At 34.1% G+C, this 71,258-nt stretch overlaps 6 protein-coding genes and 1 long non-coding RNA gene across 9 annotated transcripts; 6 read left to right on the plus strand and 1 right to left on the minus strand.

Annotated features, from left to right (window-relative positions):
• Positions 1-11,608: 11,608 nt before the first annotated feature.
• Positions 11,609-21,802, minus strand: LOC123913886 (cellulose synthase A catalytic subunit 6 [UDP-forming]-like). Its single transcript, XM_045964785.1, has 15 exons — positions 21,099-21,802; positions 20,936-21,059; positions 19,652-19,847; positions 19,329-19,561; positions 19,117-19,219; positions 18,845-19,028; positions 18,146-18,412; positions 17,658-18,003; positions 17,026-17,163; positions 14,320-14,445; positions 14,012-14,224; positions 13,660-13,927; positions 13,369-13,565; positions 12,917-13,267; positions 11,609-12,631 (listed from the first exon to the last, which is right to left on the minus strand). Exons 2-15 carry the CDS (start codon positions 21,014-21,016, stop codon positions 12,044-12,046), a joined length of 3,291 nt encoding a protein of 1,096 aa, XP_045820741.1. The 5' UTR covers positions 21,017-21,059; positions 21,099-21,802; the 3' UTR covers positions 11,609-12,043.
• A 3,787-nt stretch (positions 21,803-25,589) lies between these two features.
• Positions 25,590-28,671, plus strand: LOC123916301 (replication protein A 70 kDa DNA-binding subunit B-like). 2 transcript variants are annotated; one of them, XM_045967733.1, is made up of 9 exons: positions 25,590-26,131; positions 26,246-26,513; positions 26,606-26,702; positions 26,786-26,907; positions 26,992-27,076; positions 27,157-27,444; positions 27,523-27,655; positions 27,743-27,931; positions 28,021-28,671. In XM_045967733.1, the coding sequence occupies exons 1-9, from the start codon at positions 25,982-25,984 to the stop codon at positions 28,372-28,374; spliced, it is 1,686 nt and encodes a 561-aa protein (XP_045823689.1). In that variant the 5' UTR covers positions 25,590-25,981; the 3' UTR covers positions 28,375-28,671. The 2 variants fall into 2 exon arrangements, with proteins under 2 accessions (XP_045823689.1, XP_045823690.1); XM_045967734.1 differs by having other exon boundaries at positions 27,538-27,655.
• A 916-nt stretch (positions 28,672-29,587) lies between these two features.
• On the plus strand, positions 29,588-30,198 carry LOC123913497. Its single transcript, XR_006811639.1, has 3 exons — positions 29,588-29,673; positions 29,941-30,007; positions 30,099-30,198. It is a non-coding gene; the product is annotated as an uncharacterized LOC123913497 (long non-coding RNA).
• A 4,165-nt stretch (positions 30,199-34,363) lies between these two features.
• LOC123916508 lies at positions 34,364-37,721 on the plus strand. Of its 2 annotated transcripts, XM_045967978.1 has the most exons (7): positions 34,396-34,499; positions 34,600-34,646; positions 35,996-36,107; positions 36,208-36,396; positions 36,487-36,779; positions 36,862-36,973; positions 37,088-37,721. In XM_045967978.1, exons 3-7 carry the CDS (start codon positions 36,048-36,050, stop codon positions 37,199-37,201), a joined length of 768 nt encoding a protein of 255 aa, XP_045823934.1. In that variant the 5' UTR covers positions 34,396-34,499; positions 34,600-34,646; positions 35,996-36,047; the 3' UTR covers positions 37,202-37,721. The 2 variants fall into 2 exon arrangements, with proteins under 2 accessions (XP_045823933.1, XP_045823934.1); XM_045967977.1 differs by lacking the exon at positions 34,600-34,646 and having other exon boundaries at positions 34,364-34,499.
• A 720-nt stretch (positions 37,722-38,441) lies between these two features.
• On the plus strand, positions 38,442-40,767 carry LOC123914989 (replication protein A 70 kDa DNA-binding subunit C-like). Its single transcript, XM_045966148.1, has 9 exons — positions 38,442-38,573; positions 38,693-38,960; positions 39,097-39,193; positions 39,279-39,400; positions 39,521-39,605; positions 39,694-39,981; positions 40,061-40,157; positions 40,247-40,435; positions 40,516-40,767. The coding sequence occupies exons 1-9, from the start codon at positions 38,442-38,444 to the stop codon at positions 40,765-40,767; spliced, it is 1,530 nt and encodes a 509-aa protein (XP_045822104.1).
• Positions 40,768-42,631: 1,864 nt separating this feature from the next.
• Positions 42,632-47,774, plus strand: LOC123916509. Its single transcript, XM_045967979.1, has 7 exons — positions 42,632-42,756; positions 42,857-42,976; positions 43,068-43,172; positions 43,260-43,698; positions 43,798-44,726; positions 44,806-46,008; positions 46,113-47,774. Exons 1-7 carry the CDS (start codon positions 42,711-42,713, stop codon positions 47,771-47,773), a joined length of 4,503 nt encoding a protein of 1,500 aa, XP_045823935.1. The 5' UTR covers positions 42,632-42,710; the 3' UTR covers position 47,774.
• A 392-nt stretch (positions 47,775-48,166) lies between these two features.
• Positions 48,167-49,222, plus strand: LOC123914990. The gene is made up of 3 exons (XM_045966150.1): positions 48,167-48,645; positions 48,754-49,104; positions 49,187-49,222. Exons 1-3 carry the CDS (start codon positions 48,574-48,576, stop codon positions 49,220-49,222), a joined length of 459 nt encoding a protein of 152 aa, XP_045822106.1. The 5' UTR covers positions 48,167-48,573.
• Positions 49,223-71,258: the final 22,036 nt, after the last annotated feature.

A 71,258-nucleotide genomic window follows, 5' to 3' on the forward strand; every position in this document is an offset into this window, starting at 1 on the left:
AATGTTTGTCATCATCAAAAAGGGGGAGATTGTTGAGGACAAAATCCTTATTTGATGTTTTAAAGATAACAAACATATTAATTAATTTTAATTATGATTATCTTGTTATCTACTAATCTGTTTTGTGAGAAATGTTTCAACGATAATGATATCATCTGTCAACGGTAACGTTATGGATGAGCAACCAATGGACAAGCAAAACATATAAGCAATGAGTAGAAACAAAAGAAGCATCTTAAAGTCTTGGCATAAATGATGAAGTGCTTCACAAAGATATTATTCCTTTGCCTCATCAAAAGTGGTAGTATTTTAAGGAAACACTTATGTAAGGAATATGCCAAACATGGCATAAATTGAATCATGGGCCATAAAGCCTTTTTGGACTAAAGTGAATAAAAGCCCCTTTGGACAAACAAAGGAAGCTTCCATCAATGATTGAAGAAGATTTGAAATTCAAATGAAAGCCACATCACACAATGATGGCTTGGACGAAAATTGGCCAACAAGGTGAAGTCACACCATAAGCCAAGTTGTAGCAAGCCTCTTTCTCTTCAAGGGAACATAGAGGGGACAAGAAAACAACAAAGGACATGAGTCACCAAAACAAGTACAATTATTACATGATATTTTTTCCCACTTGCATACAAGTTGTCCAACCCTAAATTAGGAAAGATTCCTTCTTATGGACATATATGGGCCACGTAAATGCAGTGGTTGTCATTGGATTAAAAGTGTAGTGCAGATTGCCATAACGGTAATGTTACTGAAGCAACGATAACGCACTATTCACAGCAAATTGACAGCACAACATTGTGACATGTCAAGTTGGATTTGAAATTCAAATCCCTCTCTCATACGCTCCTCCAAGGTTATATTTGCCTATAAATACAATGGAGCTACATGAAGAGAAGATTAAGAGTTTGCAAAAAGAATCAAATCATATACTTAGTTGAAGCAAAAATCAACAAGTAATAAACTCTTCAAAAGCAAAGCAAAGCATCAAAGATATCAATCATAAATTTGTGAAAAACAAATAGACAAAGCTTGCTATTATCAATCTCTCACTTGAGTTGATTTAACCCATATTCCCCACAAATATTGTAACCCTCTCAAGTCTTTCTTTCATGTTAGATTGAGTGTTTGTGAGAAAGTCTTTTCGAGTGAAGAAAAGCATTTTGAGTGAAAGTCTTTTCGAGTGAAGAAAAGCATTTGTGTGAAAGTCTTTTCGAGTGAAGAAAAGCATTTGTGTAAAAGTCTTTTCTAGTGAAGAAAAGCAGTTTGTATTGATCCAGTTGTGATCAAGTTTTTGATGCGAAGCAGAAGGTTCTGATCTGAGCATTTATAGTGGACAATCTCACAAGGACTGTGAGGACTGGACTAGCCCAAGTTGGGTGAACCAGGATAACTTTTGTGTGTTTTTCTCTTGGACTCTAAAATCCTTAAAACATACTAAACTAACTAACTGAGTAATACCAGAGTGCTCTGGGCCTTAAACATTTACTTATTCAGCAACTAACTCAGTATTTATTTTGTTCATTTATATATTGTTTATTTTATTGTTGCTAACTATATTTCTTTGTTAATTGTTAACTAACCAATTAAAAGAAATATTGTCTTGAGTTATTTTAAACTCACATAAAATAATTTTAAAAAGGGTCACAATTCAAACCCCCCCTTTCTTGTGACATTTATTGCTACTTCATTTAGTTTAGCTCTTTTAGGGAATTGGAATTGGAGTTTGCTGGTTGAGCAAGAGAGAGGTTGTGGTATAAGGTTTTGGTTGCCAAATCTGGCGTTGAGGATGGGAGGGTTAGGGTGGACGGAGGAACGCATCTAGTTGGTGGAAGGATGTGTGTGACATTCGAGAAAGGGTTGGGTTGAGTGTTGGGCGGTGGTTTGATGTTAACGTAAGTAGGAAGGTGGGTAATGGGAACAAACTGATTTTTGGAAAGACAAATGGTTAGGTGACGAACCTTTTAACATTAAATTTAGTAGACTGTTTGAGTTATCAGTCGATAAAATTATTTTGGTGCTAGATATGTATAAAAATTATATTGCATATAACGATATAGGTCGTAAAAAGGACAAAGATATTACCCCCTCTGTTTCAAATTACTTGTCATTTACTTGCCGTTTTGATAATTTAAGGTTATATTTTGTCTATTATACCCTCATGTAAATTCCAAATATTTAGAAGTAGTTGTTGAAACCATAAAAGATTTAATATATATTTTGAAAACTAAAGTTTTTTTTTTTCTAATTTTTTTGGTACATAACATATTATTTTATTTTTTTTGTACATAATATATTAAATTTATTGGAAAGAGAAAGTGTGTGCAAAAAAAAAACTATTGGTGAATTAAAATAAGGGTATAATAGGAAGATAAAGTGTAAAATACACTTTCTTAATTTCTTGTTTTTTTTTTCTTCTAAAACGACAAGTAATTTGAAACGGAGGGAGTATTTTACAATACCAAAATTTAAACCAATGGCATTATAAGCTTATATTGAAGAAAAATACCAATTTGATAAATAGTTTATTTTGATAAACTAATTCAATTAGTTATGCGCTATTTTTGACAAACAAAAGTCAAAATTGATTATTACAAAATTAAATTGTATAACTTAAAATAATACCGCATGACTTGAAATCATCATCAATAGACTACGAACTAATATTTACACTAATTAGTGAACTAATATGTCTTCTGACTGACTTATTGTCATCAATATTAAACTGTAAACTAATATTTACATTAATATATGTACAATTCGTATAATGAATAATTTGAAATCGTTATTAATACTAGCGGGCCAGGCAAGCGCGTTCCGCGCCTACCTGTGTCTAACTTATGTCCAAAAAAATGTCTTATGTTATGGTGAGTTTGTTAATAAAAGATTTTTGCTGTTTAAAAAAAAGATGTGTCTTATGTTATGGAGTTTGTTAATAAAAAAAAAATTGCTACTAAAACAAAATCAAGGGTATTGTTGGTATTATAAAAGTTTCACACAAAAACTCATGTATCGTCTTTATATATAATATAGATATTTGAAATAATACTCTAATTATAAAAAAATTATTATTTTGGGGTGGGGGTGGGCCGTGGGCCACCTCAAACCACCCCAGGTTCCGCGAGTGGGTGTGGCAAATGAGTTGTAGAGTGAAGTGATAAGGAGGTCGGTGGTTCGAAAGACCCTTGTATTAATATATGAGTAAAAATATAACTCCTCATAAAAATTATATATATAAAAAATAGGCATATGCATATTAAGATATGAGTAGAATTATAGTAGGTCTCTGTTGAAATTTTAAAAAAATAGGCACTTTGTATTATAAAAAAAAAATAGACATATATATTAATGGGGGCTGCTAATTTAGACCCAGTTGGGTCTAAATTAGCAAGGTGCACCTTTTGAGTTGGACAAAAATATCCATTTTTTTAATTTTTGAAACAATAAAGCAAAAGGGGCACTTCTGTAATTTTCCTCTATTTCACACGCACCCCCATTTCTTTTCCCACCCCCAGGACACGTGGCAAGCTGTAAGCCACAAAAAACAGGCGCGTGCAACACACGCGCGGGGGGAGTGAGAAATTTTTTTGCATTGCATGGGACACGTGTCACTTCCTGGTGGCTCGCCTATTTTTTTCCATTTTAAACTTTAAACTCGATTATTTCGTCGTAAATTAATTTTTTATTTTTTAATTTTTATACCAAAATTCATAATTTTTTTTTCTCTACAAATAGAGACTTGGTTTGTTTGATTTGGACACCGAAAAAAAAACACAATTTTTCACTACTTTAAACTCGATTATTTCGTCGTAAATTAATTTTTTATTTTTTATTTTTTATACCAAAATTCATAATTTTTTTTTCTCTACAAATAGAGACTTGGTTCGTTTGATTTGGACACAGAAACAAAAAACTCAATTTTTCACTACCTTAATCTCATCAAATAACTAATAATCAACTTACTGAAACCATTTTACCAGCAAAATGGTTTCAGTTTACAACTCTCTGAAACCATTCTACCAGATAAATGGTTTCAGAAGCAAACACAATTAAATAATTACTCACTGAAACCATTCTACCAGTAAAATGGTTTCAGAATACAACTATGTGCAACCATTCTACAAGGTAAATGGTTTCAGAAGCAAATAACTAATAATCTACTTACTGAAACCATTCTACCAGCAAAATGGTTTCAGATTACAACTCTCTGAAACCATTGTACCAGATAAATGGTTTCAGAAGCAAACATAATTAATAAATTACTCACTGAAACCATTCTACCAGTAAAATGGTTTCAGAATACAACTATGTGCAACCATTCTACAAGCTAAATGGTTTCAGAAGCAAATAACTAATAATCAACTTACTGAAACCATTCTACCAGCAAAATGGTTTCAGATTACAACTCTCTGAAACCATTGTACCAGATAAATGGTTTCAGAAGCAAACATTAGTTTTTAATTATCGTTTTATCTCATTTAATTAACTAAAAATAGTTTCAGGTCTCCAAAAATTTCATAAAATATACCAAAAGTTCCAGAATATTATCTACTATTTTCCTGGTATAATGGTTTCAGTGGGTTGGTTGAGTTTAGAACACACACGTAACGTATTTAGTAAACAATAAAATGAGATTAAGGTAGTGAAAAATTGCGTTTTTTTTTTCGGTGTCCAAATCGAACGAACCAAATCTCTATTTGTAGGAAAAAAAAAATTATGAATTTTGGTATAAAAAATAAAAAAAAAAATTAATTTACGACGAAATAATCGAGTTTAAAGTAGTGAAAAATTGCGTTTTTTTTTTCGGTGTCCAAATCAAACAAACCAAGTCTCTATTTGTAGAGAAAAAAAAATTATGAATTTTGGTATAAAAATTAAAAAATAAAAAATTAATTTACGACGAAATAATCGAGTTTAAAGCATAAAATGGAAAAAATCAGGCAGACCCAGTCATATGCTGACACGTGGCTGCCTTTTTCAAAAGTAAAATTTTCTCTCTCCAGCTTATAATCTAGTGTGGCGCAGACAGGATGGTAGGATGATCTGGGCTGTCTGATCAATCAGACAGCCTTAATGAGATCACATCTTGGCTGTCTGATGGAAATCAACGGTCTGTAACCATGGTCCTTCCGTACGCGCGCGACACTGGATCCACGTCTATTAATTTTTAAGAAGGTGGGGGCGCGTGTCATTATTTTTTTTTTTATGTAAAATTACAGAAATGCCCCTGTTGCTCTATTCTTTCAAAAATTAAAAGAATGGTATTTTGGTCCAATTGAAAAGGTGCACCTTGCTAACTTAGACCTAACTAGGGTCTAAGTTAGAAAACCCCTATATTAATATATTAGTAGAAATATAGGTTCCCAGATAAATTATTGCCTTTGTCCCTAAATATTACTCTCTTGGAATTTTTCTTTGTTCCCTTTTTATAAGACCCATTTCAAATTTCCAAGGAAATTACTATATCTCTATTTAAAAAAAAAAGTTAAGCTTTTGTAAGAGATTTCTATAATGTACTAAATACGAACGCAAAAAAAAATCAAATTTTTAAGCTAAAAGAATAAAAAAATCCTCATACAAAGAATACAAAATTGAAATTATAGGAAAAAAGAAGAAGTAAACCGTAGAAAAAGGTTGAAGAGAGCCTGTAACATCCCACATTACATAGTCTAGAATCTAATGTGATAAATGTGAATCGATACAGAGTTCATTAAAAATTACAATATAAAAGAGTTCGAAAATGCACGCATAAGTCACACGGTCACTCCAAGGCAAGCGGGTCTCGGAGAGCCTGGTCCTCGTACTACTGATAATAATATACCTCGGGTTCCGCCTCAGCTTGCAGTTATATTACATTCCTCGGATTCTAAATTGAATCCCCTTACATGATAACTAGTCGAGATGTCCTTACTTATAATTTCTAAGTTGTTATCCTACCCAAAATAAAAGGAAAACCTTCCCGGGTACTTTAGTTAATCATAACTTTCTTCACCTGATTGTGGTCTAATTGATTTTATTACATGTAAGGGAAATCGAAGCTTTAATCCCTGATTCTAGTGCTCTGCTAGCCACGAATTTCTCCCTTCAGCTCCTACTTGAAAACCCCAACTTGTGTTCTTGAAACTTTGATGGAAAAGAATGGAATTCTAAGTGTTGGTGTTGTTTGAATGAATGATTCTGAATCTTGTGAGTAGTAGTATTTATACACCACTTTGATGAGAAAAAGACATAGAAGAGTTACAATTTCTGATTTTTGCATGAACCATGAATGGATGGATTTGAGGTGAAATTTCAATGGTGTTGTTGTTGGTATAGAACAGAGCACGTGAAGAAGAGAGGAAGGGGAAAGTTGATTCATCTCTTTTTTTTCTGATGCATAAAATGGGAGTGGTTGGAAAGAGAGGTGAGGTTAAGGTGTTGTTGTTGTTGTTGTTTGTTTCGTGAGGAAGAGGAAGAAAGAAGAGATACTCACTTGATTTTTATGCTTCCTTTTCTTTCCATTATGTCATTGGTTTACAAAGAGGTGGGTGGTTGGTTGATTGTGAGATAGAGAAGCACGTGAGAGGGAGAGTAAATTAACTCTATGGACCAAAATTAGTTAATATTACTAGCGGAAAGAAAATGGGTTCTTACAATCTATCCTTCTTAAAAAAAAATTGGTCCTCGAAATTTAAAATTTACTTGATTAGGCTGATGCATCATGTCTGATATCGAATTTTATAGTTTTCAACTCTACAGGCTTGAACGGGTCCGCAATAAATTTGTTTGAATTGAGATACTTAAAGTACGTCATGTACTCATAACATGAATGGGGCAAAGCTAATTGACATGCTACAAAATCGACGCATCTAAGGATCTAATATGGTCCAACATACTGTGGACAGAACTTCTTTGTTTTGAACACACCGCGATAAAGTTCTCAATTAAATCGTGTTTTCCAAACACAGTCTCGGCTCTTAAAGGTACTGCACTATTATATGTCAAAGGTTAAGTGTGGGCATAAGCGTATTTACTTGTTGTACGTGTGTCACTCAACCCTTGGTCATTTACGTCTGGTTAACACGTGTTGCGCACTCTGATCTTAATCACTTACTGTCATTCCCCCCATCTGCGCCGGCACTGTTTTGGTCAGCAAGTTTTCAGTTACAATCCTATAACGTCTCTTCCTACCGTTACATCCAAAGGAGGCTCGCATGCATGTGCGAGGTGCGCGACGGCATAGGGCCTCAAAATTTTGAGGGCCTCAACTCAAAATTTTGAGGTACTATAATATTATTTATATATTATTTATATCTATAAAATATCAGATGTATATTAATAGATTAATTTTTAGGCCCTAAAATAATAGTTATATATTATTAATGTTCATAAATATCATGAGTATCAATATATTAGTTATCTATACTCGTAAATATAGTTCTAGTCCATTTTAATCTTTGCATAAAATTTAATCTTAGATTATGATGTTCCTTTTTGACGTTATATTCAAAGATAATTATTTTGTATTTCTTGTTCCATTTAATTTAATGTAAGGTTTAATATTGATAATTTATATGTTTACAAGAATGTTTTTTTTTATATTATATGCAATTTAAATCGATAATTTTTTTAATTTTTTTATATTAAGGGGCCACTTTTATATTTTGCACAAAGCCTTCTAAAACTCGGAGACGCCCCTGGTTACATCTTATTACGACTTCCGTGTCTTTCTTAGCAACGATCCTTATCTCGTCCCTTAATATCGACAGTAAATGACTCCGCTCCGTTTCTCACTCCATCTTCCTCTGCTACGGTTACATTCCTTTTATCGCTTCCGGCAATGACTTTGTTATCTGCCTAATGGTACTATCATATCTTAGTTTGGTTTTCTCTATGAAGGTAATTGGTTAACCTAGTCACACAGGAATGAACTACTCAGCTGTACTGAAGATCAGATGGATTAAGAAAAGTTGTGATTCGCTAACCGTCATTCGATCCTACTTGAGTTGGTAAGTTCATGATAACTAAGTCCACAAGAGTGGATGGCTGCTTCTAATTTTTACATGGTCCAGTTAAGTAGTTTTTCAATAAATATAAAAAGTGAATTGTTGCTTATAAAATAGACCGGAGAAAATATTTAAATACTGGTATTGCCGCAATAGCTAATAAATAATGATGTATAAACCAGGCAATTTCCGGAAGAATGGGACAAAACCATTAAATTGTTTAGATATTACAGCATTATAATATTTGGAATTGGAATTTACCGGAGTAAATAAAGACATGGTTTTTCCACAGTTTTCAATCTCATTCGTTAATTATTAATCAGACAATTTATATTAATAAAGTATAAAATCTCTTAATATGATCTCGACCGTACGGTGTAAATGGGATGGTTTTAAACTAAAACTGTGTCAAAATTATATATGGAAATTTTTTGTTCTTTGACAGCAGCAAAACTGATTCAGTAATATTGCAATTAAAATTTCTAGCTATCTTCTATAAATTACTGAGTGCAATGAACTATCTAATGCAATAAGCTCTCACAACAAATTAACAATTATTATAGCTTGTAAGAACAAGGGAGCTAGAAACTATTGTCTTCGTTCTCCTAAACCTGATGTCGAGTATGGTGTGTGCACTGATTCTATATCTGAAGCAGAAATCTTACTCTTAAAAGATTTTCTGACTCAAAAAAAAAGAGGAGATGCATAATATATATGATTAATGTTCACAAAATCTACAATCCATAATATATATGTAATAGGCATGCATCTTTGTTTCCAATTGATGAGTTTGATGTCTTAGATATCTATTTGAATTTCAATAAATTATGTCTGCAAATGGATGTAGAACTTAAATTAATAAATGTTATGCTGCTTATCTGATTCTTCCCACATTTTTTATTTATTTATTTTACTTTAATAGATTCTTCCATTCATTGCATACTATTCACAACTAAATAAAGACTCTTTATATTGGTTCCAAATGAATTTTCACATTGGTTGCTTTGGTGATGGCTTGCCCTTTTTTTATATTTTAGTTCCAGTTTTAATAAGGGTTAGTAATATATACAAGTCCTGCACACCAAAATAAGGTTACAATATACTGTATAGTGGCGGAACCAAATTTTTTTTGGGGTGGACGGTGAAAATTTTATAATATTTTAATTAAATATAAAAATTACATTTTATACAAAAAGTTAAGTTATAATAAGCATAAATTTGATCATCAAAAAATTTAATTGTATACTTTAAAATAATGCTATATATTTTTTGGAAAAAAAAATAATTGTTCTTTAGTATTGTGATATGCCTATGTGAATCAATATTTTCTAAAAAGAATATCTTTGTTTTAGGTGCCGTTTGGCCTAATATTTTTTCCTCTTCTTTTGAGATTATGCAATTTTTATGTATTATTATAAGTTTTTCAAGGTAGTTTATGATAAAATAGCTTATAAAAATACAATTTTGACTAGTATATGTTGAGGCAAAATCAACTTTTGATGTTTTAAAGATTACAAACATCTTTAATTATATTTTAAATGATTCTGATCATTTTGTTATCTAACAAGTGCTTTTGAGTGGTATAAATTTAAACAAATTCTAATAATCCACTTGCAAAGTAAAAATCCTGCAAAGCTGTTTTAAGACCAATCTAAGAACATTCTTCAGACACAGACTGCAGTTTTGATTATAAGCACGTTTTGGAATAAGCGCTTTCTGGTTTTTCAAGTCAACTAAGAACAAAACAAATAAGCACTTTATAATAGATTTATGGACCAAATTTCAACAGAAGATAATCTCTTTTGGGATCAACAACAATTGATGGAATTTGAGTATATGCTTTCCTAGTCATAATTCATGCAATGAATTATGAGCATTGATCTTTCATGATCTTTTATGGTATTGATCATCTAATGAAAACACCTGATCAAATATCCTAGACCAATCAGAATGCAACAACACATTTTTAACTATGAGTTGTGATGTACTTGCAAAAGGACCATTTAGGAACATTCTTCAATGGTATTGTCATAGAAGTACATTTTTGTCTTGCATGTCTTTGTACTAATCCAGCTAGTTTATTCTCAAGCTAAAGCTACTACTGATCAGTCCTTAGAGCTATTGAACAGCTGCACATCACAAAGGAAATAGAGATGAAGCTTCATCACACTTGCTGATACAGTCAAGACTGGTTCAAGACTGATTCAAGAACGTTTCAGCACACAGTTTTTCAAAACCATTTCCAACTGTCATGAGTCCTTTTATTGAGGTTCCAAACGGCTATATCTGATCTCTGACAGTGGAAGGAAGTAAGAAACAACTCATTTGTACTTGCTAACAGCTCACACATATTTGGCTCTTATGGATCAAAGCAAAATGAAGATCAAGATTGTTCCAAGACTGAACAGAGAATCTGTCTATTATGCAGAAGTTGTCAGCTGCTTATGGAGCACTGAGTAACAGCTCTTTTTTGCCCTCTAACTGATATACTTGAAGGTCAAGCTTCAACGCAAGCATCTATAAAAGGCAATCAAATCCAAGAGAAAGAGCAAGAGTTTTCAAGCAATCTAAGTCATACAATCACATTCAAATCTCTTTAGCTCAAGCTCCTTTTCAAGTCACTCTATTTGTATCATAATTTGAGTACAAATCCTTTTTAGAGTGCTTTCATCTAAGCTTCTCTTTTGTATTGAGTCTGAAAATAGCTTAGAACCAAATCATTCATATTGTAATTTCTCAAGTCAATACGTGACTATTGATTTAGTGTTTTTGGTCAAGGTGACTAGGAAAGTTCAAAGCTCTAGGAGCTTTGGTAAGTTGTTGATCTCAGGTCAAGATCAAAGAGAAATTGTAGATCTTGGATCTGTAACTTTTAAGTGATTCTAGTGGACAAACTCACGGGTGGTGGGGACTGGACGTAACCCAAAGATTAGGGGTGAACCAGGATAATTCTTTGTGTTTATCTTCTTTCCCTTAACTTTTTATTTTCTGCAACTGATTTACACTGCACAGATCATTCTTAGAACGATCTCACTGTGCACAGAATTAACTTTATTACTAACAGTTTATATTGTCACTTAAGGTTAAATTTTAAAAGGGTCACAATTCAAACCCCCCCCCCCCCCCCCCCTTTCTTGTGAAAAACTTTGCTACTTCAGTATGAACTTATAAAATAGCATAAAACCTAATTTATATCGCATAAGCTGTTTGCATAAACTCAAAAGAAGAGTAAAAAAAGCTAGGCCAAACGGTACCTAAAAATGTATCTTAGTATAGGTCGATAAAATCTAGTTAATTCTTTAAATACAACAACATATTAAAATTAACAAACCCAAAAATTAAACCACAAGAAAAATTGTAGAATTTTGAGTTAGTAATTACTTTTTGAGAAGTAAATAATAAGTCAAAATTCTATAATTTCTTGTGTGGTTTAATTTTTGAGAAGTATCATATTGTGAATGATGATTCACATGAGGCATTAGTGGTTTGTTACAATGTTTTAGTCTCTAAAGATGAGGGTTCGAACCATTTAAAAGAAAAATAACAAAATCCAAAAAAAAAAAAAGAGGGTGTATTGGATTATGATATCCAATAAAAACAAAAGGCACAACTCACAAACAAGAATATCCATAATCGTTGTTGTCACAAGTGAAATGACGATTACATGACATTGTTCCCAAAAAGGTTCAAAAATTTTAAGCAAGAATAACACCACCTCAAGACTTGATTAACTGATTTATAACACTGCTGATTCCTCATTTTGAGGAGGGAATAACTTATCATTCACTGCTCTTTCTTATAAGAATACATAAAACAGCAAAAAAGAATAACACTAGGGACTCAGAATTGTAATGAAAGAATAAATGAAAAAACTCTATTACCGGTAACAATGTGTTCACCTCTCCACCCCCTATATCTACACAACCTACAAATTAAAACTACCGTCCAAAAAGTCGTGCAACATTGGTAAGAGTTTTGTATCCAATGAATTTGCTTTTTCTGCGATGAAACCAAATGTAGCAAGAAAAACTTGTTCACCTTGTAACTCATGTATCATCACAATTCAATCCACAAATTTCCAACACAGGGCCATCTCTTGACACAAATGGGTTAATTCGTACCCACAGGAGAGTCAATATGGAAGCCAGTAAGATTGACCAAACCAATATTATAGTAGGCATTCTATCTTGTTTACCAAGTAACCCCTTGAGGAATGGGTAAAGATGGATGATCACCCACAAGGCAAAGAATAATCTGCCAAAGAGAGGGCCCCATGAGTCGTACCCATTGTTGATGGCATTTGAGATTCCAACCACAACACCGACAATATTTATAATTAGTAGAGTAGTTGGAGGAATCAACAGCGACGTCCATTTGAAGATGTATAGCTCTGAGAATTCTCCATCATCAGCTGCTTTCGATGTAACCGTGAAATTTGTGTCGACACCAGCCAAAACCTTTAGCAAACCTTGAAAGAGGGCAAAAAAATGTGAAGAAGCACCTCCAATCACCCAAAACTGTTCATTCCTCCACCAATCATCTATACTAACACCGCCCCACTGCATCTCAAGGATACCAGTTGCTGCAATGGAAATGAAGAGGGCCATGAACACAATACTGGCATAATTGCTAATCTGCCCATCAAAATAGAAAAGTGCATGTTAGAATCCATACCTACAATTTCTGCCAATTATTTAAGTACGATCTAATTGCGAAAGGGACACAATAACAAACAATGTCATTGAACTATAAGAAAAAGGGTTTTATTGAGAGGAAAAAAAGCATGCACTTCTTATCTCAAAAACTATAATTCACAAATGTTATCTCTAAAATAAATATTAATATATCCAAGAAAGGGGGAACTCAAAGTGGTTTATTTTCTCATGCACAGACATAATAGATACTGTACACAAGCATACCTCAGGTACGATAAATTTTCCAGTCAGGAGACATATAGCTGGTAGAGTACAGTAAACTATCAGCGGGAGGGAAGTCAAAGGATAAACAACTGAATTTATGTACGAAAATCGTTCCAACCACTTTAGCCCGCCACCATAGCCATACCAAATAGGACAATGTTTGCTCAAGAAAATCTCAACAGAACCAAGGGCCCACCGAAGAACCTGGTGCAAACGATCTGCAAGATTGATAGGTGCTGACCCTTTAAATGCAGGCCGCTGAGGGATGCAATACACAGACCGCCAACCATGGCAATGCATTTTAAATCCAGTCAAGATATCCTCTGTCACAGAACCATATATCCAGCCAACCTGGTCATAACCCAAAGTAAGAGCACAAAAAAGAGAAGAAATGTAAGGGGATAAGAAAACAATAGTATTTCAAAAATTGAAAAAAAATAATACGACATTACTTCTTTTCCCCATTCAGTTTTGTCTTCATAACCGCAGCTGATGACTTGGATTGCTTCCTTTAAGAATGACGCAGGACTTGTGTTTGATGGAACTCCACCATTTTCATGAAGTGTGGAGGCTACAAACACAGGAGACTGTCCAAACCTCTTCTCCAACTTCATATGAGTCACATTGGTTGAGTTCTCCATAGTGGATCCTAAATCAGAATCAACCAAGTGTTAGTATCTAGAAATTTTCTTACCTGATAGATTTTAATATGCAAAGACAGCTACACGGTCCAAATTTCTCACCTTGCAATCCTTCCTCGATATTTTCAAGTGCGTGTATTTGTGATGAATCTCTGTGCTTCACCTTTTTTTTCTCTTTCTTGGTGCTCGTTTTCTTTTTCTTTCGAGGGCCAAAACAAAGGCAACACCATCTTGGCCAACAATTACAGGTTTTGCTTGGGGGCTTCTTCTTGGCAGGTGCATCATATCCGTAGAGTGCATACCTTCTGAAAACACATCCAGTTCCAACATAAATTGGTCCTTGTATTCCATCCAGTCCTTTCATGTTGATCTGTTTTCAATTCGGGAGTTAAAACAATTCAGGAAAAAAAAAAGCCGAAAAATATCAAAACAAGCAAAGCAACTTAGAACTTACATCAAAAAATACAACATTTCGGTTTGAGTATCTATCATGACGATCAATCCCATCGAATCTTTGAGGAAATTGTACATAGCAAATTTTTTTCCCAACTTGAGGGTCCATCATGAAACACATGGCTTCTCTAAGTGCCTTGCTATTGTTGATGTAGTGATCACAATCAACATTCAGAATATAAGGTGCGTTTGAGATGATTGCAGACGCCCGTATCTTCAAATATTAATGTTTAATTAATTTTACAAAAACAAAATCATCGCTGAATCATCAATTGACTAGAATCAGAACCAAAATAAGATTAGGCTTACCAGAGAATTCATTGCACCAGCTTTTTTGTGATGATCAAAGCTTGGCCGCTTCTCTCTAGAAACATATACCAAGCGAGGCAACTCATTTCCTTCAACATCCCGAACACCATCATGACCAAGAAAGACCTGTAAAAAAAATAAATCAGTTTTCCAATTTCAAAAGTCAGGACTATATTGTATTACTATAATCTAAGTGATGTAGGAGGATTTCTTCAGTATTTTATTATTTTAGTTAGATTTAGTTTTATTATATTTTAGGTAGATTTCTTATTTTTATATTTCACCTAGATTAGTTATTTTTATATTTTAGGTAGATTTGTTATTTTTATTTAGCTAGGTTTGTTATTTTTATTTTTACAATCTTTTAGAAGATTTGTTATTTTTATTTTTCACTACTATTTAAGGTAAACTATTGTAGCCTTGAAGGCAACTTTTTCATTCAATAAAATTATAGAGAATTTTCTCAAATTTGGTGGACTCCAAATTACTCTTTCGGTGGACTCCGAAACCCTATTTTGACAAGTTTGTGTTTGCGGCTTGTCTTTATCCATTAGGTTTAGCGTTTTGCTAACCTAGCGCTTCCGTACTGCGTCAGTTGGTATCAGAGCAGGTTTCTCCTGTTCTTTTCCTAACGTGATCAGATGGGAGATCAACCGGTGACGAAAACAGAGTTTGATGGTGCCATAGCGGGTTTAACCGGGGCCATCACCGCTCTGACAACACAGATGACGACGTTATCCAACAACGTTAACAACAACAGAATCAATCCGAATAGGGGAGGAGAACGAATTCCGGTTATTAGGGTTCGTAATAACAACCAAACTATTGTTACCTACATAAAATCAGAACATACGCGTGGTGAATCTGATTTGGAATACTATGAGCGTAGATACTACAAAAGGTTGAAGGATGATTACTACACGTTTAAAATCTCTGATTCGACATATCGTTGTCCGTTTTGTTGCAACAAAGATTACTCCTTGTCCGACCTTTTGAGACATGCTTACAGAATGTCAGGTAACTTGCGTAAGACGATTAAAGATATTGCTAAACATTCTGTTTTGATAACGTATATTAATTGGTATGTTAAGGTTAAATTCGATGAAGCATGGAGCCTCATCAATAATTCCAACAACAACAATCATGCCAACAATTTTCAACTACGTCACATAGCTAATAAAACCCTAGATGATAACCAACCATCTCATCCCGAGAAACTTGACGATTCTGCTGATAAATCCAAACCGAAAGAAACTGAAGTAGTTGTTGAACCAGATGTTTCAGTTGAAGGTGAAGAATCCAAAGATGAAAATAAAGAGGCCGATGAAGTCGAGCAAGTTCACGATGTTATTAGAGATTCCCAACACGATGAAGTCGTGGATTTTGAAATCGATAACACCAAATCAGCTATGGTTTCAAACGTCATCAATCCCAATGTGCAATCTGCTCCTTTAATCTGTGTCCAAACAGAGGCGACGCCAGTCACAGATTGCATAGTACCAGCGTCTAAATATCACAATGAATCAATGGTTGCGTTTGAAAGGATCATGGATGCAGCAACCGAGACTCAAATAAGTGAGAATGAGCCACTTGAAGTTGATACTTGGAGTTCTCAAACTTCCCTCATTCAGCACCATTATTATTACCTAATTAGTGAACTTGATGTTAGTGACACTAACTCATACATGTTAACTAAGGTGGGTCAAACATCCTTCTGTGATAAATTTCCAACTTTGTATGCCATCTTTGAGGAATGGGACCCCGGTGGTAATTTGGATGTGTTGGCACAAGACGGGTCCTCTCACTTCACTCAATGGGATCCAGGAGGGTGGTCTCTTGTTCATTGGAGGAATCAACTTGCAAGGGAAGCTCCTTATCAAGATGAGAACTCGGGGTCGAGTTCTTTTGAGGTAGAGGAGACTGATGTAGGAGGATTTCTTCAGTATTTTATTATTTTAGTTAGATTTAGTTTTATTATATTTTAGGTAGATTTCTTATTTTTATATTTCACCTAGATTAGTTATTTTTATATTTTAGGTAGATTTGTTATTTTTATTTAGCTAGGTTTGTTATTTTTATTTTTACAATCTTTTAGAAGATTTGTTATTTTTATTTTTCACTACTATTTAAGGTAAACTATTGTAGCCTTGAAGGCAACTTTTTCATTCAATAAAATTATAGAGAATTTTCTCAAATTTGGTGGACTCCAAATTACTCTTTCGGTGGACTCCGAAACCCTATTTTGACAAGTTTGTGTTTGCGGCTTGTCTTTATCCATTAGGTTTAGCGTTTTGCTAACCTAGCGCTTCCGTACTGCGTCACTAAGTCATCTAAATATAGGCTTAACGCTTAAGAAAGTCTACTTGCACAGCAAGTATGCTTGCATAATTGTGTTATAAACTGCAACATGTATCTCTTCAAGCATTTACACGAGCAAATTTTGATGATTTATACAAAAAATCATAGTGAGAATATTTTAAACTTTAGGACTTATAGATCCTTTGAAACTCAAATTTTGCACATAGTCGTGCCTCTTGCTTGTTATCCCATTTCTTGTAATTTTATAAATTATTATGTGCCGCTAATTGTAGGAATTATTTACTGGCACATTAGAGGATAAAACCTAAGCATCCCACTAGCTCCCAACCATCCATTACTAAATTAAAATAAACACTTTTGGTATCTGAATAACAGATATAATCTTACCTGAATCATGCCGGGATGATCCCTTACATTATTTCCGGGCCACGGTGTTCCATCCTGCATTGTCCATCCATCCTCGGGAACCTTTTGTGAAGTTGCAACCAAACTGTTTATCCTCACCTTAAATTCTTCGTACTCCCTCTGTAATAGCAACACAAATAAAGGCTGTTAGTTGTTTCAAATATTTATTTACGATTTACAACATTAAGTGCAAGTTGTACAAGCCTGCACATACACATCTATGTATGGTTTTAATGAAATTTTAATCTGTTCATTTTTAGTCCTTTAGTTTTTCAATTTGTTACTATCCTTGAATCTATCAATTGTGTGGGCAATGTTGTCCTTACTATGATTTTCAATCCAAATTATTCATTTTGTCAAATGGTAACATGCCAAATGGTCACTGATGTAATTGGTTTAGATGAAAGAAACTTTCAGTGACCTGCCACTGTTTTACAAAAGATATCAGATAAAGTTTTGACTACATGGACAACATTGGATGTAATTGATTTATAGAGTGAACTAAATGAACAAGTTGAAAAGGCAGGGGCTAAAATTAATTCAAATATCGAGCTAAAAAATTGATTAGGGGTCAATATTAGGAGGTGAAGTGCAAAAGGACAAAAAATTGAAACCTTCATTGATCTCCTTTCCCTGACAAATGCTGGATGGACTTTATTTTTCAAATAATCTATATTTTGATTGAAATACCATTCTGGAGCTCGAGGTTCAATGTTGTATTTTTTACAAAATGGCACCCATCTTCTAGCAAATTCAGATGTTTCAGAAAGTGACTCAAAAGTAAGCATTGCAGCACCGTCATCTGATACATAGCATGCAACTTTATCCACTGGATAATCAACTGCAAGGATAGACAAAACAGTGTTTGCAGTTATCAGTGGAGGTTCTTTCGTCGGATCAACTGTGCTGACAAAGATGTCAACATTGGACAACTCAGATGGCTTCCCTTCTTTTTCATACCTGCAGCATGTATATGAAGTAAATACTGAGGCAACAGACTAGGAAATTGTTCCATGAAAAATAGCACAGAATAAGTTAATATGAAACATACCACGGAAGCAAACCATGAAAAGAAAGAAAAAAAAAAGCATATCTAGGGTACCTCAGAGACAGACGATCAAGGTATGTTTCTCGGACGATCGGGCACCATTTGGGAAACTGATCCATTATCCATGATACAGCAAACCATATTTCACAGATGACTGATGTTAACCACAAGCCATATGCATCATTAACTGGATGGAGAATTCTATAATGAAAGAAGAGCCCAAGGATTACAAGGCGGAGGATTATAATTATTCTGTATGGATTTATTTTGCTTGAAGGAATAGGTAGCTTCCGTGACAGTGGCTGCCTGCCTTCATCCATCCTGATACAATATATTGACAAAAAATTGTTTAAAATTAAATGAAGTCAATATATAAGCCAAAAATTAAAAAAATAAATGTTCATTTTAATTAAACATCTACACAACCGCATTAATGCCTTACAACTAACAAAACAAGAATATATTGCTTAACAAAAACATAGGCATGTAGCTACCAACAACTATATTAATTAAACGTGTGGCCCTGATATAACATAGAAGCATATGCAGTGAAGCACTCTTCAATTTCTGCTCCAAGGATGGAGTGAAGCACTCGGTAAAAATGTGCTTAATCCTTTTGAATCATTTCATCATCAATCATAATCATACTTTAGTCTTAACTCTTTCTCTCGCTTCATTATCTAAAACCCCCTAACTTCAAAGAGTGCGAGTATAATATACAAAGATAAAAGCAAACAAAAATAAGAAATTTACATGGGTAAATCAGGGTCATCCGCCTCATCACCAAAATTTCCATTGTTGTCATTGCCTTCATGCTTCACCACCTCAAGTTTGTCATTCTGCCTTTTCTTCCACTCTTCCATCCGATCTTTCCAAGCCACACTTCCATACCCGTACACTGCAATATCTTTCTGTGGAACCATTGACCTGGGTTTCGCTATGACAACAGAAGCACCAAGGTAAGAATTTATACAGATTAATATGAACTGTAGAACTGCAGATTGTAAATGTTTCATTAGACTTACATGGAATAGACTGATCAGAATAAGACATGCTATGAACACTGCTTCCATTATTCATGTATTGGGAAACAATTAGAGCATGTCGATCAGAAGATATATCAGGATCCTATAAAGAGTAAAAGCCAATATTAATAGGAGTTATTGGCACTGGTGTATTACCACGATGCACATTGAGAAAATTTAAAACGCAGCAAGAAGACAATTCACAAGCATACCTCCTCCCCATAAGTCAAAAGTGGGATTTCAGAATTGATATGAGTATCATATTCCGAATTTGTTGGCATGTCTGATATATCAGAGTTAGAACGACGTCCAGAGTTAAGACGTCCAGAAAGCATTGAATCTGAATTAGGTTTCAGGCCTAAAGCATCACGATATTTATCATCAAATTCTTTGTCTATGTCATCACTGCTATCCTCTTCTTCATCACCTTCAACCCTGGGACAACCTGTAATATTATTTATTTTGTTATTATTGCATGCCTACAGAAGAGTATGTTATAAAAGTCAAAAGGGATATAATGTAGAAACAATTGTACCTTTGATGCGTTTGAATCTGGTCTTACACTGTGGACATGCCTGATAGCCCTCTGCTCTCTCATACTCATAGCATGGCCGACAAACAGGGAAAGCACACTCATTGCAGGCAACAAAGGGATCCCCATTCTCAGTAATATCTATCCCATCCCCACAAATCTGGCATATCTGTCCACTCAATTCTTGGACATACTTAAACTGATAAGAACCAAACAAAAGAAAAATAGATGAAATTGCAATCTGAGGTTATTAAGTGCGAAAAAAATAAGTTTTGGCACAAAAGCATGCCCTGCCATTTGACATCCGAACAGTGCCATTTTTGTATGGGGCATGAAATTACCATAGGCAGATATTAAACTAAGTCCTAATTATGAGGTGACATTTGATCACCATGAGCATCTCTGTGTCCGCTGTCGTAAGTCTTAACCATTTTTATGAATTTACAAATACTATTTCCCAATCCCTTTCATTTCTTCTTTCTATCAAAATATACGCCCTACCAATTTTATAGTCAATAGTCTATATAAATCATTAAATATTAATTTCATATGTATTATCAGGAATATTCATCATAAATACATTGTGTTAATTACTGATACTCTATGCAAATAGTTATAGTATTCTATGAAAATTTGTTGGGAGAAATCAAAATAATAGATCGTAAATGCTTAGGCAACTAAGAAGTCAAATCCACTAAAAAATACTACATATCCTTGCACCTTAGATGCCTGAGCTAGAAAATGCCTTATAAATCAATGACTAATAAAATTGTCGACATCGAAGACGACAAATTCATGTTAAGACTCTTAATGGATAATTTATAAGCTACTCGTATAGTAACGTAAGAAGTCTCGAAATATATGGTGCAAAATCATCACAATGAATTCACTCTTCCCAGTCAAAATCAGTCTTGAAATTTACTATAATTCATACAATTTTTTATGCATCGCTTGAGACTACAGTACAGAACAGTCAAAATGTACAACAAATAGAAACAATTCAGCAAAACTTTGAATTGAAGATCATAAATTTGCAGCGGAAATGTCATACACATATTTTGAATGCAAATCGAAAAACACAACAAGATTGAAAAATATATGTAATAGCCATCAAAACTGAGAAAACCTTAAACCCAAATAATTAAGAAATAGTAAACACCAACAGCGAATAAAACGGAAATTAAAAAAAAAAAAATGATCATGAGAAATATCGGTGGTGCAGATCGGAGAAAAAAGCATAAAGAAGGGTTTTGAATTAACGATAAGAGAGGGATATGAGAGGTTTACCCTAACATTGTCATCAGCATTGATGAGAACGAACTCGTTCCTAATGTGTGAACCAGCAACGAGTCGTCCTCTCGTGTCCATTACTCACAACAAAACTGTCACCGGAAATCGACTCAAAAACAATGCCCCGCCACGCGCGACGGAGGAGATGAATACGAATAATCGGAAACAAAAACGGATCAGAAATTACTGTTATTATTATTTTTCAACAAAAATGAAATAATAAGATTTTGTAGTTGAGCGTGTTTGTGTTTGGATTTGGATTCCTTCACACGCTAAGTCCGTGAGAAATTATAGAGAGAGAGATAGTAATAATGTGTGTGTGTGTGTGTGTTAATGTTTAAAGACGCGTATGAGAGAAGAAGAAGATACAAAAAGAGATCGAAAGGTTTAATGAATAAAAGGAACGAGGGAAAATCATAATTAAGGAATTAATTAAAAATTAAGGCGTGGATTTAGGTTAGAGTGAGAAGAAGGAAGGACTGTTAGTGAGTGAGTGAGGTAGGTGGGGCCCGAGGGGAGGTGGTGGCGACGGGCTGTTTCCCACCGGAGTTTGGTGTAAACTGTTTTTTTTTTCTTTTTATCTACTGCAAATGAAAATCATGAATTGATAAAAATGAAAATTATTATTAAAGATAAATGAAATGTTACGAGTTACGACATTGTGTGTGTGTGTTGTGAGGTGGAAGATAAAGAAAAACGGATAATAATTAAGAAGGAGTTTGGTCGGTAGAAAGAGAATGAATAGTGTAGTGTAAGAGAAGAGAAGAGAAGGGTTTTAGGTTGACGGATTAAACGGAAAAGAGTTTTTGAGTGTCGAAAGAAGACATGATTAAGTAATTGGTGGCGGGTGAGTAGGATCAAATGGATCTGTCCTTAAAAAGTTTGGTGTAAAACTTAAGTACGTAAGTACTCTCTCTCTCTCTCTCTCTATATCTGTAGATACGGCCTACAGTACATTGACAGTCTGTATATTACTGGCGCGTATGGTATGTGTCTACAGTACAGTGTGTACGGTACTTCTTTTAATTTATTTCATTTTTTTTTATTTTTGACTTTTTGCTATTTTATATTTATTTTTGTTTTTTACTAAGGCTTTATTATATTTACTAACAGAAAAACAAATATTAAAATAAATAGCAATGTTCTTTTTGCTATGTATAATGTATTATGAGGGTTTATAATAGATAGATAGGTCTTAATTATGTCAAAATTCGAAGGTTAGTTTGTCGCGTTATGATAAAGATGATTCTTTCGTTGCATCCATACCATTTTTATTTTGTTTTATCATAATATAAACGATATGATTTTATCAGCAAATAGAAACTGTGGTTGACCTTTACCAAAAAAAAAAATGTGGTTGACCCGGATCAATTACACAAGCATTAAATAACCAAAAAATCACCCGTGTGCATATGTTAATCACTCCTTGATTCATGAAACTAGACCGACAATTTTCAAGTATATAATTGTCACCTAATGTTATGAATGAAATGTTATAAGCAACTTTTATGTAAAATAAAAATTAAAAATGTCACCTAATGTTTGGACCTTTCGTAAAAAAAAAAAACTAATGTTTGGACCTATCATCATAATATAAATGATATACGATATTTTTTTTTATGAGCAAATACAGGCCGTGTTTGACCCTTCAATGCAAGGCAATATTTCCAACCATTATGACAAGTATACGAATTGTGATTAAAATTATGTGCAATAATTGATAAGCACCATCAATTTTCAAAGTATATCATATCAAAATTATTGTTGACTATATTATTCATCACGAAATATTTTTATGTCTTTCCTGATCAATGATTTTTTTTCTACCGGATCATAAATTTAGAGAATAATTATCATGTGAGATTTGGAAAATTATTATCACGTGTAATTTGGAAAGTTATTATCAAACTCAATTCTACTAAATCAATTTTTTTGCAATACAACCAAACACAACCATAGTCATGTCACTAATCACATTCATTATTTTGTTTTTAATATTGCAGATTTAATATTAACCGATGATCAATTGATATAATATGCACTAGCAGACCAATTGTGATTTAAATTATGTCCACAAAGTGTTAAGCTCCATCAACTTTCATAGGAAAGATTTCATACGACAATTAAGCACCATCAATTTTCATTGCACAATTTAAACAATTAAAAACTGATAATCTCTTATATTATAAGCTAACCCTAAACCAAATTTTTTTCCCCTCATTTTCTCTTTCTTTTTATTGCAGCTTTATATTAAAAATATACAGATTTGTCATCGAACCTGCATCTCTTACTTACAATAAAACCTTTCAACCGCTAAAACATGTGCTTCAATTATGAAAGAATTTAGGAATCCTAATATGTTAACCCTGTTTTCAATAAATTTGAATGGCGGAATTAATCACAATTTTTTTTTGAACAAGGAATTAATCACAATTTTTATTTATTTATGGATGTCTACTTAAGTTTATGTTCTTGATTACGTCTTTAATTTTTTTTTAACCTTTAATTATCATCAATTTTTTAACCTTTAGTTATCAGCAATTTTTTTTTAATAAGTAAACAAAACGATGGGGTTCAAAAATTATTTAAAAAATATATAAAATATAAAATAAGCACATAAACAAATATAGAATAATTAGTCCATGAAATTCCCTATACTACTCTTATTGAAAATGCTCTTAGAATTTTTGTATTTTATTTTTTATTGTTACATATTACACCTAATTAGACCCATGCACCGCATGGGTCAAAGTTCTAGTTTTTTTTTTATGAGCAAATACAGGCCGTGTTTGACCTACGTCAATTACACAAGCATTAAATAATCAATGCATTCACTCGTGTGCATATACTAATCACTCCTTGATTCATGCAAGTAGACCGACGATTTTCAACTATATAATTGTCCCATAATGTTTGGACCGTATCTCTAATCTTTTTATAAACACAATTTAAGGGATATATGGATGGTGCCCCAATCTTTAGGAAGGGATCATCTCCCTTGTGATTTCATGGGAGGGATTAAAGTTTGCATTCTTATCATTCAATAGTTTTTCAATAGCATCGTTATGCTGCAACAAAAAATAATATGTGGTTGCAATTTCATTGAACACACTTTACACTTGAGAGGATCTGCGACCCCAATCTTTAGAGATCCAAAATCACTTTTATAGAAATTTTCATTTACCTCTAAAAGCACCAAGATCAGTCAAGAGGAGGTGCTTCCAGCCCTTCAGAGCATGATCTCCAATTGATAGGGAACTTAAATTTTTTAATTATATATAAGATTAAAAAAAAAGCCTTTGTTTGAATTGGTGGAATATAATGGAGCGGAGCAGAATAGTGTGAAGTGGAATGGAATGTAGCGAAATTGAATAAATATTTCATTATATTGTTTGAATATTTTAGAAATGAGAGGAATAAAATTGAATGTAAGTGGTGGTATGTGATGAAATTCATTCCATTATTATTTTACAAATCCAAACAATGGAACATTATTATATTCCATCAATTTTCATTTCATTCCATCTCGTTCCGTCATGACAATGAAGCGGAGACGGATGTTGTCTTTCCCAAATCTAAACCCATAAAGTTTGTGTTTCTCCAATTCCGCCCCAATTTTTGTTTTTGTTTTTTATAAGCCCATTTCCACCCCAATTATTGATGGGTATGAATAAAATACTTTCAAACCCATATCTGTGGGTTTCGGATATCCCGAACTCAAGCCCAATCAATTCCATTTTTCCCGTCAAAATGGGATTATACTGTCATGCCCATAGTTGATTGAAACTCACGTTACTCGACAAATTGGCAGGTTGGTTGGACAATAATAAAATAAATAAAAATTGTATTAATTTTTAGGCGAATTAATCCGTCAAAATAGAAAGAAAAAAAAGTATTTAAATTACAGATTTTTTCCTTTTAGCTTTTTTTATTGAGGTTTTTCTCTAATATATTTTTCTTTTTTGTCCGATAAGATTCACTCATTAGTACTTTTTTTATTTCATTGATCTCTACATAGTTTTCTTACACACAAAAATTGGCATTTAGGTGCAATATAGACAAAATCATCTTATTTAGGGTGAACTTATCTCATTTCATTGATTGACATTTCATTGATAAATCATGCGTATGAAGAAAATTTGATTAGAACGTGTGAACTTATCTCTTGTTGGAACAAAGTTCAAATTGGTCTGTGAATTGAAAATAAAATTGAGTCTCATATCGGGTACTAGAACATACTAGTGTGTTGTAGCATACTAGTGTGTAATTTGAGAAAATAAATAAAATTAAATCTCACATTTATTTATTTAATTATGATTTATTTTCCTTCATTTTGTAACTGATAATTTATGGGAGAATAACTCTAATTGATGGCTACACTAAGATAAGAAAATATATGCATATACATTGTAGCCTTCAATATATAGTGACGGCAAGCTTCTCAAAGAAGATGATGCATGCATATCATATTTCAATGGAAAAAAAAATTCATTGTTCATTATGCAGTTAGCATTCCAAGTTATTGACAATATCATCACAAAATTGAGATTTTGCACTATGTATTGGAAGTTTTGTCTTTCATCCTCTTTGTATGAAAAAATTCATTTCGTATATATTGTTGGTATGCTCAAAGGTACTTGAATTGATCAATAACCTTAACAAAATGGAAAGCTCAAAGTGTTCTTTAAAACACTGTAGATCGCTTGATTTGTGATCAACGTGGTCTTTTGTGAGATTTCTAGGGTTTGTGGTGGAATGGGGTTTGTGGATTTTTTTGTTTTATTTGTTATAATTCTTTAATTGTTCATTAATGTTGATCTGATTTGTCAGTTTGATGCAGGTTTTTCTGTCCTTCGCCGCCTGACACCTCCCTTTTTGAATTAATCTTTGTGGCGCTTAAAATGTTCCACGCATTACAATTTTTGTTGTTTTTGCCTATAAATACCTGTTTTCTACGTTTGTCTAATTCACCATTCCAGCATATTCTGCCTTACTTTCCTGTTTTCTCTTTAATTGATAATTGTTTTATTGAATTTTGACGCTATGAATACTGCTTTCGATATGCTTGGTGTTGTTAGTCCTGGAAGGGAATCATGGCGCTTTAAGGTGCGTGTGCTTCGTCTCTGGACTACTTCGTCTTTCCTCCAACCTGAAGTGGTGAACACACTTGAGATGGTTCTCATTGATGAAAAGGTATGGCTATATTTTTCAAGTGTTGATTGCTTTTTTGTTTTATGTTATGTTGTTTATCTATTTTGTGTAATTTTTTAGTTTAATTTGGTATTGATGTTGGTTTGTTATATGTAGGGCGTTAAAATTCATGCCAGTGTTCGTCGCCAGTTGCTATATTTATTTCAGTCTAAAATTAGTGAAGGAAATGTTTACAAGATGTCATACTTTACTGTTTCCCCTGCTTCTGGTTTTTACCGAACCACTCCTCACCCCTATAAGCTTGTGTTTCAATTGAAAACGAAGGTTCAAGTTTCTGAAAGCAACAAGATTGATCTGTATGGATTGTCCCTTACCAAGATATCTGATATCCACAGTGAAGTAGCTGCTCCTGAGTTTTTAGTTGGTTAGAATGTCATTTTCATCTATTTTTTATCTATGGTGTAATTTTTTATTGATTTTTCATTCCAATGTTTATATTCTTCTGCTCATGTGTAGATGTTATTGGGGTGATTACTGGAATGTCTGCTGACAGGGAATACATTCGTGATGGAAAAGTTGTTAAGATGATTGTGTTTGAGTTGACTGATCAGAGGTATATAGTGTATGATTTTATTACATTCTCATGCTTAGGTTGTTAAAGTGTTATTCTTATTGTAATTCTAATTGATGTTGTAGTGGAAAATGTGAATGTGCCTTATTTGGTGATTATGTCCATTCACTTCAAAGTATGCTCGGAAAGGCGCATAATGGGTTGCCGGTTGTTGTAGTTCAATTTGCGAAAATTAAAACTTTCAGAGGTATTGTGTTTGTGATTGTAAAATTTGCTAGCTGTGATGATGCTTTGTGGAATTTATTTATTTTTTGTTGGTTATGCTTGGCAGGGAGTATATCAATTCAAAATATTATAAATGCTACAAGGCTATTTGTTAATCCTGCTATTGAAGAGGCTGATGCATTAAAAAATGGGTAGGTTTATATTGGCCAATTTATTTATTTATGTATAGTGCATTCCTGTGATTATTACCATCTAATTTTTTATGTTCTAGGATTGCTGCTAATGGGATTGAAACACCCTCAACAATTCCTTTGCTCGGTGCTCGAGCTAAACCTTCATATGAGGAAGATTTTCTGTTGAACTATCCCAAAATAACTATAGCTGAGTTGGTTGAAAAGGCTGAAGACGGTGTGTATGTTGTATGTGCTGTTGTCGATGGTCTGGTCGAGGGTGAGGACTGGTGGTATCCAGCTTGCAATTGTCATAGGAGTGTGGTTGCTGATTCTGGTGCCTATTACTGTAAAGTTTGTGTCAAGCATGTTTACCAGATGTTTCCCAGGTGTTAATTTAGTTGTTGTTACATTATTATTGTTATTTTTTTACATTGTGGTTTATATAGATTTAAATTATTCTGTAGCTTGAAATTATGCAGGTACAAGGTTAAGTTTCGTGTTGCAGATTCAACTGGAAATGCTGTTTTCGTTGTTTTTGACAGTGACATGCGATTGCTTATTCATAAGGATTGTAGTGATGTGGTTGCTGCCTTCAAGGTTTTTTTTTTTTTTTTTTTTTAAGTTTTTATGAATGGTTATCTAATTTATATTATTGCGATGTTAATTGGAAATTTTGTTTTGTAGCCTGAATCATCAATTGAGTATCCTACTGATTTTAAGCTGCTCAAAGGGATGAGGCTATTGTTTAAGGTTGAAAAGGTTACAAATGCTTTTGAGCAGTTTGATGTTTCATATAAGGTTAAGCGTGTGTGCAATGAGCTATCTACGATTGAGGCTTTTGGTGTTCCGGAAGTGACCAACAGTCCTACCAGGGTAAAGCTTGTGTGCAATTGTAACTTTTAGTATTATGTGTTTCAGTGTTTTGTTGGTCTCTTTGTTAAGATTTTTTCTCTTTGTTACAGGTGTTGTCAAGTGGTTTTTCGGAATCTGAAGACGAGTCTGATATGGAGCATGAATTTGTTGAAGATTCTCTGAATCGTGATATTGTGGTGCAAGGTGATGGCGACGCTGGTTGTGCTGGATCGTTGGAAGCTGTTCATGTTAAGGATTCCGTTGTTGATTCGGCTGGTGAAGTTATAAGTTTGGACGATGACTCTGATGCTGGAATCACAGAGTTTGTCTCTGCTGCATCTAAGCTTGCAAAGGATGCAAAGTTGTTCGCTGTTAAGAGAAACCTGTCTTCTGCTTTTGCGGAGTGTAATGATATAGGAGAATCAAGCAATCCATCAAAGTGTTTGAAGACTAAGGAAGAATGATTTGTGCTGATGGTGGTTTTTAGATGTTTTGTTGTTGCAGTTTAATATGTAATCCATTGTGTTTGTTTGTTTTGGTTGATTGTGTTTTGTTTCTTAGATTTGAATTTGAATTCCCTAATTGTTGTTGCTGTAATTGCAGTTTCTGTGATGCAAGCAACAATTTTAGTTTCTTCGTTTTGAATTCCCTAATTGTTGTTGCTGCAATCAAACTTGCTCTGATTCAAGCAACAATTTTAGTCAATGTGTAATTTGTTTCTAAGTTATTTGAATTGAATATGAAGTAATTTGTTTATTATATATATGAATTATGAATTATTGATGTCCCAAACGCCGTGCTCTTTCTTTTTTATGCCAAATTTTATTTCTAATTATTTATTTAGTATTTATCTTTTTTTTTTGTCAATTTAATATGTAGCACCTATGAAATTTCTTTCAAACAGTTTATACCTTATCAGCTAAATATTTATTTAGTAACCAAAAAAAGCTAAATATTTATTTTTGTCATCTTTAAAAAAAAAGTTTGTGTTTAATAAGAATAAAAAAAAATTGATTCGGTAGTTAACTTTGTGTTAGTTTTAATAGATATGTTTTAGTTCTCCCATTTTATAGCTTTTTGGTTGCTGGTTGCTCTCGACATTTGTTGCTCACAAAATATGCCTTATTTTTTGTTGGGAAGTTTTAATTTTAAGGATTTAATTGATATTCATCAATAGTGGAAAATAAATTTACACTGTTAACTAATACCAACTATGTTTTCCGTCAAATCAGCCCACTTATTAATGTAAATTTATTTGAAAGCATACGTATATCACTAACCTCTAATATTCATATTTTATATATATATATATATATATATATATATATATATATATAAATACAATTGCACGTACAAAACCAAAAACAAGAACAATATGGTCCTACAATTCCATCTTTTGCACGTCCAAAATCAATGCAAATACTAATTGGTACAAAACATATATTCGTTATGCCTACATGTTGGTCCATTTAATATCATTGGCCCTGAAGGAATAATTGTAAAAAATTATGATTTTAAGTTAAGTGTTCCCTACCAACAAGGACCACACAAATATGTCTTTATCACTTACAAAGAATAAGAATCTTCCAAGTGAGACAAAACGTTAACTTTACTATCCATCCAAACCTTTTTCAATCGATACCGTATTCTTTGCCAAAAAGGTCGATTTTCAGGAGCCTGCGACCAACAACATCTTCTTCCCAGTCAAACTCCAAATCTATTGAGAAATCTTCAACATCAATGGCATCTACTTCGCAGCAAAGGTAATTATTTTCGTCATTTTATTTACTTTTTGCATGTATCTATGCGAGAGATGTGTATGTATGTTTACCTTAACTTTTACTTACTTAGGGTTTATAAGATTTTATGTTTCTGTGTTTGTGGTATGTTGAAGATTTCATATTTTGAAGTTGCATGTTTGTATAGCCTGTAGAATCGATTGCAAATTAAAGTTGAATAAGTTCTTTAGGGTTGTTGGATTTTGTCTTACTATCAAAGTCATATGATATTATATAATCGATTCTTTTCAGAGTACCAACAGCTGAGGATATTGAAAAATACAGGAACAAATTTGACACTGTGGTTGACCCTAATTTGGTATAGTTGTCTCTATTTTATTTGCGATTTTAGTGGTTTTAGTTACATTTCTGATATAAATGTTCATTTAAATTATGTTCATTCTATTTAGGGAACGATTTCCATTCCTGATGATTTTTATAACAAATGGAAAACAACTTTTGACAAACACAAATTTGGCTGGATACGAGGACCTAACTATAAGATGGTTGATGTCTTCTATGAAAAAACTAACACTGGGATGATTCTGACAAATGCATCAAGTGTTTCAAAATGTTTTGGTTTTGTCAAACCAACCAGAGTTGGATTGAGTTATGTCCCAGCAGAAAATAGATTTTGGATGAGAATTTTACCAGACAATAGCTCTTCTTCCAAAAGGTGATTTTTTAAGTCATTTTACTTAATTTGATGTACTATATGTGTCATATGTTGTTATTTAATTTATCTATCATCTATCATATCATATTTGTTTGGTTATGTTCCATTTGTGGTGTTAGTGTTTATCATATTGTATACTACTATATGTTTTTCATATGTTCTCATTTATTGTCTTTTTTTCAGAGTACCAACTGCTGCAGATATTGAAAAATACAAGAACAATTTTGAGACTGTGATTGACCCTAAATTGGTATAGTTGTCTGTATTTTATTTGAGATTATAATGGTTTTAATTACATTTCTGATATAAATATTCATTTAAATTATGTTCATTCTATTTAGGCAACGATTTCCATTCCTGATGATTTTTATAACAAATTGAAAACAAGTTTTGACAAGCACAAATGTGGCTGGATACGAGGAGCTAACTATAAGATGGTTGAAGTGTTCTATAAAAAAACTAACACTGGGATGTTTCTGACAAATGCATCAACGGTTTCAAAATTTTTTGGTTTTGTCAAAGCAACCAGAGTGGGATTTAGTTATGTCCCAGAAGAAAATAGATTTTGGATGAGAATTTTACCAGACAAAAGCTCTTCTTCCAAAAGGTGATTTTTTAAGTCATTTTACTTAATTTGATGTACTATATGTGTCATATGTTGATGTTTAATTTATCTATCATCTATCATGTGTGTTTGGTTATGTTTCATTTGTGGTGTTAGTGTTTATCAGATTGTATACTACTGTGTTTCATATGTTCTCATTTTTTGTGTTTTTTTCAGAGTACCAACTGCTGCAGATATTGAAAAATACAGGAACAAATTTGACACTGTGATTGACCCAAAATTGGTATAGTTGTGTGTATTTGATTTGGGATTTTAATGTTTTTAATAACAGTTATATACTTATTCATTTAATTATTGTTCATTATATTTAGGCAACCATTTCCATTCCTGATGAGTTTTATAAGAAATGGAAAACATCCTTTGACAATCATGAGTTTGGCTGGATTAGAGGACCTAACTATAAGAATGTTGAGGTCTTCTATCAAAAAACTAACACTGGGATGGTTCTGACTAATGTATCAAGTGTTTCAAGGTGTTTTGGTTTTATGAAAACAACAAGAGTTACCTTGAGTTATGTCCCGGCAGAAAATAGATTTTGGATGAGAATTTTACCTGATAATAAGCCTGAAACTAATAACATTGTACCAGAGATTATTACAATTGGAACTACTGTTGAGCAGCCCAATCTGGAACATGCAAACACTCCAAACTTGGTAATCTATATCATACTTTTCATTTAAACATTACATAGATATTTATTTTTATTTGAAAATATTGTTAATTTTATTATTCTTTACAGATAGTGGATCATGAAGAACTATCAATAGATATAAACACAAACATTCCAGATCCTGTAAGATAAAACATAACTTTGTTATTATCAATTACATTCAAATGTCTTACATTATTGTTCTGAATTAGTGTTTCCTTCTTTACAGTTAGTTCATCATCCAGATAGGAGACAAGAAATTAACAACTTTGGATCAAATTGTGGTCAAAGTATTCCTACGTCTGCAAGTGGACCAAACCTTGTAAGCTAAGTGATTATTGTGCTAAATCACAATACATTCATGTGTCGGACCCTAAATTAATTTGCCAAAGTTTTCTTTGTAGGATTTGACGGTTGAAGATGCAACACTCCGTTTTAGAAAGAAGCCACGGAATGATAAAGATGTGATTGGAAACAATATTGATCAATCACATTTGAGGAGGTCAAAAAGATTGATGCTGAACAACAAAACAATCAAACATGAGGTCAAAATTTGATTAAATTTTTTTGGACTTTATTTATACAATTGTTTTCATATCACTTTTGAAATTATTATTTACATACTATTATTCGTATCTAATTGCTAATTGTGTATGTCAATTTACTCACAGGAGTTTACAAAGAAGAAACCAAAACTGCCTTCAAAAGGGGAACAAAAGCACAACAGAAAAAGGTCTTCTACCAGACATTTCAATGGTAGCATCAGAGTAAAGGCGACTCAAGCTGGGTATGAATGGGAAAAAGTAGTAACTGAAGCAATGTCAAGGAAAATTGGAACTAAAGTCCTGGTATGTTTTATTAAGTTTCTGTGACAATTTTTTGAAGTTTGATTAAGGTTTTATAAAATAATAACAGTTGTATAACTTGGTGTTTCTCTTTTAATTTGTAGCACATACCAAAAAAAATTGCAAGAATTGTTTTGAAGCCAAAAGTGACCAAGATTTTGATTCAATTTCAAATCAATGGAGTAACTTTCATAAGTACTACATGCAACATCATGGCTGCTAAGAGAAACAAATTTGAAAGATACATTTCAAAAGAATGGTGTCGAATCGTTAAGAGGACAAATTTGAAGGAAGGTGACAAATTGAGCTTCAAGCTTGACAAACCTCCATCAACATTGATCATTGAGCTTCTCAATGTATAAGGTTGATCATGAGTTTCTATATTTGAAGTGTTTCATTTCTCTTAAGAATGGCTGTTTTTTATCTTCCATCATTATGTAATTATAGCTTGAACTTATTTTAGCATGTGTTTGTTTTAGACTATGTGAATCTATGTTTGAGATTATCGTCCCTAATTACTAAGAACAATTATGTATTGAATCTGACTTATTTCAATGCAACCTTATCCAATTAAGTCATGCATATATTTATATAATTTAGCCTGAAACATATATTCTATATCTATTATATTAAAAGGTTCATTGATTTTATGGCATGTTTCTATTTACTCTTTACACATAATGAAGTTGATTTTTTTTTAAATAAACTTATAAATTACTACCTTTGTGTCAGAAATAGATTCAAATTTCTTTAAACAACTTCCCAACCATGATTTCAAGGATACTTGGAAGTTGCAATATGAGCAAGGAAAATATCATAGAATAATGTTCAATGGAGATTATTCTCAACCTTTATTAACTAAAGGTTGGAATAAATTGAGGAAACATTTTTTTTTTACCGTATTGAGGAAACATTATTTAATGGAAAATGGACACTTTGAAATTCAAATTGGACACTATGGCGAAAACCTTTTTACCTTAAAAAAGCAACAACAAATTTTTGAGACTTCGAATATATCTCATTTTCATAGTCGGAGTACCGCTTTTGATCAAACAATTTATTTTGATCAAACCATTACAAGCAAATAATGCTTTGTAAGTCCAAAAACATAATTAACGTCTATTATTAAATTTCTATATTATTTTACTTTTTATTAACTATGATTATTAAGATATATATTGTCAACATTGAAAAAACAGATTTTTGATGCAAATATGGCGGAGTATATAGATAGCAATGAATTTACAATTCTTGTGCTTTGTGGCAAAAAGGGGAAAAAAATCATTGCAAACATCATGACCGATTATTCTTACCCGCCATTCTGTTATATTGAAGATGAGTGGAAGACGTTTTGTACCAAAAATCATTTCAAGATTAGAGATCAAATTTGTACGAAATTTGCCAATGTAAATCAAAGTCACATGGTTCACATATTTAAGATTATTCTCTAAATATTTAACAAGGTTTTGTACTACTATGTTTTGTAGTGTTATTTTAATCAAGAACAATGATGTATCATTTTATTATTCTGGATGTTTGAACTTTCAATCAAATTTCATTGTAGTTTAAAATTAAGCATTAAATATAAATTATGAGATGCACCTATTTGTAGCTTAACTAATTGTGATCTTATTTCACTGACTTATCAATATATAACTTATAAATGTGGGTTTAACAAAATGTAACTTACGAAAAAAATAGGTGTATCGTTTCGACCCGTGCGATTGTGCAAAATTATTTTACACCGTTGGTCCATATCAATTAAACTCTAATTTTAATATATATCTTTTTTGTTCATAAAAGAAAAGTCTTTAGTTTATTATTTTATTAGTTGTGCCAGTTAAATTTTATTATTTTATTGGTTACTTTGGAATTTTCAAGTCGGCTGCTTTTTTAGGTATGTTTTCTGCGTATTCCTCGGCGAGATCCAATCCAATTTGAAATTTCCTTTTTTTTCGATCAATCCTGCTGATTAAAGCAATGTAGATCCTTATCATCGTATGAATTTATTTGAAGGTATTTTTTCAATTCCGTGTTCCCCCTTTTTGGTTCTTTTATTTTTATTTATTTATACTCTTTATCTAATTTTCTTTGGTATATTGTTCAAATACTTCAGTGGGTATGGAGTTTTCGGATTCATAATCTATTGCCTCTTTGGTGACGGTGGGTTTTCGATTTAATCAATTTTCTAAATACTAGGTTTTCACTTCATGGATTTCAATTGTGAATACTAAGATTTAAATACTGGGGTTTATTTCAAGTTGATTTGTGAATTTGGATGTCAATACTAGGGCTTATATTATATTGATTTTGGTAACAGTAGGTTTTCAGCTTAATCAATTTAGTTTGTAATGTTTATTGTTTTGTGAGGTTATCTGAATATTATTATTTGTTTATTATCTAAGTGTTTATTTGGTTATCTGATGTTTAATGAAATAATTGTTTATTATCTAAGTGAATTTGATAGTATGTTTTGGAATTATCATAGATTTGTGTTAGAAGAATCCTCTGTTTTAGGTTTTCATAGACAATTACCAAACTTCAGTAGCGATTTATCTTCCAGGAAGTAGAAATAATTTTTGATTTAATTCTATTAGTTGATTTGTAACTACTTTAGATTTAGATTTAGATGGGTGAGGTTAACACAATTTGACTTTCCTGTAGTCCTCACCACAGTTTCTGACCTTATCTGTTTTGCTTCACTGTTTAATTAATGCACCTTTTGCTTTATCTGAGTTTTGTCATGGTCTACTTTTTATTAAATGCAAGTTATTTTGTAGGATAGGTATATTGTCCTTTACTTCTAAAGCAACCTGTACTTCTTTCTGCTTCTTTGTTTTTGTTTTTAGTAGGGTATGCAATGTGTCATTTCCTTATTTGTTTTTTTCTTTTTTTCATAGTTTATGATGTGTTTCTTTCTATTCCTGTAATTTGTAGTTAATTTTTTAAACTGCTTTCCCACTTTTATTTTTAAGTGTACTTCTGGTTTAAATTATTTAATAATATTTTAAGAAAATAATAACAGTTATTTACTTTTTCGCAGTAATTTTTTGTATTTTTCTTTTCCCCCCTTTTTTATTATTTGAATAACTTCTATTTGTGATTCTGTTATTTGTTGTCATCAATATCACTGTTTGCATTTGGTTTAGTTGATTCTCACTTCTATTTATACTACTCTGCATCCTTGATCTTCAATGCAGTTGTTATTCTATCACTATTTTATCATTTATCATGGTTTCTGATAAGGAATGTTGTGCATCCAATTTCACTTTTGGTGTTTCTGGTTTTCTTGATGGGGCAAAAATAATAAAATTGATAGACTTGGTTAAACTTAGGAGTGATTGTGTTGCTTATGTTATTGGTTGTTATTATGGTGTTGTCCATGGCATTGATATGTTTTTTGATGATAAAGACAATGTTTCCCCAAGGTTATCAGCATGACTTAATAAGCAAGTTTTATTTTTCATTGTAGCCTTGATTTCATGCTGATATATGTTTTATGATTTTCATAGATTTCGTCTTAAGATTAAAGTTGGTGATCGGTCAGATGAAATTCAGTTCCTCATGGTTGATAGTGTTGTCAAGAAAGTTGCCCCTCTTGCATGTACTAGGTTAGAATCCCAGGTTAGTATTCTATGGTATATTTATATTTCATTTTAATATTCATTCTACTTTTGGTCTGTGTTTTAACTAATAGGGTTGATAACTCTTATTAATGTAACAGAAGGGATGCTCAGATGTTTTTCCTGATGAATTGGAAAAGCATTTTGGTGATCCAATATTATTTAAAGTTAGAAAGCATTATGATTGTCACTCTTGTGGAGCTATTTCTGTTGAAGTTTTGGATATTCACTTTGATTCTGATCTTTTGGATATCTACTTTAATCCAAATCACCATGCCTATTTCAAAAAAGTATGTGTTGTCAATTTTTGGAATTTATACTTATTGTGTTATTTAACATTGGTAAGTTTATATGATATATTCTTTTTTTTCATTGGTTAGGAAGTGTTGGTGAACAATGTTGAGTCAAGTAGTTTTTTCAATCCAAAGTTAAATTTTGTTGACACTAAAGCTGAGTTTTCCAAGTCTATTGAATCAGTTGATCAGATTGTTCCTTCTATTGAATCCAATTTCTCTATACTTGATTCTTACATTGGAAATCGCTCTGTTAAGAGGCTAAAGGACTTCTTTGTTTCCAAGGATGATGGAGTTTGTGTTGTTTTTGGTTGGTATGATTCTGTTCTCGAAGGGGTTGATATGTGGTATCCAGATGATCAATCTTCTATTCAACCAAGGTTGCGTATTTTTTAAATTTTTATGAATTCTTTAGTTTGTTATTTTGATGTTAGTTATTCTAATTTGATTAAATTTATGTAGATTCCGTTTGAAGTTAAAGATTCATGATGAATCCAATGAAGCTATTTTTATACTTTTGGATGATCAAGTAAAAAAGTTGGCTTTGGAGACATGTAGCCTATTAGTTTCCATTGTTAGTTTTCTAATTCTTCAATTTACTTTGTTGTTGATTATTTATTAGTTATATGTTATTCTCTATGATCTTTTTTTAGTTTTATGCCTTATGTTTTTTTTTATTGCCTTTCAGGGAGAAAGTTGTTCAATGTATCCCAATGACTTAGACCTTATATGTGGTGATGCTGTTCTCATCAAGGTTGTTAAAAAAGTTTCAGTTGATTCTAAGGAGACTGCTTCATTTTAAATAGTTGATATGCTAAGAGATCCTTTCATATTGGATGACTTCTTTCAGAAATATATCGCTTCCTATGATGCTGCTGTTCCTAATCTTTCGGGGTTGCCATCTGAAAAAGTTTCGGATGCTTCGTCCTCTAATGGACTTAAAATTTTAGATGACGAAGCATGTATTGTGAAACCTACAAGAAAGCGACTTATCAGTTATATAGCAACTCTTGGTGGGACAATTGATTATGCTTCGAAGCATTCAAGGATCAATTAGTTTAACTACTTATGCTTATTAGTCAAGTTATCCAGTTATATCTATTTATGATTTATATTTCAAGTTGTATTTGTTTCGCCTTGCAAAAGAAAAAAGTTGTATTTGTTTCAGTTTCGTCGATTTATTTATTTTTTATCGGTTATTCATGTAATGTTGGATTTCATCTATTAATATAATTATGTCATTCGAATTGCTGGAATGTATTGGTCTTTTTACAGTTGTTCTATTGGTGTGGGTTCTTTAAACCCAATTGTTTATTTGTCAAGAAAAAATTGTGTCACCGAATATTCTTGAGATCAATTTAAAATTTCTGAACAATGATTATGAAGTTAAAAATTTTAAGTGATGTAAACTTAAAGATTTCAATATTTGTTAGACTCAGATGATAAAAATTGAATATGTAAAATAAAAGTACTAATAAGAAAATTTTACCTCAGAGCCATAAAGTTCTAACCAATAAACCATGTAATATACTCATATGTTCCAAAATATAAGAGAAAGTTAATCAACCAAAAGTAATTTTTGTAGTTGTTATTTAAGTATGTTTTAATAGTTAAACCTAGATTGAATGCAGTAATTTTTTAAAAAAATAAGCTATTTAGTTCTGAATTTAGTTACATAGTAAATTTGACTCTTAAACTTTGATTGCATTTGTAAAGGGTATTAAACCATGTTGATTTACTATATTTGGTTTTTAATTTAGTACACTGTTTATGTCACTTAGGCTATAAGTTTCTGTCAACATCAGTTAAAGACTGAGGCCACAAGCAGTCGTTGCTATGTTTTCCCAATTAATGCAGATATCAAATCTTTAGAATTAAATGCTCTGTTTTGTTTAATCAATAAGACTGCTAAAAGTTACAGTGATTTGGCCCAAATTTGCAGTTTAATATCTTTTCTTAAATCTCTATATATGTATGTTTGCATGACCTTTAACTTAGTTCATTCATAAAGTTTGTGTGCTCTGTTTTAAAGCTTTTGAGTTATGGATAATGTAATAGAACTCTGTGGGAAAGTATCTCCAATCATTTCACTTAGTCCTACAAGGTTAGATTGGTGCATTAGGGTTAGGGTGATTAGGATGTGGAGTGTTAGATCCTCTGTTGTGGGTGGAAATGTCAGTGAAATTCATCTCATTTTACTCGATCAACATGTTATTTTCTCTTTTAATTTTATTAATTTTTTTGTGGGGTGTTCATCTTTTGCATGAAATAATTTTATTAATGTTTGTTGCAGGGTAAAAAGATTCAGGCTGTTGTTCCTAATCAGTGTGTCAATCGCTTAGTTGGTGTGTTGCATGAAGATGGTGTATATCTTATTGCTTTTTTCTATGTCCAAGATAATCACACCCCATGCATGATTACTCTCAATCCTTACAAAATAGTTTTTTGCAGTCTTACCAAAGTGTTCTCTTCCGAGAGTTTAGTTATTCCTCACTATTCACTGACTTTGCTATCTTCTGATAAAATTAAGAACTATAAAAATGGTTTGAATTACTTATTTGGTATGTCTCATAACTTTATATATTATACTTGATTTTTTCCAGTTGTAATTTTTTGTTTTTTTGGTGTAGTAAACTTTTGTGGATGAATTTTCCATTTCACTCAAATGTTATGTCGATATATTTTATTTTTTGCTAGACGTTATTGGACTTGTGACTAATGTTCATTATGAGTATGCTGACCACTACCTTGGAGAAGGAATGTGTGCTGTGAGAGTTGAGCTTTCTGATAAGAGGTATTGTTTTTCCTAAAGTATGGTTAACTTAGTATTGATTCTGTGTGTTTGTTTTATTTTGTGAAATTGATGTTGTATTTTACAGAGGAGTATACCAGTGTTATCTGTGTGGGAGTTTTGTTCATCAGTTTAGGGCCATGGTGTCTGAATGTTGCAATGAATTACCTGTACTGGTGTTGCAGTTTGTTAAGATTGATGTTAAGGAAGGTTGGATTTATTTTTTACTTTTGATTTGGCTCAAAGTTTGAATTTTGTGTCAATCGTACAACTGTGATTTTATTTTCCCCTTGATTTTTTTTTAATGTTTGATATTTGTTGATTGTTTAGGCTATGTTTGTGTTGAAAGTGTTACTGATGTCACTAGAATGCTTTTGAATCCTAATATGTATGAAGTGTCTCAATTTAAGAAGGAGTACGTACCTTTTAATTTATTATTTGTTTGATAAGATGTTTCCATGGTTAGTTATATCATTATTTTAATAAATGTACGGTTTTGTCAGTTTTGCATATCTGAACAGTGTTTGTGATTTTGGCCGCAATGGTCAGTCCACAAATGGGACAATATCCAGAGAGTTGCAATTTAACAAGGTGTATCCTCACAAGACGGTGAATGAATTTGTTCATACACTAGAGGATGGTTTATTTGTTATTTGTGCGAAAATAGTTGGACTCTTTCAAGTCGATCAGTGGTGGTATCCTGTCTGTCACTGCGGTGCTTTTTTGAGTATTTCGGATGGTTCATACTATTGTGACAAATGCCATCTTTGTGTTTTCAGTTCTACTTCCAAGTATGGTTCTAATTTAATTATTCATTGGTTTTTTGTTTTGTATGTACTCCCGTGTTTTATGTAAACTTTTATAATGTAGATGCAAGCTTCAGATTGCTATCCAAGATCAGACCTCTGCTGCATTGCTTCCCATGTTTGATTATCTGGTTAAAGAAATTGGCTGCATTAATAACAATGTAATGCTTTATTCAAGTTTTCGGGTATAGTTAATATATCGATTTGAGTGCTTAGATTTCTGATGTATTGTTTTTGTTATTCATGTTAGGGTCTTGATTTTGCTCTGAGTGTGAATGGTGCTGCCATTTTGAATAAGAGGATAGTTTTATTAATTGTCAAAAAGACCCAAAGGGTTGATGAAATGTCTAATCATGTTGTTGAAGTTGTTCACATTACTGATGAAATGGGATTAATTAAGCAGTTTCATAGTGATGGCAGATATTTCACTCCAACAAAGGTTTGTAAGATTTGTTTCATTGCATGGTTTTATATGTTGATGTTATTGAAGACTAATATATGTTTATATTCTTTCTGTAGTGTGTCTACAAACCTCCCTTTGGTGCTTCCAGTTCCCGGGTGTGTGATGCTGGGAAACTTTCTGCTGCTACTGCTACTGCATATTCTATTGTTGCAGAAAAGGAGTTGGCCAACAAAGATGGTTCTAAGGATGAGGTTAATTGCTTGGTTGGTGCATCGAAAGAAAAAAACCAAGGGGTCACGTTTGAAAGTCAGGGTGGAACTTTTTTCACTTCTATTAGTGGTGAAGGATCTTCTACTTGTGGGAATTAAAGTTTATTTAAGTTGTTTAGGTCCACCGAGTGTTTTTTTTTATTATGTGTTTGGTGTATGGTTGTACTTGATATGAGTTTATGCTATGTCATTTAATTATTATGCATTATTAAGTATTTAAAAGTTTTTTTTTTTTTTTTTGATAAGCAAGTATTTAAAAGTTATTGCTTAGTTGATTTATAGTTAAGTTTAATTTGTGGTAAGGTTCTACTTTTATCTACTAATGACCTTAAATTATTGTAAAAGTATTAATGAATGTTGATCTTTTGGTGTGTTTATTTGTGGGCTATATTATCTATCTTTACTTTTATATAATACCCTGTGAATATTATATATGCTTAAGATAATGGTTAAAAAATTATATTTTGTTGTGTTTATTTGTGTGTGTTTTCAAATACTTCATGACTTCATATTTACTATAAAGAAGTAATTAAAGGTAAACTGCATTTAAGAGTGATAGGTCACACCTAATTTCATTATTATCAGGATCTTTTGTCAATGTATTTTGATAGAAATTTATTGCCTCCCTCTATTCTTTGCTTGACCGATAAAGGAGAAGAAAAACATGCCGCAAATATGATTTTTAAGTTCATTCTGTACCAGAACAATATTAAAGTTGTTTCATTGTTAGATTTCTAAGCTTCATACTTGAATTGCCGACGTAGAATTTTTTGTTTTGTGTGACGTGTCAAATTATTGTGGATTACTTTGTTGCTGTTCTTTGCTTCGCCGGCTGCGCTCGGTTGGTCCATGTACAATTCTTTATTTTAATTAACTAAAGTATTGTAGATTTCGGCCGAAATGTTGTTGCGGTGTATAAATTGTATGAACCTGGTGTATCTATAGGATCTTTTTCCTTGCATAAGAGAACAAATTGATGCATCACATGTCCATTTAGTGAATAACAAAACAAAGGATTCTATGTATAACAATGTAGATAGTTAGTTTTGTCACAAAAAAAATCTGGATAGTTAGTCTTAGTTTCATGTTAAATTAATTATATTCTATTTAAGTCCTTTAACCATTTGCCTGAGTTCGATCCGCGGACGTGCATATAGAGAAAAATTTGCTTAGAGAGGTCAACTCCTTAGATGAATTTCAATTTTCTCGAGGAGATTAGTCTTTGCAGTTGTGTTTGTAGATACTTTTGGTTTACAAAAAACAATATATTATATTTTTTTAATATGAAACAAGAATGAGAAGTGGAGACCCGATTGTGTCTAATTGATGTAAAAAAAAAACATGCTTATGTTATAGTGATTTTGCTAATAAAAAAATTTCCTTGCAAAAAAAAAATATTGTCTTATTTTTAGTGAGTTTGTTAATAAAAGATTTTTATTGATATTTTAAAAAATAAGGTTATTGTTGTTATTATAAAAAGTCCACGCAAAAATTGATTGTTTTTATATATAGCATAGAATATATAAATACACCCCATAAAAGTATGTACCAAAAAATAAAATACACTAAAAGTTTACTTTAAAATTTAAAAGTTCGCTCTCTATCGAATTTCAATCTATTCGCTCTTTGTTTTTATCTTTGGTCAATCTTGCTTCTTTCATATCTAATGGTGTCTGTAGATTCTGAATGTAGAGGTAGAGTTGCTAAGCAAAGTCGTTTGCAGAGAAAGATGATCTTAAATTTAAGGAGGAATAGGCCGAATTTTTATCCTGAATTGGATCCTAGAAGTTTGGCCAAGTTAAAACGTAAAAAGAGGAAAGAGATTTTAATTTCGAAGAGGAGATTTACGAGAGGAAGAGGTTAGCTGTTGTGATTATATTAAAATCTATTTATGTTCTTTATTTTCTGTGTTTTAGATCTATCTATTATTTCTATATATATATATTGGTAGTCCTCTGTGTTTTTTTTTTAATTGTGCAGTGGTTGTATCTTAAGGTAATGTTTCAGTGGAACACTATCCCAATACTCATGTGGATTTTGTTATGCAAGCAACTAATGTGCGGTCTTTACCTGTATTGGGAAGGCAGGGTATGTTGCAATTTGTTCTTCAATTGTCTTTTTTCCTATAATTTTATAAGTAATAAATATGTCTGCTATTTTTTAACTGTCTTTTTGTTTATCTACCTAGATTTGGTTGATGTTGTTGTTAGGAATAGTAGCAGTAAGCTAAGACGGCAAGAGAGAATGAAAAAATTGAAACTGAATAGATTACGCCCTCGATCTACTGATCCATTTGTTAGACGTGGATGTAAGTTTGTTTAGTTAGTTTTCTATTTATATTATAATTAAATATTATTGTAATAATCATTTATCTGTAACATTGTTGTTTATATCGTCAGTGTCTCGTGTTAGGGGAGGATCTTCTAAGGGTAGAGTTTCAAGTTCTGTAATTATAAATGTAGAATTATCGAATTCTAACATTTTCCGTCGTGCTGAGTGTGAAGGTATAACAATTAGTTTTTAATTTTCATAAATATTATTATAGGTTGGTACTAAGTTGAATTTATTTACTCAATTGATTTTTATTACAGAATACTTGGATATTGGTAACATGAATGTTGAATGTCAAAAATGTGGTGCTATGGTTTGGTATGGAGAACGAGCTCAAAAGTTTTATGCGGTTAACTTTCTGAAGATATCTTTGTGTTGTATGAAAGGAAATATCACGTTACCTCCATTGATTGAGCCGCCTGTTCTTATTAGAAATTTGTTCGCTGGGTTGGATCGAAGGAGTAGCAATTTCATGTTGAATCTTAGGTCATACAACAACATGTTTTCATTTACTTCTTTTGGTGGTAAAGTTATATCTGATAAGAACAAAGGACATGGTCCTCCTAATTTTGTTATTGCTGGACAAAACTATCATCGAATTGGAAGTTTAATACCAGATGAAGGTGAAAGACCAAAATTTGCTCAACTTTACATATATGATACGGAAAATGAAGTTGATAATCGTTTGTCTCATTTCAGGTGTGATATTTATTTTATTATATATAATTTTGTATATTGTTTTAAGAAAAGGCTATTTTTTATGTTGAGTATTTATGATTCTAAATCATTCCTTTGTAGGGAACATTCTGGAAGCAATGTTTTGGATCCATCGTTGGTTGAGGATTTATTGAAAGTTATGGATGAACATAACATTTTAGTAAAAAGTTTTAGAATGGTTCGTGATTTTTATCGGGAGAATCAAAATGTTCATGTAAAGTTACGATTATTTCGTGGTAGAACTTTTGATCCTAGAACATATAATGTTCCCTGTATTGATGAGGTTGCAGCTTTAATTGTTGATGATTTTGATAGCTCTGAAAATGGAAGGGATATTATTGTTCGTGAAAGAGATGGTTATTTGCAAAAAATTCACGAAACTCATGCGAAATATATCCCACTTCAATATCCTTTGTTGTTTCCATTTGGGGAAGATCAATATGATGAGACTCTTAGGCGTAACATACTAACGGTTACTGGAACAGTTAAAAAACGGGTTCGTGTTACTCTAAGGGAATTCATTGCTTATAGATTGCAAGAGAGGGTGCTTGAAAATTCTATTTTACTTCATGGTAGGCGCCTCTTCCAACAATTTGTTGTTGATTTATATTCTATGATTGAATCTCAACGCTTATCGTACATTAGATTTAATCAAGCAAAGATTCGGGCCGATTTTCTAGCTGGTGTTGAAGAAGCTGTTGGTCGTGGTGATATTATTGGTTCTTCTCTGGGGTCTCGTGTTGTTGTGCCATCTTCCTTCACCGGAGGTAGAAGATATATGTTTAATAATTGTCAGGATTCAATGGCACTTTGTAAGAAATTTGGATATCCTGATTTGTTTCTTACTGTTACGTGCAATCCAAAATGGGATGAGATACAGCGACATTTATCAAAATCAAGGAATCATGCTCCCTATCGACCAGATATTAGCTGTCGTGTTTTCCATGTAAAGTTGAAAGAAATGATGAAAGATTTCAAGAAAGGTCATTTTTTCGGAAGATTGGTTGCAAGTGAGTTTCCATAAACTTTTAAATTTTCTTCTTTTTTAAGTTTTTAGTGTGTTGTTTTAAGATGTATTTTTTTGTTTAGGTGTATATACTATTGAATTCCAAAAGAGAGGGTTGCCTCATGCACATATTTTATTGTGGTTGGATAAACGTGATAGACTTGATTCACCTGCTTCAATAGATTCTGTTATTTGTGCTGAAATCCGTGATGAGAATCTTTTTCCAAAATTGTATTATGTTGTTTCGAGGTTTATGATTCATGGTCCCTGTGGGAAGGATATAGAGTACTCTCCCTATATGAAAAATTATCGATGCTCGAAGTTTTATCCAAAGAAGTTTGTCAAGCAAACTACTTTCGATGAAAGAGGTTATCCTATTTATCGTCGTCGAGATCTGGGGGTGACAGTTTTAAAGAAAGAAATTCAATTGGACAATAGAAGTGTTGTTCCCTATAACCCAAGCTTGATCATGAAATATCAAGCTCATGTTATTATTGAATTCTGTAATAAGTCAAATTGCATCAAATATTTGTTTAAGTATATTACCAAAGGAGTTGATAGGGTTACAGCTACTTTGGAAGTGGATGATGATGAAGTTGTTGATGAAATAAAACAGTTTTATGATTGTCGTTATTTGTCTCCGTCTGAATCAATATGGAGAATATTTAGGTTTGATATTCATAGTAGATGGCCAGCTGTTCAGCGGTTGACGTTTCATCTTCGTTCTGAGCAAAGAATTCTATTCAATGATGGTTCCAACTTGCAGACTGTGCTTTCTAGAAATCGTGATAGGAATACAATGTTTCTTGCTTGGTTTGAGGCAAATCGACGTTATTCGGCAGGTCGTTGCTTAACTTACATTCAATTTCCTTCTAAGTTTGTTTATGATTCGGATAATCGCATTTGGTATCCACATAAACAGGGTGAATCGATTGGTAGGCTGTCTTTTATTCCTCCCAGTAATCGAGAGCTATATTATATGCGGTTGTTGTTGAATGTCCAAGTTGGATGTAAAAGTTTTGAAGATATCCGCACTGTTGATAATCATGTTTATGATACTTATCGTGAAGCTTGTGGTGAGCTGCAGCTTCTTGCTGATGATCGTCAATTCATAGACTGTATAGATGAACTTTCCATTCTTGGTTCTGGTTATCATCTGAGAAAAGTGTTTGCTGTTTTATTGGTGGCTTCATCCATGAGTGATCCGTTAAAAGTTTGGCAACAAAAGTGGGAAATCTTAGCTGATGGAATTTTGTATTCTAGGCGTCGAATGCTTAACAACCCAGGTTAGATTTTATAGTCATTTAATTATTTAGATTTTTAAAGGATGGTTATAGTTGACATTTTTATGTTGAGCAATTTTTTTTTGTTTTTAATGTACATTTTGTAGATTTGGTTATCTCTTCCGAAGATTTGCAACAGTTATGTTTAATTGAGATAGATAAGATTCTTAGACCAAATGGGAAGTGTTTGGCAGATTATAAATGCATGCCCAAGATACATGCTGGTGGTGTTGAGACAGCTGAGAATCTGTTAATTTTTAATGAGTTGTCATATGATCGTTGCGAAATGTTATCGAAACATAATGAACTGTTTAGGAGTTTAAACGAAGAACAATTGTCTGCGTACCATCAAATTGTTGATGCTGTGACCAATTGTTTGGGTGGTATGTTTTTTGTTGATGGATTTGGAGGTTCTGGAAAAACATATTTATGGAATGCACTTTCATTTCGTTTTAGTTCAGAAGGGAAGATTGTATTAAATGTAGCATCCAGTGGTATTGCTGCATTGCTTCTGCCTGGTGGACGAACTGCTCATTCTCTTTTTGGTATACCGTTGGTGTTAACCGAAGAATCATGTTGCCGGATAGATAAACAGGGTGACAAGGGTAAGCTTTTGGTGGGGGCAAGTCTAATTATTTGGGATGAGGCTCCGATGATTAATAGACTTGCTTTTGAAGCATTTGACAAAACTTTGCGTGATATAATGAACAAAGTTGTTGAGGGGGCATCAAAAATTCCGTTTGGTGGAAAAACTATTGTTTTTGGTGGTGATTTTAGACAAATTCTTCCTGTTGTACCGAAGGGTGGTAGAGCTGATATCGTCCATGCTACTATTAATTCATCCCCTTTGTGGCGTTTTTGTCGAGTGTTGAAATTGACAAAAAACATGAGAATTCAATTTTCTACAGTTGTGGAAGAAAACAAATCTTTGGTTGAATTTGCTAAATGGATTCTTGATATTGGTGATGGCAAGTTAGGTCTATCCAATGATGGAGAGGCTACCGTTGAAATTCGAGAAGATCTTTGTGTTACGAGTACTGGGAATCACATCCATGATATTGTTAATGCGACGTATCCAGATTTGATTCAACACATGGGTGACCCTAAATTTTTTCAGGATCGTGCCATATTGGCTCCAACTTTGGAATTGGTTGAAAAGGTCAATGATTATGTTATGTCTCTATTGTCCTCCGAGGAAAAGGTATATCTTAGTTGTGATTCAGTGTGTTATTGTGATGAAGATGTTGGCATTGATCAAAGATGGATTACAACCGAATTTTTAAATGATATTAAATGTTCTGGAATGCCAAATCATAAACTTCGCCTTAAGGTTGGTGTTCCAGTGATGTTGCTTCGAAACACTGATGTCTCTTCTGGACTTTGTAATGGTACTCGCTTGACAATTGTTGAACTAGGAAAGAAAATTATTGGTGCTGTGATAGTCAATGGACCTCATAGTGGAGAAAAAGTATTTATTCCTCGCATGAGGTTAATGCCTTCTGATTCCAATGTATCTATATCTTTTCAAAGATGGCAATATCCTCTTTGTTTATGTTTTGCAATGACTATTAATAAAAGTCAAGGACAGACATTATCAGATGTTGGATTGTATCTTCCGAGATCAGTTTTCACGCATGGTCAGCTTTATGTTGCTCTTTCGCGTGTTAAAACTAGAAAAGGACTTAAGATCTTGATTTTGGATGAATCTGGTGCACCAACAAATTCAACTACCAATGTTGTTTACCAAGAAGTTTTTCAAAAAATTTGATCTTTTCCTACAATTTAAATAAAAGGTAAACTCTGATTTTTTTTATATAGTAAAAAATTTTGTTCTGTTTATTGAATTTTGCAAGGTTCAGATTTTTAATGTTGCCATTTTTATTTTTGTTTTGCAGGATACTTGGGTCTCAGGCAATTTAAATCTTTTGTTATTTTCTATTCTTAATAGTGTATTTGTGTTACTTAGAAGGACTTAATGTTGATTTCAGTTGTGATCTTTTTTTCTGCAAGATATAATATATAGTAAAGTAATATCATCGTTGACTAAGTTAGTTCATCTCTAAAAATAAGTTTTGTTATTTCTTATTATATACCTATAGTTATTTTACCATGTGTTTATATCAATAGTTGTACTGCAGAATGTCACTATTCATTTAAGTGTTGTCCCATCGATATGTCTATTGGTTCAAATATAGCCACATATAGGAAATTTTGTTTTTGTCTTTTGTACTTTGACAGAATATATTTATTCTATTTTTTAGACTTTGTTTCTTCTACCTGCATTGAATGCATTAATTGCAGCTCATAGGTGAAGTAGAGGATAGAGTGGAAGTTGCCATATAAGTCCTCCTGCTCTTTTTCAATCTGTCCCTCAAGGTATTGCTTTTTGGCAGGAAGTGTGTTTCAGAAAATTAAATGGGTACTGTTTGATGTCAGTATTTATTTTTAATGGGTTTTATGTTATTTAATTTGTTATTTAATTTTTTTTTTGTTGGCTTCTTTGGTACTCTTGGTCAGTATATATATTGTTGTTTGAGTTTGATTGTTCTTGCCATAAGTTAAACCGCAATGGAAAATTATAGCAAGTATCTTCAGGTTACCCCCATTGCATCATTCACTGGTATCTTTTTAGCTAACCAGGTAATTTCAGTTATATATGCATAGTTTAAATTTATTTATCTTTACTTCTAAGTTTGAGTTTGTTATTATTTGATAAATTTGTTCTGTTTCTTCCAATATTCTGGCTAGATCTATGGTGAGGTTGATCCTTCCTTTGTTAAAGAATATTTTGGTGAGCTTCTTGAGATCTGGGAATTTATGGACTACCAAGATAAAATACATTCAGTGACCTTTAACAAGAGTGTTGTTCATCCCCTTCTTACCAGTGGATGGAAACAAATGAAAGATGTTTTCCTCTTTAATCCAAACCAGGAGATTGATTTTCTTTACTACGGGAATAGTCTTTTTGGCATGATGTGTAGCAAACGTCTTGAATGTGTTTGCCAGATTCCTATGTACCACAGTCGTTTTCTGAAGTTTGGTTATACCCTTGATTTCTATCCCCAATTGTCTTATGATGTTCTTAACAAGGGTTTTTTGGTGAGATGTTACTTTGTTGTTCATTATTTATTTTCTGTTGTTGGTTTTTCTGTAAATGATGTGTCACAATTGCTTGCTGCAGAACATTACTGGTTGTTGGATATTTGAATTGGCTTAATTTTGCTAAAACAAATATACTAACAAGATGTTGGAAAACATGTTACAACATCATACTGTATCAAGGAAATCTCGCGCATTTAAGAGAGCATCTGCTATTTATGGAAATCCACTTAAAGAGCACGCTTAATGGAGATTTGATCTGATCAGGAATTTTAAGGATAAGATAAGACTTAATGGCACAACGGTATGATCACATTTATCCTAGAAAGTCCCTTAAACACTTTTGGAAAGTTTCTATACATTCTTGATGAAAATCAAAAGAGAATCAGATCATCTTTTATGAGCTACAAGGAGCGTCCTATCAGTAATGAAGAAAGAGGAGCGTGCTAGATCATTATATATACGAAGACCAAGCTCAAGACTAAGTATCTCATTGAAAAAGTATTAGTTACATATATTGAGTCTTTGTTGAGTCTTTTATTGTTTGATTGTAATTCTTGCTTGTGGATTCTATAACACGAGTTAAGAAGTAAGTTTATTATTTTAAGGTGACTCCTAAGCTTTGAAGTACGGAGTTTACCGTGTGTGGTTCACTTAAAGCTTTTAAGCAAAAGTGAAGTGTTGTCTTGGCAAGTTGTCGCCACATCATTCTTAACATTGTTTAAACAACACAGGTTGTGTTGTGTGAGTGGAAGTGAGATGGGATCTCATGTCTAGGAGTTCCTAGGCAGAAGTTGCATGAGTAGTGTCGAGGTTATAAGGCGTAAACTAGGGGTTTGCTGGAGGTCTTAGTTTAAGGCGTAAATCCTAAGGTTTGCTGGAGGTCTTAATAACTAGAGCTATTAGTGGATTTCCTTCCTGGATTGGTATCCCCCAGAGTAGGCAGTTGGTTGAACTGGGTTAACAATTACTTGTGTCATTTATTTATTTTCTGTCAGTTTTTTATATGTTATAAGATGTGCCAACAATAGAAACAACATTATTCATAAAGTAGTTGTTGGGACATCTTCGGTAACATCATTCTAGTGATACCAGAATTTCAATTGGCATCAGAGCAGGCACCCTGTTCTGTTATTTTGGGTGAGCTCCAGGGAGAGTACTTTCTGGTACAATGGATAAAGAAGGAGGGTCAGTGTCTAAACCTCCTTTACTGACAGGTCCTGAGAACTATGATTATTGGAAATCTCGTATGGAGGCTTTCATAAAATCAATTGACAGCAGGACATGGAAGGCTGTGTTACGTGGATGGGAACCACCAATGGTTCTTGACAAAGATGGCAATAAAACTGATGTTAAGAAGCCACATGATGAATGGACTAAAGATGAGGATGATCTGGCACTTGGCAACTCCAAAGCCTTGTATGCAATTTTCAATGGTGTGGATGCTAACATGTTCAGGCTTGTCAAGAGATTTATTACTGCTAAGCATGCCTGGGAGATTCTGAGAAAAGCTCATGAAGGAACATCGAAAGTGAAGCTATCTAAGCTTCAGATGCTCAAAACAAATTTTGAGAATCTCAGAATGAAGGAGGAAGAAACCATTCATGACTTTCAAATGAATGTGCTTGACTTTGCAAATTCGTTTGATGCACTTGGAAAACCTATCTCAGATGAGGAGCTAGTTGGAAAAATTCTCAGATCTCTGCCTAAAAGATTTGATATGAAGGTGACAGCTGTAACACCCTAACCCATACTACCCTTAAAAACGTAATTTTAAAAACTTTTCAACAAGTGTAAAGGCAGAGTGCCACGCGGTAATTAAAACACAAGCATACACACAGAGCGTCATGAAGTTTAACATGAAAAGCAACAGCGGATTCAATCATACCAAGCATGCATATATATACATATATATATACATAAGCCATATTCATCCCTAAGGATGTCACTTATACAAGAACTAGCATATCAAAAGGTAACACCGATATACGATGAAATCCAAGCGTAATCCCCGACTCGATGTTACATTACCAGAGCATTTACTATTTACAAACTCTAACCAAAAGCTAGTACTAAGAGGAGTAATCTATGCTAAGTCTCCTCACCAAAAGGTACTTCAACACCAAGCTAAAACAGCAGTCTAAACGTCGGCACAGTCCTCAGCCTGAATATCTGAACCCCCAAAGGTCCAGCAAATAACACAAAGCAGAGAGTTAGAAAACATAATCGCATACGAACATAAGAAAGGTCTCACACTTTCGAACTACATCATACATATTCTAACTCACGCCAAAACATCGCACTAAACAATTATCAATTAATAAAGTTCAACACAATTCAACCAATTAATGTCACATACCATTTATCAAATATATGCGCATTTACCCTAAGGTATCTAATGCCAATCAATTCACTGTCATGCCATCCCTAGACATAACTAAATGCATGTGGTACCAAGGTGTCTCACCAACGGTGGACCAAGAACAGTTTTATATCTTGCTGGATATGTCGGAACTTACCGAACCATCTTATCTCCCTTGGATAAGCCAACACAGTTTTATATCCTGTTGGATAGCAACTCCGGACTCATGGATTCATCTAATCCGATCCTCGGCTTCATTATGGACACATAATCCATTTTCGTTATTGGAACCCAAGTTTCCAATGTTCACATACAATCATGAATGCATGTATGCATACACATATCAACCATATGATATTCTCTAGCTCGAGGCTACTCTTTTATGAATGCGGGAACACAATCCTAACACATTCACTTAACATTACAAATTAATGCCAAAACAATAACATTGCTCACTTTAAGCTACAACTTATTGCATACACGTTTATCAATCATATAACGATTAACAATAAGCATTAACAGTATCAACATGTATCAACAATCATGTAAGGATACCATAAAACCATGTTACAAGTGCCTAATCACACTTACAAACATCAACAAAAATTGCTGTCACAGAGGCCTTCGCTAAGCGAAGCCTCAGCGAGACATGGCGAACCTCACCAGGAAGTTACCTGCTCATGGCGAGCATTGGCGAGCTTCAGCGAACTAGTCGCTGAGCGAAGGCTTAGCGAGCCTACGCGAACATCACCAGGAAGTCACCTGCTCATGGCGAGCATTGGCGAGCTTCAGCGAACATGTTCGCTACAGCGAACTCCTGGTCGCTTAGCGAACTATACCAGAAAAATATCTGTTCTTGAGTTTCAATAAGGCGGTTTAACATTGAATCAACTCAAAAATTCATTCAAACATGTTATAAATTCTTATAAACAGCTATTCCAAGCATATATGGTATCAAGGAACATTAATCATCCCTTCCAAACATCCAAATACCTCAAACAATCAAAATCATGCCAATTTCTTGGGTTTTAAGCAACTTTCATGAACTTTTTCAACATGATCCAAACACATGCCTATTTTTCATTAAATCAAGCTAGTGATTAACACATACAAAGTGATGATGAAGAACATCACACTCACATACCAAAGCTTAATCAAAAGTCTAAAAGAAATTGAGTGGGAGAGTTCGGGAATGGAGACATAGACAATCTCCCCTCTCCTTGCCACTCAAGAATCATGAATTCTAATCTCTTACCTTAAGCAAAGATGATGATCCAAGCCTTTCCTCTCCTCTCTTGCTCGTGATTCTCCTAGCCAAAACCCTAGCTTAGCTTTGCTCTTGCTCTTACTCACTCAAAACTCAAAGAAATGAATTGTGATACAATTCATGTGTTTGACTTGTTACTTATACTACTTTCCATGGTCATGAACCAAGCCCAAATGGCTTAGGCCCATTGCCTCTCACGGCCATTAAGCCCAAAACAAAGGTTCTCGCGTCTAATAACTTACGCTCGGCTAAATAATTATTCGCCGCTCACTAAAATAATAAAAGCCAATTAATAAATAAAATAACATTTAATAAAATATACGAATACGAAAAATGGGTCGTTACAACAGCTATTGAGGAGGCTCATGATCTTTCAAGTCTAAATTTGGATGAACTCATAGGATCACTTCAGACCTATGAAATTGGCCTAAACAGGAGGAATGAAAAGAAAGATAAGAATCTAGCCTTTGCTTCAAAGAGTGTTGCTGATGACATACAAATTGAATCTGAAGGAGAAGAAAGTTTAGCTGAGTCTATGGCTATGCTTGGGAGACAGTTCAACAAGTTGATGAAGAAAGTGGACCAAAGGCCCAAGTCAAATGGTCGATTCAACAACAACAAACAGTCCAGCTTTCAGAAAAAGACAAATGAAGATGAAAGAGGAGTAAGATGCCATGAATGTGAAGGTTTTGGCCATATCAGAACAGAATGTCCAACCTTTCTAAAAAGGCAAAAGAAAAGCCTTGTGGTTTCATGGTCTGATACAGATTCAGAGGAAGAAGAGTCTGCTAAGTTTGTTAATGCATTAACAGGAGTTTGTGTATCTGACTCAGAATCATGTAATGATGAGGTAACTTATGAAGAACTAGCTGCTACTTACAAAGATCTTCATAATAGAAGCATAGAGGTTTGCAAAGCATTGGAGAAACAGAAGAAAATCAATGGCAAACTGCAAACTGAAAGAAATGAGTTACTCACAAACATTGATAATCTCAACATTAAGGTTGTAGATCAGAGTAGTCAAATTCATTAGTTGGAGATTGAAAAATCCAAACTCCTAAGTAAGATTGCTGAACAAAGAGAAGAAGTCACCAAGCTAAATGCCGACTTGGATCAAGTCACAAAAGTGGCTAAAATGATGACCAAAGGTACTGATGCCTTTGAGGAAATGTTACAAAGACAAAACTACGGGAAACCTAAGCCCATTGGTTTTGAACATGAAAGAGTAAAGCAGCAGATGAAGTTCAACAATGCCACTATACATACTCCAATCAACAACACGTTTGTGTCAGGAGGATTGTCGCAACATCTTATGGATCATCCTGTGCCCAGGTTCTATAACTGGACATGTCATCATTGTGGAAGGAAAGAACATATTAGGCCTTTCTGCTATAGGTTGCACGGATATCCAAGGAGAGTTCATCAAGAACTCTATACTCCTGTCTTTCCTAATGTTACAACAAGACAGGAATGGAGAGAAAAGAAGAAGATCACAGGTCTGATAGCTCATACATCCTTGAGAGCTTCTTCAAGAGAAACCTGGTACTTTGATAGTGGCTGTTCTAGACACATGACAGGTGTTGAACACTATCTTGAAGACTTGAAGTCATATGCTACCAGCTTTGTGACCTTTGGAGATGGAGCCAAAGGAGAGATCAAGGGAGTTGGTAAACTTGCAAACCATGGCTTGCCAAAGCTAGATAATGTGCTGCTTGTAAAAGGGCTTAAATCAAATCTAATCAGCATAAGCCAACTTTGTGATCAAGGCATGAAAGTTAACTTCACAAAAGCTGAATGTCTAGTTACAAATGAGCAAGGAGAGCTGTTGATGAAAGGAGTAAGGTCAAGAGACAACTGTTATCTTTGGATACCTAAAGAAGAAGATTTATCCACATGTCTTATTAGCAAAGAAGATGAGGTAAAGTTGTGGCACCAAAAACTTGGTCACCTGCACCTCAAGGGCATGAAAAAGGCAATAGCTAAAGAGGCAATCAGAGGTCTTCCAAAACTCAAAATTGAGGAAGGAAGTATATGTGGAGAATGTCAAATAGGGAAGCAGACAAAGATGTCGCATCCAAAGTTGCAACATCTTACCACAACAAGGGTACTAGAATTGCTGCACATAGACCTGATGGGGCCAATGCAAGTGGAGAGCCTTGGAGGAAAAAGGTACGCGTTCGTCATGGTAGATGACTATTCAAGGTTCACATGGATTGAATTTCTAAAAGACAAATCTGAAAGTTTTGATGCATTCAAAGAACTTTGTCTTCAACTCCAAAGAGAAAAGAACTCTGCTATTGTAAGGATACGAAGTGATCATGGTAAAGAGTTTGAGAATGCAAGCTTTCTTGAATTCTGCATCTCTGAAGGAATCAAGCATGAATTCTCAGCTCCAATCACACCTCAACAAAATGGTGTTGTTGAGAGGAAGAACATGACAATACAAGAGTCAGCCAGAGTGATGTTGCATGCAAAACATCTTCCATATCAATTCTGGGCTGAGGCTATGCATACTGCTTGTTATATTCACAATCGTGTCACACTCAGAACTGGAACCTCTACTACACTATATGAACTGTGGAAAGGCAGAAAACCAACTGTCAAACACTTTCATGTGTTTGGAAGTAAGTGCTATATCTTATCTGATAGAGAGCACAGAAGAAAAATGGATCCTAAAAGTGAAGAAGGATTGTTTCTTGGATATTCAACAAACAGCAGGGCCTATAGAGTTTACAACCAGAGAACCAAGGTAATAGTAGAATCTATCAATGTTGTGATAGATGACCTGACATCTGCTAAAACATCTGACACTGAAGATGATGTTGCAACAAGTTTGCCAACATCTGAAGAAGCTGTAGCAGAGAAAGAATCAGATTCAGATGATGAATCAACAATTCCTACACCTGGTCCTGTGAGAAAAGTTCCTTCAATAAGAATACAAAAGAACCATCACAAGGATCTCATCATAGGAAATCCTGACCAGGGAATTGCTACAAGAAGGACAAATGAAGTGGTTACTAATTCATGTTTTGTCTCAAAGGTTGAGCCTAAAAATGTAAAAGAGGCTCTCACTGATGAGTTTTGGATAGAAGCCATGCAAGATGAACTAACTCAGTTTAGAAGAAGTGATGTGTGGGATCTTGTTCCTAGACCCAATGGTGTTAATGTCATAGGCACAAAATGGGTGTTCAAGAACAAGTCAGATGAAAATGGTGTTGTAACAAGAAACAAGGCAAGGTTGGTGGCTCAAGGGTACACTCAGGTTGAAGGACTTGACTTTGATGAAACATTTGCGCCAGTTGCAAGACTGGAATCGATTAGGCTACTTCTTGGTATAGCATGTATCTTTAAATTTAAGCTGTATCAAATGGATGTCAAGAGTGCCTTTCTAAATGGGTACTTACATGAAGAAGTTTATGTGGAGCAGCCAAAAGGTTTTGTAGATCCTACCAATCCTGATCATGTGTACAAGCTAAAGAAAGCTCTTTATGGACTGAAACAAGCTCCAAGGGCTTGGTATGAGAGGCTGACAAATTTTCTTGTTAGTCAAGGATACAGAAAAGGAGGCCATGACAAAACCTTGTTTGTTAGAGAACAGGAAGAGAAGCTGATGATTGCCCAAATTTATGTTGATGACATAGTATTTGGAGGTATGTCTGAAAAGATGGTGCAACATTTTGTACAACAGATGCAATCAGAGTTTGAAATGAGTTTGGTAGGTGAGCTAACATACTTCCTTGGTCTGCAAGTCAAACAAAAGGAAGACACCATATTTGTTTCTCAAAGCAAGTATGCGAAGAATATGATCAAGAAGTTTGGAATGGACACTGCAGCACACAAGAGAACTCCAGCTGCTACTCATCTGAAGCTAACCAAAGATGAGAATGGCATTGATGTTGACCAAAGCCTATACAGGAGCATGATTGGCAGTCTCTTGTATCTTACAGCTAGTAGACCAGACATCACTTTTGTTGTTGGTGTTTGTGCAAGATATCAAGCCAAGCCAAAGATGAGCCATCTTGTACAAGTCAAAAGGATTCTGAAGTATATAAAGGGCACCAGTGATTATGGGATTCTGTACTCCCAGACAAAGAACTCAACTTTGGTAGGGTATTGTGATGCAGATTGGGCTGGAAGTGCTGATGATAGAAAGAGCACTTCAGGAGGTTGCTTCTTTTTGGGTGATAATTTAGTCTCATGGTTCAGCAAGAAGCAGAATTGTGTGTCTCTATCTACTGCAGAGGCTGAATACATAGCTGCAGGTAGCAGTTGTTCCCAGCTAATGTGGATGAAACAGATGCTGAAAGAATATAATGTCGACCAAGATGTCATGACATTATATTGTGACAACTTGAGTGCAATCAATATATCAAAGAATCCAGTTCAACACTCAAGAACCAAACATATAGACATCAGGCATCATTTCATTAGAGACCTTGTGGAAGAAAATTGCGTGGAACTTAAGCATATTGGTACAAGTGAACAGCTAGCTGACATTTTTACAAAGGCACTTGACGCAAATCAGTTTGAATTTTTAAGGGGCAAATTGGGAATTTGCCTGCATAAAGAAGCATAGCAGTTACTGCAGTTGTGGTGTAACACCCAAACCCATTATTTATATATTTCTACCTTTAGTAAAATCCTTCTCAAAATACGCGGCGGAAAATCAAAGTTTGTTATTATAAAAGTCATGGTTCGAGCATTACACTCTTCAATCAAAATAATACTAATGTAATTAATTAGTAAAAACAATGTTTATACAAAATAATCATTTATCAAAATGTATAGTTTTACAATTAAATATCGAAAGTCATAAAGACCCTATAGTCTAAATACAACCCTTTCCCGTGTCACAATCAGAGCAGAGCTTCACCGACGACTCGACATCGAATACCACAAAAACCTATCAATCTGGACCCCCAACGGTCCAGCACATAACACATAAAAGAGAGTTAGACAACATACTCAAATATATACAAGTGTAAGTAAATGGTACTTAAACACTTCTTCATAAAAACATGCATAATCATACATTATACATATACATCACCATCATTCATGCATATTCATATATCATGCATATACTTCATTTATCACATAATCAATCATCCACAAAATACACCAAACATATAGTTTCACGTCGTCTCGGACAATACCAAAACATCCACAAATATCACATAACTCAGTTACAAATAGGAATATACATAAAGTTCCTAATGTAATCTAACACCACAAATACATTGTTCAGATTATGGTCATGACGGACCCTGCGTTGTTCATTTTATAGTCATGACGGACTCTGCTCCTCACATACGGATTAACAATCAACAATTACCAAGTATGTGTCAAACATCATTTATCATAAAATGCACACATAATCCCTAATGCAATCTAATGCTTCACATTCATGCTATGTCCTCTAGACACCTCTAATGCATGTGGTACCATCGTCTTTATTAGAGTATCTCACCTCTAATATTCGTCTTTATCGAACAAATATAGTTTGATATCCGTCTTTATTGGACAAGCCAATATACAACAACAATTCATGAATGCATGTATATGTTTTTCATGAATTCACTCACAATCATTTTTTTTTTTTTGAAGGAAAAAGACTTATAGCATTTCATTATTAACTATGTTACAAATACATATGGGTACATCAATAAAGAGGTGGAAACTAGCTAGAGATGTGGCCACCCTTGCTAAGGCATGAGCAACCTCATTGGCTTGTCTCCTAATAAACTCGATACGAGAGTTTCTAAAATAAGTGTTATAGACACGTACGCAATCCTTAATAATATCTCCGAGCTCAGACGTGTTAGGATGCTTACTATGGAAACTAGTGACAACATTTCTTGAATCAAGTTCAAAATCAACATTTTCCAGCTGCAAGTCATGGACCCAATTGAGAGCACTGAGTAAGCCAAGAGCTTCTCCTATATCGACATCAGTAATGGGCGATAGCCATTCTGTTTTGGCCAAAACAAATCTTCCTTGATCATCTCGGATGCACATACCTATTCCAACTTTGTTCTGGTGTTTGGAGAATGATGCATCTATATTGCATTTGTACCGACCAGTTGGAGGTTTTGACCAACAAATTGCAGTATTATGTTGTCGTTGCTGGGAGTGCAAGTTCTTGTGATTCTGCGCACCTTTCCAATCTGTAAGCAAGTTGATAGCACGTGCACGTACATGTTGAAACGGTTCAACCTTGTCTCTCCAAACCTTGTCATTTCTTTGTTGCCAAATACTCCATAACAAAACCATGAAAAGTGACACTTGATCTGAATTGAAAACCTGTAACACAGAGAAGATAATGTCTGCAATATTATTATGCTGCAAGTGAGTTTGCAAAGTATTCCACCATCCAACACTTTTCCAAATTTCCTTTGCATTGTTACACAAGAGGAATATGTGTAAATTATTTTCCTGTTCATTTTCACAGAGAGCACAAATATCAGGACAGTTAACGCCTTTTTGAATAAGGCGAGCACGAGTCGGAATACAATTTCGACATAATCGCCAAATAAAATTCTTAATTTTTGGCGGAACTTCAGCTCTCCAAATTTTATTCCATTGACCCGGGATTTGCAAACCAGTTGTGTCAATTGCTTCATTGATGCAGTAACGATATGCACTCTTAACAGAGTAGTGTCCATTTTTCTCAAGTCTCCAAATCAATTTATCTTCAACAACCGACTCTAATAAAGGAGTTTGCGAAATTTTTGTTGCACTACTGTTATCAAAAATAGAGCAAATAAGAGGCATATTCCACTTTTTTGCATTTGCCATTAACAAGTCAGATACATTCAAATAGCTTAACATTGGATCCAGTTGCAAGGGTCTTGTAAAAACTGAACCATCAGACACCCATCTATTATCCCAAACCGGTATATCATAACCCGTTCCAATACTCCACTTATAGCCACCACGAACAATAAATTTTGCACTCCAAATGCTTCGCCACACGTAACTTGGGTTGTGCCCAATGCTTGAGCCAAGGAAATCGCTTCTAGGAAAATATTTAGCTTTGAATAATCTAGTGATTAAATTACCCGGATTAGCTTGTAACTTCCAGGCCTGCTTACCAAGCATCGCATAATTAAAAGCTTGAATACTTTTAAAACCCAAGCCACCCGCATTTTTGTGCATAGCTAACCTCTCCCAAGAGAGCCAATGGATTCCTTTAGACTGTTCTTTGTTATGACCCCACCAAAATGAATTCATCATCTTTTCAATTTCGTCGCAAAGAGAGGACGGAATCAAAAAAATACTCATGATGTATGAAGGTATAGATTGAAGAACCGATTTAATCATAATTTCTCGTCCTGCTTGAGAGAGACATCTGCTGCTCCAAGAATTTATTTTTTTCCAAATTCGATCTTTAATAAACCTGAAAGTTGCTTTTCTACTTCTCCCAACCATAGAAGGCAATCCGAGGTATTTTCCAGTACCAAGAACCTGCTGCACCCCTAGAATATTAGAGACAGAGTTTTGAATGGCCGGAGAGACATTCCTGCTACAATAAATTTCAGATTTTTGCAGGTTAATTGTTTGGCCTGATGCAGCTTCGTAAGTAGAGAGAATATTCTTCATGATTACAGCTTCACTGTCAGAAGCTCGAAAGAAAAGGAAACAATCATCTGCAAAAAGAAGATGTGAAATAATGGGGGCATTTCTGCAAATTTTAACCCCGTGGATATCACCTTGGCATTCTGCTTTTCTAATAAGTGCCGACAAACCTTCGGCACAAATAATAAACAGATAGGGGGACAGAGGGTCCCCTTGCCGTAAGCCTCTGCCCGGGATGATAGGTCCAGCTGTGTTGCCATTGAGGATCACTGAGTAATCAACTGTCTCAACACAAAGCATAATCCAAGATATCCAATTATGAGAGAAACCCATAGTTTTCATAACATCTTTGAGATAATCCCAATCTATCCTGTCATATGCTTTACTAATATCAAGTTTAAGAGCAACATCTCCTTGCTTGCCTCTAGTCTTTGCTTTCATATAATGCACTAATTCAATTGCAGCCATAGCATTATCGAGAATTGATCTTCCAGGAACAAAAGCAGATTGATTATCAGAAATACATTTATTAAGCACACCTTTTAATCTGTTAGCAAGAACCTTAGCTACCACTTTATAGAGAACGTTACACAAAGCAATTGGTCTCCAATCCTTCATAGTGGTTTGAACATCACCTTTGGGAATTAAAGCGATGTTAGTAGAATTCAAGCTAGGAGGAAAAACACCGGAATTAAGCCAAGAACAACCAGCACTAAAGACTTCTTGACCACAAATATCCCAAAACTGTTGATAAAAACCCGGATTGAAACCGTCCGGACCTGGACACTTGTCGGCTTCCATGGAAAAAATTGCTTCACGAAACTCTTCAAACATGAAAGGCGCTGAAAGTTGGTTGTTGTCCTCAACTGTTATCGAAGGTGTGATAGCATTAAGAACTTCATCACGTGCACTGTTTTGCTTCTGAAACAGATTTAAAAAATACTCTCTAGCAATAGCAACCATGCCTTCCTGAGATCGGCACTCAACATTGTTGTTATCGGTCAAGACTTCAATTCGATTCACCTTCTTTCTTGTAGAAGCAGCAGCATGAAAAAATTTGGTATTTAAATCTCCATCCTTGTACCAGAAAGTTTTGGCTCTTTGTTTCCAAAAACGATCCTCCTGAGAAAGTAAAACATTTAATCTTTTTTTTAAAGCATTGAAGTAATTGATATTGGTCTCATCTACATGACCACGAGTCTGCTCCAGTTTCTTGTGATAGGTGTCAATTTGCTTACGCAAATTATGGAAATGATCCTTGCTCCAGTTTGACAAGTCTGCTGCGCAAGCATCGAGCTTATGTGTAATATCATTTGCGTTGTATGTGCTCCACCTGTTGCGAACAAAGTTAGCAAATTCTGGATCTTCCATCCAAGCCATCTCAAATTTAAAATGTCTTGGTGCATAAGAAGTGGGCTGAATCGGCTCACAGACAAGCCACAATGGATAATGGTCAGATGAGGTAGCTGTCAAGCACTCCAATCTAGCATTAGGAAAATTTTGACTCCATGAATCATTTGCTAAAGCTCTGTCCAATTTTTCTTCAACCGCACGATTTGTTCCCAAGCTTTTAAACCAAGTGAATTGATAACCATGCATAAACAGATCAAATAAACCAGCATCTCCCACCGCTTCTCTAAAACCATTTATCAACCAATTTGCTCTGTCAGCTCTACCTTTCTTTTCATCTGAAGACAATATATCATTGAAGTCACCAATGACACACCAAGGTAAATTAGATCGTTGAGAAAGTTGTCGGAGTAAATTCCAAGAGTCTCTTCTACGACTACCTTCCGGATAACCATAAAAACCTGTTAATCTCCAATTCCCCTTACCTGAATCAGCCACCTCAATATCAACATGATTGGAAGAATAATTGGTAATATTACAATTTACATGATTATTCCAAAAAACAGCCACTCCCCCTCCTCTTCCTTCACGATCAACAGCAAGACAAGAATCAAAACTCAACTCATAACGCAAATCAGTTGTTTTATTTGAGTTGACCAAAGTCTCATACAATATCATTACATCCGGTTTATATCTACGGATGAGGTATTTCAAATGAAGAACTGCACTCGGGTTACCCAATCCCCGGCAATTCCAACTAATGACACTCATTTAGCCTTATTTTTAGTATCAGAGGGAAATTAATCATACAATCAGCCATGCTTAGAGAGAAAAACACATAATAGTGTAGATGGAAACAATCAAAGGCTCAGGCATAAATAGTGAAATTCGATCGGTGCAGCAAGGATGAATGAATCAGCCTCAACTCTAAGCATTAAGGAGAGTCATAACAACCAGTAACACAAGCAATCAGATTAGGCCTAACCTAAACGATTGAAAATCAAAGCAATCAGATTAGGCCTAACCTAAACGATTGAAAATCAAAGCACCCACAAGGGAGAGAAGCATATACCCTAGGGGAGAACACGATGACACCAGCGGAAATAGGGAACTATTCCACAGCGACGGCAGCGGCGGGGTGAATAAAGTAATCGGCGACAGGCAATGAACTAGATAACTGACGGCAGTGTGAGAAGAAAACTGAAACAGACGGTGGGGGTTACAGATTGCAGCGGCGGCGGCGACGGTTCATCTTTTGTTTTCTTGTACGGGATGCATCTGTTCAGCCTTGTGCGGCGGTGGGGCTATTGAGTCAAACGGAACTCGGAGTTAAGAGTTCTGAGGTTGTTGAAATTGAGGTTCTTGTGCGGCGGTGGGGTGAGAATCTTGAATCGCTATAGTGAGTAATTTGATAAATTGCGTGTTGTCGTCAACCATGGTGGAACATGCATAATCTCAAATTTGGCATTATACGTGATTGAGTTAAGAGTTCTGAGGTTGTTGAAATTGAGGTTCTTGTGCGGCGGTGGTCAAGGGAGTTCTGTTGACTAGTACATTATCACTCACAATCATTTTAATTAGCATTAAGCTCGTCATTTATAAATGTGGAACACTATCCAACATTCCGTCTTTATTAAGATAACACTATACCTTAATATACGTCTTTATCGAATAACATAATTCGATATCCTTCTTTATTAAGTTGATTAACACCTTAATATACTTCTTTTGACATTTAAACAAACATCATCAACACAATCATATTCCACAAATATAATCAACAACTATCATCACAATACAATTAATCATGGTTATAAACACCTAATTGCATGTTAGGATACCTTAAATCCATGTTACAAGTGCCTAATTGCACTTAAAAACATCAGCAAAATAAGTTCTAGTCTGTCATGGTGGCTTCAGCCAGAGAAAGCCAGAAAAACTAGCAGGAACCCGAGGCTTACTGGCTTCAGCCAGAGAAAGCCAGGCCTCGCTGCAAGGCTGGCCCAGCCAGCATGCCAGCCACAGGAGCTCTGTTTTCGGGTTTGAGCATAAATCCACCCAAAAATCCCATTTTTGATGTTCCAAATCCCAAATAAGTTTGTTTTCACGCATATAACATGTATATAAACATAAAAGGGCAGTTCATATCACCGATCTACAACAAAACACATCAAAAAGTAGTGATTCTACACTTTTACTCAAAAACTCATAAATACCAATGTTCTTGCTCAAACATCAACAAATTCTCATTTTTATCCAATAAATTTGTTCATACATCATGATAAAAGCATATTAAGCATGTTATGAACCTTAGAATCGATTTCCATTAAGAAAATCCATTCACACTAAAACGAAAATGGGGTGGAGGAAGTTCGGGTGAGGAGAAATCGACATTCTCCCCTTCCTCGAGTCACCCACGAATATGAAATCTACTCTCTTACCTTCACCGACGAAAATCTCGAAGAATTGCTCTTGGATCTTCACTTTCCTTCTTGCCCTAGCTCACCAAGCTCTCTCTTCTTCTCTCAAGAACACAAAAGAATCATGAGAAATGAATTCTCTTCCTCACTATCCCCTTATGGGCGCCCTTCACACACCCAAGGCCCATTGGGCCTCAAGCCCAATTGGCTTGGCCCAATAACACGTTAACTCACTCTACTCGCTTAATAACTAAGTACTCGATAAATAACTCAAGTTATTAACTTAATTAAAATGCCACGTTAAATAAAATATTTTAACACATAAAAATAATAATATGAAAATTGGGTCGTTACAACTCTCCCCAACTTAAAAGATTTTCGCCCTCGAAAATTACGCTACTGAAACAACTCCGGATAACCCATGTATCCGACCCTCCAACGAAACGCTCAAAACACTACACATTACCAAGTTTGACAAAATTAGTTTATCCCATCCAACACAATTTTTGTCCATTTATCAACAAGAGATCAAGGACGGCCAGTTCCTCAATTTGTCGATAAATATTCAACAATCATGATATCGGCACAAACCATTCTGATCAAACCGCTAAAACATCCACTTCGCACGAAACATCCACAGACTCACATTCTACGACCTCACAACGTTACCCAAAAATAGGTACAACCAATCAAACTTACTCCGAAAGATACTTCCACAACTCCATAATTCTCATAAATCTTTGATTCCCTCATGAATCACTTAACTGTGCTACACCACTTATTCATATTCAAATCTTATTCCAACTTATCACTCGATATTTCAATTCCAACAATCACTTGATGACCAACATTCTCAAACTTCATTGACACATGCTAAAAACTACCGTCTCTAACCGTCAAATTCCTTTTCTCACATTGAGTCGAATCCAATACGACTACTCTGTTCCCAAGTAATCTCTCAACCAATATTTGCATTCCTTAACGCAAACATTTTCCAATACCACTTCTCCTCAATCCCTTAGTAATTTGCTACTTCAAAATTAGACCACTGCCTAAAATTGGTTCTCCAAACAATCATAACCTCTATCTCGTTGATTCCAAACGACATCTTCAATTCGCCCATAATCCATCTATCAATGTTCCTCATCATCTTGCATTGCAACAAGCATAATCTTCTCTGTTTATTCACTCATCGAATTCTTATTCACCTCCGACTTCTACCAATCATCATCTCTCTATGGATAGCTATCTTTAAACTCCTCCTTAGTACATTCGATACCAAAATCAAACTCTTGAATTAAGTCCACAAAGCTCCAATTACTCGTCATACGATCTAACTCTATCCATTAAATTCTAATATAAGGTACAAGGTCTTCTAATATCAACTCTTTGTCTTAGTATTCTTACTAGCGACTCCTTGTCTACTCCCAACGTGACATTTCTAGAAAATTTCTAAAAATTCTCGTCCAAAATACATCTTAAGTTATGCACCAAGTCACTACCGTTCCATCATCCATGATGAAACAATTTAAAATCCTTTACTTCATTGTCACCGATTGTGACCATACCACATCAACATCCACGATGCATCTAACAAAACTAGTCTTTACCGACTCTTCCATTCCATGAATCCAAATTCCTTAGCAAATACTTACTCACTCTTATCTTGTGGGCACTACAAAATGCTCTCCAATACTTACCTTAGGCATCGCCTTCAACTCCTTACTATATGTGCTCAAACACAACATCTACTCACATGTGCGGTAATCCTTTTCGCAAACTCTCACCTGACACAAGTCACTTCCAACATGACCTCCTACTACTCATTCTCAACACGCTCTCCAACGGCTAACTTTCTAATTCTTCATCATTCAAAAATGATACCTCTCATTTAGCTTCATCTCCACTTCTAGGATCTCATTCAACTTCGACATAATTTGCCCTGTCATTATCCAAATCCAATTACCCTTTCTTCGGCAAGCCTCTCACAAAATCTTTCGAATTGTCATCCTACTTCCACCTTCGAATAAACTCGACTACTCATACAATCCTTACTTCCAACGACTCAACAAACATACCAATCCTATTATGATATTTCTCAATTCCATTCTCATCTACTTTAAAACTTACTTCCCTTCCTTGGTTAATTAATGTAACACCCAAACCCATTATTTATATATTTCTACCTTTAGTAAAATCTTTTTCAAAATACGCAACGGAAAATCACATTTAATTTATTGAATATCGGTTCGAGTATTACACTCCTCTATCAAAATAATACTAATGTAATTAATTAGTAAAAATAGTGCTTATACAAATCTTTGAATCAAATAATGTATTTATTGATTATACAAAACAACCTAGACAATAGACTTTATATACGATATAAAACCCTTTCCCGTGTCACAATCAGAGCAGAGCTTCACCGACGACTCGACATCGAATACCACAAAATCCTATAAAATCTGGACCCCCAACGATCCAGCACATAACACATAAAAGAGAGTTAGATAGCATACTCAAAATATACAAGTGTAAGTAAATGGTACTTAAACACTTCTTCATAAAAACATGCATAATCATACATTATACATATACATCACCATCATTCATGCATATTCATATATCATGCATATACTTCATTTATCACCTAATCAATCATCCACAAAATACACCAAACATATAGTTTCACGTCGTCTCGGACAATACCAAAACATCAACAAATACATTGTTCAGATTATGGTCATGACGGACCCTGCGTTGTTCATTTTATAGTCATGACGGACTCTGCTCCTCATATACGGATTAACAATCAACATTTACCAAGTACGTGTCAAACATTATTTATCATAAAATGCACACATAATCCCTAATGCAATCTAATGCTTCACATTCATGCTATGTCCTCTAGACACCTCTAATGCATGTGGTACCATCGTCTTTATCAGAGTATCTCACCTCCGATATCCTTCTTTATCAAACAAATATAGTTCGATATCCTTCTTTATTGGACAAGCCAATATCCCTAAATATTCATGATGCATGCACTCAAAACTCATGAATATATTCATCAACAATTTTGGCATATAGCCCGTCAACAATAACGTGGAACACTATCCAACGTCCGTCTTTATTAAGATAATCAATACCTTAATATCCGTCTTTATTAGAATAACATAATTCTAATATCATTCTTTATTAAGTTGATTAACACCTTAATATACTTCATTTATACTTCATACATAATTAACAATCGTTATAAGCATCAACAAGCATCAACAAGTATCAACAATCATGTAAGAATAAGACACTGATTGAAAATACATGCAAAGGAAGATAGCAGATGAAAAATTGGTGAAATCTGCAGCATTTCCGCCTGGGGCGGAAATTTTTACGTTTGAGGCGGAAGTTTACGCCTGAGGCGCAAAAGTTTACGTTTGAGGCGTAGAAAAATCTGAAAGGTTGGCTGCTCACAGCTCTTCCGTTTCAGGCGGAAATTATTGCGCCTGAGGCGGAAAAACATGCGTTTTCTACACAAAAACGCCCAAAAATCCCATTTTTCATGTTATAAATCCCAAAAGAGTTTGTATTCAAGTGCTACAAACATATCTAAACACAAAAGGACGGTTCATTTCACCGATCTACCATTTTTACTACGAAAAAGTAGAGATTTAACACTTTTACTCAAAACTCTCAAGAACACAAAGTTCTTGAGTTTAATCATCTATAAACTTCGTTTTTAACCATTAAATTCGTTCATTCATCATGTTAAAAGCAAGTTAAGCATGTTAAGAACCTTAGGGACGATTTCCATCAAGAAAATCCATTCACAACTAAAACGAAAATGGGGTGGAGGAAGTTCGGGTGAGGAGAAATCGACATTCTCCCCTTCCTCGAGTCACCCACGAATATGAAATCTACTCTCTTACCTGGATTCGAAGAAAACACGACGAAGATCTCGAATCCCTAGCTCTCCCTTTGCCCTAGCTCCCAAGCTCTCCTCTTCCTCTCTTCAAGAACACAAGAACATGAGAAAAATGAATTTCTCTCTCTTTCCTTGCCCTTAATGGGCGCCCCCTCACACACACTCAAGGCCCATTGGGCCTCAAGCCCAATTGGCTTGGCCCATTAACGCGTTAACTCACTCTACTCGCGTAATAACTAAAGTATTCGATAAATAACCCTAGTTATTAACTTAATTAAAATGCCACGTTAAATAAAATATTTTAACACATAAAAATAATAATACGAAAATTGGGTCGTTACAATTAACACCAACGGTTCACTAATCTTCACATCTCTTATGAAAATTACTTCACACACTAGACTTAGAACTCCAAATTGTTCAACCAATTCAACCTACTACCAAATGCACGACCCACGTAAAACTTCTTACTCAAGAATCCGCTACAACATCCGATCCACTTGGATGACAACTTACTTCAAAATCATCACCTCTCAAGAATCATAATCACTTCCTCTTCCTCATATTCGACTCCTTCCGATCAAACAGGTACTTCAACTTTGGTCCACAAAAATGATGCCTTCAAACTTTTAGTGCAAGACACAATCTCCAACCATTCTGAATACTCTTCATCTGACTTAACCAATCTCACTAACGCCCCACGGCGAAACACTTGGTCTGACAACTTCCCTTCTAGTAGTTTCTCACAACTTGTTGTTCCCATTCATTCCACTTCGAACAACGTCGCCAATTCCTGAATATTCCGCTTCAAGAACATCTCTACTCATCTCATCTTCTCACGTTCGAAACATCTCGGAGGGATATAACCTTCTCCCCCACTTATCTCAAACCCACTCCTACTCTTCCACTAGAACTTCCGGTGCTCACACCTAACTGTTCTATCGTCTCTAAACATATTCTTCCTAAGAAGAAACTAGTATCGACATCGTTTACACGCATGTCGCATACAAGGGACAAAACCTAACCCACGATACCTAAACACTAACACAAATTCATGCAAGCATTCAAGTAACCTATACTTCCCTCACTTCTCAAAGTTAGGAAATCAAAACAACACAAGAAAAATGAACATTGCATAGCAATAATTCATACTCACATTCAATCAACTCAGAACAAGACATCAACAAAATAAACTTGTCTGGCTCCCTCTCTTAGCAAAAGCTAGCGAGCTCCCGGCGAGACAAGTCAAAAACATTCACAGGACTTAGCAAGACTTAGCGAGACTCAGCGAGGTTCATTCTTCGCCTAGCGAGCACATCCAAAAATCTGGGTGCTCTGCTACGGTTTTGAACTTACGCTCACTAAACTCTCGTTTTCTCGACTCACTAATCCACAAAATCCAAAACATCAAGCATATAACATCATTATAGACTTGAAAGCACAATTAGAATCATGCATCACAATTACAACATAGGATTATGAGATCTTCATGTTTTTACTCATAAAACGCATAGCAATTCAAATGCCTAGTAATCATCTAGCACATGTTATAAACAAACATATAACAAACACATACCAGGACACATTAATATCCTACTCTTCTCACCATTTTGAAAATTAATTTTCACTCACCCAAAAGAAAATAACTCTATATTTTCACCAACATCTTCAAGAAATAATATTAGTTTTTAAAATTATTTCAAATCATTACCACATGCAGTTTTATATCATGCCGGATCGTCAACAATTAGCAAATAAGCGTCAACCAACCAAGTTTAAACTACACAAAGGTTAAACACTAAGCATATACAACTATTATAAACATAGAAGTATAATACTCACACATCTACTCACAAGAAGAATGGATAATCTAATCCAATTCACATCACTCATAGTCCCTAAATGAACAACATGAATGATTTCACAAAACAAACACCACAAAATTGTTAGACAAACACGACTGGCACACAACACTCACTTGGTCTGACTGCACAGACCTGCTCTGATCGACACATAACCCACACAGTCCGAAGACAACGGGGCTCTGATACCAATTGTAACACCCAAACCCATTATTTATATATTTCTACCTTTAGTAAAATCCTTCTCAAAATACGCGGCGGAAAATCAAAGTTTGTTATTATAAAAGTCATGGTTCGAGCATTACACTCTTCAATCAAAATAATACTAATGTAATTAATTAGTAAAAACAATGTTTATACAAAATAATCATTTATCAAAATGTATAGTTATACAATTAAATATCGAAAGTCATAAAGACCCTATAGTCTAAATACAACCCTTTCCCGTGTCACAATCAGAGCAGAGCTTCACCGACGACTCGACATCGAATACCACAAAAACCTGTCAATCTGGACCCCCAACGGTCCAGCACATAACACATAAAAGAGAGTTAGACAACATACTCAAATATATACAAGTGTAAGTAAATGGTACTTAAACACTTCTTCATAAAAACATGCATAATCATACATTATACATATACATCACCATCATTCATGCATATTCATATATCATGCATATACTTCATTTGTCACATAATCAATCATCCACAAAATACACCAAACATATAGTTTCACGTCGTCTCGGACAATACCAAAACATCCACAAATATCACATAACTCAATTACAAATAGGAATATACATAAAGTTCCTAATGTAATCTAACACCACAAATACATTGTTCAGATTATGGTCATGACGGACCCTGCGTTGTTCATTTTATAGTCATGACGGACTCTGCTCCTCACATACGGATTAACAATCAACAATTACCAAGTATGTGTCAAACATCATTTATCATAAAATGCACACATAATCCCTAATGCAATCTAATGCTTCACATTCATGCTATGTCCTCTAGACACCTCTAATGCATGTGGTACCATCGTCTTTATTAGAGTATCTCACCTCTAATATTTGTCTTTATCGAACAAATATAGTTTGATATCCGTCTTTATTGGACAAGCCAATATACAACAACAATTCATGAATGCATGTATATGTTTTTCATGAATTCACTCACAATCATTTTTTTTTTTTTTTGAAGGAAAAAGACTTATAGCATTTCATTATTGTACGGGATGCATCTGTTCAGCCTTGTGCGGCGGTGGGGCTATTGAGTCAAACGGAACTCGGAGTTAAGAGTTCTGAGGTTGTTGAAATTGAGGTTCTTGTGCGGCGGTGGGGTGAGAATCTTGAATCGCTATAGTGAGTAATTTGATAAATTGC

The sequence above is a fragment of the Trifolium pratense genome, linkage group LG3 (genome assembly GCF_020283565.1).
Source record: "Trifolium pratense cultivar HEN17-A07 linkage group LG3, ARS_RC_1.1, whole genome shotgun sequence".
NCBI lineage: Eukaryota > Viridiplantae > Streptophyta > Magnoliopsida > Fabales > Fabaceae > Trifolium > Trifolium pratense.

Coding starts and splice junctions, on each gene's coding strand:
- LOC123913886 (XM_045964785.1), bottom strand. CDS start 21,016: ATGGACACGAGAGGACGACTCGTTGCTGGTTCACACATTAGGAACGAG. Junction 19,029..19,116: donor TTCTGATCAGTCTATTCCAT/GTAAGTCTAATG, acceptor CTGTTGTCATAG/CGAAACCCAGGTCAATGGTT. Junction 18,004..18,145: donor CTTGATCGTCTGTCTCTGAG/GTACCCTAGATA, acceptor TACATGCTGCAG/GTATGAAAAAGAAGGGAAGC.
- LOC123916301 (XM_045967733.1), top strand. CDS start 25,982: ATGAATACTGCTTTCGATATGCTTGGTGTTGTTAGTCCTGGAAGGGAA. Junction 26,703..26,785: donor TTTGAGTTGACTGATCAGAG/GTATATAGTGTA, acceptor TTGATGTTGTAG/TGGAAAATGTGAATGTGCCT. Junction 27,445..27,522: donor GTTTACCAGATGTTTCCCAG/GTGTTAATTTAG, acceptor ATTATTCTGTAG/CTTGAAATTATGCAGGTACA.
- LOC123916508 (XM_045967977.1), top strand. CDS start 36,048: ATGGTTGATAGTGTTGTCAAGAAAGTTGCCCCTCTTGCATGTACTAGG. Junction 36,397..36,486: donor ACCATGCCTATTTCAAAAAA/GTATGTGTTGTC, acceptor TTCATTGGTTAG/GAAGTGTTGGTGAACAATGT. Junction 36,780..36,861: donor CAATCTTCTATTCAACCAAG/GTTGCGTATTTT, acceptor AAATTTATGTAG/ATTCCGTTTGAAGTTAAAGA.
- LOC123914989 (XM_045966148.1), top strand. CDS start 38,442: ATGGATAATGTAATAGAACTCTGTGGGAAAGTATCTCCAATCATTTCA. Junction 38,574..38,692: donor CCTCTGTTGTGGGTGGAAAT/GTCAGTGAAATT, acceptor TGTTTGTTGCAG/GGTAAAAAGATTCAGGCTGT. Junction 40,158..40,246: donor TTGGCTGCATTAATAACAAT/GTAATGCTTTAT, acceptor TATTCATGTTAG/GGTCTTGATTTTGCTCTGAG.
- LOC123916509 (XM_045967979.1), top strand. CDS start 42,711: ATGCAAGCAACTAATGTGCGGTCTTTACCTGTATTGGGAAGGCAGG. Junction 42,757..42,856: donor ACCTGTATTGGGAAGGCAGG/GTATGTTGCAAT, acceptor TTATCTACCTAG/ATTTGGTTGATGTTGTTGTT. Junction 42,977..43,067: donor TCCATTTGTTAGACGTGGAT/GTAAGTTTGTTT, acceptor TTATATCGTCAG/TGTCTCGTGTTAGGGGAGGA.
- LOC123914990 (XM_045966150.1), top strand. CDS start 48,574: ATGGAAAATTATAGCAAGTATCTTCAGGTTACCCCCATTGCATCATTC. Junction 48,646..48,753: donor GTATCTTTTTAGCTAACCAG/GTAATTTCAGTT, acceptor TATTCTGGCTAG/ATCTATGGTGAGGTTGATCC. Junction 49,105..49,186: donor TTCTTAACAAGGGTTTTTTG/GTGAGATGTTAC, acceptor TGCTTGCTGCAG/AACATTACTGGTTGTTGGAT.